Source organism: Halichoerus grypus, chromosome 3, assembly GCF_964656455.1.
Source record: "Halichoerus grypus chromosome 3, mHalGry1.hap1.1, whole genome shotgun sequence".
Lineage (NCBI taxonomy): Eukaryota > Metazoa > Chordata > Mammalia > Carnivora > Phocidae > Halichoerus > Halichoerus grypus.
Window position 1 is genome coordinate 186,480,149 of NC_135714.1, and position 72,089 is coordinate 186,552,237.

Below are 72,089 nucleotides of genomic sequence, written 5' to 3' on the forward strand. Positions count from 1 at the left end.
TGTTATAACTTATTAAGTACTTCACAGTTTATGGAATCGGCCAGAATTTTTAGAAAAATATTAAACTTAAAATAACTTAGCAATAAAATTATCTGACCTTACAAGCCAGTTATTTGTCCATTTAGGTGTTTAATTCTTTCTGAACCCTTTTGATTGATTTATTTGTTCCAGATATTCATCCATTCAATTTACTTAAATATTTTATCATGAGCTTTATATTTACTTATAGTTTATAAAATTTCTTTTTATTATTATAAATTCTTTCTCATTTCTGATATTACTTGATTTCTCTCTTTTGCTTAGAAAAATTGTTAATCTATTTTAAAGTTCTCAGCAACATTTGGTAGTTCCGAATATTGTTCTGAATATGCCAGAAATATGTTCTGGATAACATGAAGTGCAAAGGAATTCCTTGGAAAAATACAGAGTAGCTCAAATGAAAAGTTAGACAAGACTTCCAGGAGGACATGCATCAGGGCCGTAGTGTGGATAACAGAAATCGAAGGGCATTTCTAATTTCAGGTTCCTTCCCTGATCGTGGATGAGCTCCAACTTTTTTTCATCCTGTGTTACTCAATATTCAAATTATTGAAAAAGAGTCTTATCAATATAGTTTTATATTAATTATTATTGCTCTATAACAAATTACCTCCAAACTTAGTGGCTTAAAACCAATGTTTAGGGGTGCCTGGTGGCTCAGTAGGTTAAGCGTCTGCCTTTTTTTTTTTTTTTTTTAAAGATTTATTATTTATTTGACAGAGAGAGACACAGCAAGAGAGGGAACACAAACAGGGGGAGTGGGAGAGGGAGAAGCAGGCTTCCCGCCGAGCAGGGAGCCTGATGCGGGACTCGATCCCAAGACCCCGGGATCATGACCTGAGCCGAAGGCAGGTGCTTAACCAACTGAATCACCCAGGCACCCCAAGTGTCTGCCTTTGGCTCAGGTCATGATTCTAGGGTCCTGGGATTGAGCCTCACATCTGGCTCCCTGCTGGGTGAAGAGCCTGCTTCTCCGCCCCCTCCCCCACTTGTGCTCTCTCTCACTATTTCTCTTTCTCAAATAAATAAAATCTTAAAAACAAAACAAAACCAATGTTTATTATCTCACAGTTTCTATGGGTCAGAAAACTGGGTTGCAGTCAAGATGTTGCCTGTGTCTACAGTCTCCTGCAGGCCAAGCTGGGCTGGAGGATCTGCCTCCAAGCTCGCCCACATGGCTTGGTGTTTGTTTGGTTTTGCCAATTTTAAATACAGTTTTATTCAAGACATTGCATTTTCCACTTATGATACAGTACTTGTAAGTTGCAATATTTCCTTTCCCTGTGTACATATTCCATATTCAAGTATCAAGAATGCCCAATTATTTACTATAGCACCTCAACTTTAAAATTACCATGGCATTTGCTACACATTTGGGCCCTTCAATATTTTGTGTGGAACAATGGTAAACCTATGCTTAGGTTGGCTGAATCAATCTCTCCCATGAAAGGCCCAAGGGAGACACCATCATTTGGAGGAGCTCCACCACCAGGGAAGCCCCAGACCTTCCTCCTGATATGCCCCCTGCACTCTGGGGTAGGTTGGTTGTGATGGGGCTGCAGTCTTTCTGCTGATGTTCATATTCTTTCTTCTCTGTAGTCTGATTCTTATCAAGCCATTTGATGATTTCGTTACTCTTGTCAAGAATTTTTGGTTTGTCCTCAAAGTAGATCTTGCCTTGAAGTTTTTCATCTTTAATAGTTGCTTGCACGTTGAATGCACAGGATGCAAGCCAGTTCTTGGAAGGCAGAGACATTGGGAATGTCGCTGTCATCAATATCAAAAATGACTTCCATTTGAGGAACCCTATAGGGTGTAGGATGTATGTCTGCATGTTCAAACTCGCCAAACAGGTTATTGTCCTTGGTCCTGGCACACTCACTTCCATAAACCTGAGTGAGCACACCAGGCTGGTTGTCAGCACAGGTAGTGAAGGTCTGGATCCGCTTGGTCGGAAAGGTGGTATTGAGTTTGATGAGGAGAGCCATGACTGCCAGTGGTTATAACGCCAAGGGGAAGAGTGACATCCATGCGCAGCAAATGTTGAATATTTTTAGATTTGTCTCCATGGAGGATGGTTGCCTGGACCTCCCAGTTCCACAGATGGGTGTCTTCATGATATGACCACTGACTTCCCCTAGATCTAGTGTTGCAAGAAGAGCAAGCATAAAGTCACAGCACATTTTATGACCTGGTACCCCAATCTACACTATCACTTTTGCTCTATTCTAGAAACTGAAAATGAGTCTCTAGGTGCAATCCACACTCAAAGAGAGAAGATTTAGGCTTGACTTCTTGAAAGGAAAATCAGTAGAGAACTTATTTTAAGCCATCAGAAACGGATCAGAAGTACTGGGTAGCTGGTTAGAAAATGATATGGCAATTTGGTAAATAAGTGGCACCAACATTTTGTGGAATGAGAGAAAACACAAACTAAAATGTTGTTACCAAGAAAGGGAAGAAAAGCTTTTGGATGGCAAAATGCACCATGCCCACTTTTCAAAGACAAAACCCTGCCTTATTTTGATATCTTGAGACGTGCTTTTAACTTTATTATTTTCTCTCACCTTTGTGGTTTGCTTTTATATTCTCTTTTCTAAACTGTTAAATTTAATAAATATTTCACTTAATTTGTATGATAAACATGGTTAGATTATAACATTGCCTGCAAGAATAGCACGGGTCTTACCTCAGTTATTATTATCCTTTAAACATAATATACTTAAAATGCAGTAATCTTAAGCATACAACTCAATGAATTGTTGCATATGTACACTTCCTAACATATCACTTAGATTGGGATAAGGAAGATTTTTGGCTGCTTCTTCCCTATTTCCAGTCTGTATACCCCTCCCCCATTGAAGTTTCTGACATCGGCAAGCATAGATTAATTTTACAATGTCTTGAACTTCACATAAATGAAGCATCTTTTACATTGTTTATTTCTAGCATTTGCATTCTTACAATTTTCTAGAAAGAAATAATAGATTGCTTCTTTCAGTTTTCAAGGTTTTGGGGCAGGATGCTCAAGCTTGTTTTTAATATTTTTTTTATTACCTTTTTAGTTGAAGAATGTGATTTTTAAATATAATGATACAGGGGCATCTGGGTGGCTCAGTCATCTAAGAATCTGCCTTTGACTCAGGTCATGATCTCAGAGTCCTGGGATGGAGCCCCACATCGGGGTCCTGGGATGGAGCCCCATGTGGGGCTCCCTGCTTAGCGTGGAGTCTATTCTTCCTGTCACTCTCTTTCTGCCCCTCCCCTCTGCTCGTGCTCTCTCTTCCAAAAAAATAAATAAAATCTTTAAAAAAATAAATATAATGACTCTTGAAATATATTGTATGTCTTCAGAGAAAGGAAATTCTAACCTTCCTTTTATCCTCAAAGTCGTATCTTTATTAGCTTTGCTGAATTAAAGTAGTGCATCACATTTCTTATAATGAGCTAATATCTCTAGCACGTGTCCTTTTACAAATAAGTGTATACCATTCAGCATCATTGATCCATCAGAAAGCAAACAATCATTTCCTAGGATAACATTCAATTTAAGTAAGAATGTGATTTCAATTTTAGCTTTATATAGTTCTAATGAACTTTTACTTCTTAGCCATATTAATTTTCAATGAATTTTTGTTACAATCCTAACAGATTTGCTGTATGGTAGCTATTCTTTCCATACTTTACTCAATCATAGACATTGCCCTAAAACTTTTTATCATTCCTTCAATCTAATTCTCTGGTTCACTGCACATTCCTTATATCTCTATTAAAATTTGAAAATGCAATTTGATAGACTAAATCTTAGGCTTTTAAAATTATATCTGGCTTAATTTCTGTTTTGAAATTTATTATAATTTCTAAACATTTGTATCGGCATTATGTTGTCTAAACTTAAAGGGAAACTGAGATGTGTGTCACCATCTGATTTATTCAGGATTTATTCTCATTCTAATTCCCAGTTGGGACACTCTAACTGGTCTAGAAAATTATTCTCAAAAATAGCAAGGCGTAATTTTGGAAAACTATGAGGGGGAAATAGAGGTCATTTCTCTTCCATTGTTTCCTCCACCCTAATGAACACACTGACAAAATAATATTAAGTTCAGACAATATTCTATTAGGCTTTTCTGAACTAGAGATGTGTACTATTGAAAGTAATACTTCATTGTACAATAAGTGAAACTTCCACTAGATACGTCTTGTGCACCATTGCAGTCTGGGCCCTGACTTTTGCTCTGGCTGCTACTGGAGCATTTAGCTCATGGCAGGCTTCACCCAGAATCTGGGCAACACCCACATTTGTCCAAAGCCCTCCTGTATCTCTTGCTTCCTCCTCTAGGGTTTTGTTGATGGTGTCACTTTTATTTTTTTTAAGATTTATTTACTTATTTGAGAGAGAGAGACAGCAGGGGGAGGGGCAGAAGGAGAGGGAGAGAGAGTCTTAAGCAGATTCTGTGCTCAGCGCAGAGCCCGAAGCAGGGCTCCAATGCACAACCCGGAGATCACAACCCCAGCCCAAACCAGAGTCTGATACTTAACCAACTGCACCACCCTGGTGCTCCTGACGGTGTCACTCTTAAAAGGGTGACCTGGAACTTTGGACGGTCACTATTTAAAAAAGTAGAGTTATCCCTGACCAATGGCGGGCAGAAACGGTGGATGAACGCTTTTATTCCTTTCTCCAAAGAGACCACTCTGAGACACATTTAATTAAGTTTCTTTACATCTGGCCTTGAGCACAAGTCACCTATAACATTGGCCAACTTAATAAAATTTCCTTGTACTGTTTTTTTTTTTTTTTTTCCTCTTTCCTTTTTCCCTTTTCTGGGTCTCAACCTTGGATTAGTTAAAAACAAAAACAATAATAAAAACCAAATGACCGACACGAGCGTTTGTATGAGGTTTTTTCTTGGAGGCAGGAAGGGAAGACAACTAAAATAGAGTAAATGTGCACATTTCAGTCCTCTCCTCTTCCACTGTTTCCAACCCTCCATGCACTTTTATCTGGCCTGGGTCAGACAAAAGGCTCTTCACTTGCTGAGCTAGGGAGGCATTTTTTCTGGGACACGACAGACCGTCAGCTATACTTCCCAGATCTTTGATCCTTCCCCTTTGCTCATGCACAATCCAGAGTAAACGGTAATGACAGGCTGTGCTATGTCCTGTGTCTCAAAACAGAACTAGCAGCAGGCGATTTGCTCAAGAAATCAGAGTGCTCGGAGTACCCAGCTTGTCATTTGCATCTAGATCTTCTCCAGAAACGTGGGGATATCAGTGGTGTCTGGTCCCTTTCTTGTTCACTCTGTGTTTGCATACGATCTGACTGAGTGTAGGCTATAATCCGTATTCCATGCCAGGAAATGCACAACCACTTTTGCCTTTTTGCTTTCTCATCCCTTCTTTGCAAACCACTAAATATTTCATTTGGGGGAAACCTAGAATATAAGTTTAAACAGATTTGTTTCCTATGCATTTCTATTCTAATGAATGCATCTATGGTATTTTAAAAAATATTATATATTTCTCTTAAAACATTTTGTTTCAAGCTCACAATGTAATAGAACTCATTTTTCGACTTCAGCTCAGATGCCTCTGCTTGATGGTGACCTTTTCTTGACTGTATCTGTGAAGGACCTCTAACTTTTCACCTATGGAAAGATTCCCTTTGTTATTTTATTTTTTATTATTTTTTAAGATTTTATTTATTTATTTGTCAGACAGAGAGAGCACAAGCCGGGAGAGAGGGAGGCAGAGGGAAAAGCAGGCTCCCGCTGAGCAAGGAGCCCCATGCGTGACTCGATCCCAGAGCCCTGGGATCATGACCTGCGCCAAAGGCAGACATTTAACTGACTGAGCCACCCAGGCATCCCTCCTTTGTTATTATTTTTTTTAAAGATTTTATTTATTTATTTAATTGACAGAGAGAGAGACAGCGAGAGAGGGAACACAAGCAGGAGGAGTGGGAGAGGAAGCAGGCTTCCCGCCGAGCAGGGAGCCCGATGCTGGGCTCGATCCCAGGACCCCGGGACCATGACCCGAGCCGAAGGCAGACACCCAACGACTGAGCCACCCAGGCGCCCCGGCCCCTTTGTTATTTTAAAACACCAGTTCAATAACATCAATAGCCTTCAGTTTCCAGTCTGTGCTTTCCTTCCTAAGAACACAGGCGTGCCCATTATACAGACTGCCATAATTGAATACACACAAAAAAATGGAGCCTCAGTAAGTGCTTGAAATGCTATCTTTATGCATATTATTTCCCTAACTTCGTAGAAAATAGAACAGAAGTCCATATATACTTGAAGTCTCTAAATAGCTGATGTAAATATGCACTCTATGTATATTCTATGTGTGCATAGGTTCATCCTGAGGCCTTTAGAATTTACATTGACTTTGATTTGGGTTTTTCACTGTCTTATCTAGAAAGATCCAATAAGTTGGATAAGAGACAAGTCTCTATGTACTTTTTTAAAAATATATATTTTATTTATTTGAGAGAGAGAGAGCATGAGCAAGGGGGGAGAGGCAGAGGGAGAAACAGATTCCCCGCTGAAGAGGGAGTCCCACACTGTGCTCCATGCCAGGACCCTGAGATCATGACCCGAGCTGAAGGCAGATGTTTAACAAACTGAGCCACCCAGAGACTCCTCTACTTTATGTACTTTTGAAAGCTAAGTTGTCTACAGTTCCTGTTTTGTTTATCATTAGAGGTGTTTTAAAAAGTCCTCAAATCTTGGCTTGAAGAGAACAAGGAAATATAAAATGGATCAAATGCTTTCAAAAGAATGAATAGAATCCAAAGTTAAGAATTAGATTTTATGTATTTTTACTGTAGATATATTTATTGGCCCTCTTACTGAGGCTTACAGATTATATATTCATGACATAATTAAAATTATCCTTAAATTTCTGTCAAATAAGGTCTTTATGAGTAATTTGAATCTTTAATTAAAAACTAGCTGCAGCATTTAGTGATAAGATCATTTGGATCTGTTTATAAATTGTGTATCAAAGGTACATGTATTTTTTTGTATAATGAATTTAGCAAATATTGGGGGAAAGTAAATTTCCATAATCCTGACTTCTTTTTTTTTTTTTTTTAAGGTTTTATTTACTTATTCATAAGAGACAGAGAGAGAGAGAGAGGCAGGCTCCCTGCTGAGCAGGGAGCCCGATGCAGGCCTCCATCCCAGGACCCTGGGATCATGACCTGAGCCGAAGGCAGACCGCTTAACCATCTGAGCCACCCAGGCACCCCATAATCCTGACTTCTAACACCATATATTAGTTTTGCTTGTTTTTGAATATTTTATAAATGTAATCATGCATTTTTCTTTATGCTTAGATTTTTTCATACATTATTATGTTTGTGAATTATTGAGGCATAATACTGTGGTTCATTTGTTCTAATTGATATATAGCATAGTATTCTATTGTATGAGTAAAAATTTATTTGTCCATTTTACTATAAATTGACTTTTAGGTTGTTTTTCATACTGAGTTAATATAAATAATGTTGCTATGAATATTATTGTATATGTGTTTTGGTTTGTTCCCACTAAATAAAAGTATATATCAATGTTAATATTTTTAGGTGAATATGAAAGAATGGAATTTATAGATAATAGAGAATGCAAATATTCAGGACTAGTAAATAATGATAAGCAATCTTTCAAAGTATTTTTACCGATTTACACTATCAGGAAATCAGTTTTCAGGTGCTCCTCGTTCTTATTAACTTGGTATTTTCTGCCTTTACCATTTTAGCCATTCTGTTATATGTGTGACTTTAATTTGCCTTTCTCTGATGATTAATGAATTTGAGTGACATTTTATATGTGTATTGGCTTTTGGGTATCCTCATCTGTAAAATGCCATTTGAGTTTTTTTGTCTATTTTTTTATGGGTTGGAATTTTGTCTTTTTGATTTACAGGAGATTTTTCTATAATTTTATGAGTCCTTTTCCAAATATATATAGCAAATATCTTCCTTAAGGATAGCAGTTGACTTTTCTTTTTCTCAGCTCTCTTTAGCATTATCCCTTTTGAAGAAATCTTTGCCTACGAGGTCTTGAGGGTATTCTCTTATGTTTTCCTCTAAAGCTTTATTATTTCACTTAAACATTAGATCTACAAGACAGCTTGAACTGATTTTTATGTTTTGTGTAATAGAGATTTGGTTCGGTCTTTTCTATGTAGATATTTAATTAACCTAACACCACTTATTAAAAAGACATTCCCTTCCCAATAGCACTTCAATGTAACCTAGGTCACAAATCAAATGACCTTCTATGTATGAGTTTGCTTCTGCACTTTTGTTCTGTTTTATTAGTCTTCTTCTTGTATTCTAATTGTCTTGCTAACCATACAATTTTCACTGTATTATTAGCTAATATCTCAAATATACAATCCATTCACAATGCAATTTATTTATTTTTCACAATAATAAATGGAATTTTCTATTTCAGAATGCTCAATAATTTAAATTTTTTATAACTTCTCATATTCAATTAGGTTTTCAAAGTTTTTGCCTCATAATGTAGCTGATGAAGGCTCTATTCTTAGAGAAGACATGACAACTAAACAATTTTCTTATGAGTCTCTGGTTTTTAATTATCTTCAAAATATGTTTGCCTTGGTGAATTTTTTAGAACACTTGATTTTTCACTTAGTTAAAATTACATAATAGAACTCCAGATATGCTTAATTAGAAATGTTACGTTAATTTCAATACTCCGAAAAGGAAATGATTCCACTACCAACCTCCCTGCATTAAGAAACTTAAACTTTTATCTCAAGATAACTCCTGATACAGCATTTAACACAAGAACCAAGTGAAACTGCTGGCTTCAATATGACCATAAAATACAAATGTAAATTTTAATTTTCTCTTGTTTTGGTTTCTTTTTTTAAGATGAAAAGTAAATAGAACTTCTACTTCCAGTCATGATGAAGTAACAGGGACTAGATTTTTTTTTTTGCCCCAAACAACCATAAAACTAGATAAAATATATGAAAACAATTTTCAGGAATGCCTGGGTGGCTCAGTCGGTTAAGCATCCAGCATTTGATTTCGGCTCAGGTCACGATCTCCGGGTCATGGGATCAAGTCTGGTGTCAGGATCCACACTGGGTTTGGGGCCTGCTTAAGATTCTCTCTTTTCCTTTCTTTCTTCCCCTCCTTATCCCTACCTGTGCACGTTCTCTCTCTTTAAAAAATAAATAAATAAGAGAAAAAAAGAAGAAAGAAAATAATTTTCAGACATTAGACACAAAGAAGCACAAGACAATGATTCCTGAGAGAAGGGAATCTATAAGATAAACCCCACAACTGCTTCTGGCTGAAGTTCTGGGGGAAGCATGGATGGTTTAACCCAAAGCAGAGCCTATTGTGGAACCTGTAAATAATTCAGCAGACAATGAAGGAAACTGAGGTTGGGGAGGGAAGATAGGCAGTTGTTAATATTTTTTATTCTTTTCTTTGTATTTAAATATAGTTGAAACCTGCTCTTTAGTGCCAAGTCCTTGACCCATTAATAATTCCCTGTTGAAAATTTCCTTATTGCACAATCCTGCCCTCACTTTTGTTGAATGGCTCCCTTCCCATTTTGTTGTCTGCTTTTAACATTTTTGTGAAAGTTTCTGTAAAGAAAAATCTTTCAAAACTTTCATAAAATCTGGGGCGCCTGGGTGGCTCAGTTGGTTAAGCGACTGCCTTCGGCTCAGGTCATGATCCTGGAGTCCCTGGATCGAGTCCTGCATCGGGCTCCCTGCTCGGCAGGGAGCCTGCTTCTCCCTCTGACCCTCCCCCATCTCATGTGCTCTCTCTCTCTCATTCTCTCTGTCTCAAATAAATAAATAAAATCTTTAAAAAAAAAAAAAACAAAAAAACAAAACTTTCATAAAATCTGTTATTTAGACCAAAGTCTGTCTTCACATAGTTATTAGAGTGCCTATTTGCTGTTTGATTGATTCTGCATGCAAATTGTTAATGTGATGATCTAAGTATAAAGAATCAAAAGTGAATCATAATGTAATTTTATTTCATGTTCATAGGAAATGACAATCTTGTATAGGATTGTATACTTTATACATTCCCTTTCCATTATCATCAAGAATAAGCAATTAGTAATTGAGAGAAATTGATTTGAAAAATGAATTGATCCAAGACAGTAGAAGAATCTGGATTTCCTCCTTCATAGTTTTATTAAGATGGAAATTTGCAGCATAATTCTACTTTCTGTTATTTCATCAGTTGATTCAAAATTTAATATTCATTTACGTTTTTAGCTTTAATAAAATATAGATTATGTTAAGAATAAATTAGTAGAAGTGTCATAGGAATGAAGTTCAAGATGGTGGCATTGGAAGATCCTAAATTCACCTCTTCCAATGAACACAACAAATTTACAACTACATATAGAATAATTTTCTCTGTTAAAAGACCTGAAAACCAGATAAACAGAGCCTCCACAACAAAGGATAAAAGGGCAGTATTCAAAATGGGTAGGAAAGGCAGAGACATAATCTTGCAAAATAAAACAAATACCACCCCAGGCATAGCAATTCACAATCAGGAGGGATCTCAAAAATACAGAACTTTTCCTTGAGACACAGGAGTGTTTGCTCTACATCAGGCACCCCAAGCCCTAGATCTTACATAGGAGAGATGAGCCTCCAAAATGCATGGCTTTGAAAACCAATGGAGGTATGTCCAGTAAAACCATGGAACTGTAAGGAATGGAGAACTGCTCTTTTTAAAATTTTATTTTATTTTTAATTTTTTAGTTGGAGGGTGGAGAGAGAGAAAGAGAGAGAGAGGAGGGGCAGAGGAAGAGAGAGAGAATCTTAAGGAGGCTCCATGCCCAGCACAGAGCCCAACATGGGGCTCTATCTCATAACCTTGAGATGATGAACTGAGCCAAAATCAAGAGTCGGATGCTTAACTGACTGAACCACACAGGCACCTCAGAGAACCTGTTCTTAAAGGGCTTGCACAAAGATTCACTTGCCCTAGCACCTAGTGCCAAAACACCATTTTGAAAAGTGCCTAGACCATATGTGAAAGAGATCCACTTACTAGTTTTAAAGGATCTTCTAGAGAGGCAGAAATTTGTTGTGATGTTCTCCAGGGACAGAGACAGTGGTAGGAGCCATTTTTGCAATTTCATTCTAATGTGCTCATGTTGGTGCTGGCAGGTGCTATTTTGGAACTCTAACTTGTTAGTGCCAGAAGGCGTACCCCACTGAAGGCTCTTCCCACCTCTGAGCCACAGCCACGCATCAGCCAGGCTAGGCAAGAGCCCTGCCCTCCTGTGTGCTGCCGCCATCACCACAGCAGACCCAGGTGAGAGCCTATCCTGAACCCACACTGCAGCTAGTCTCATCAAAGAAGACAGGCATGCACAGATCACAAAGGGAGCACTGTTGAGTGTCTAAGACATAGCACTTAGAGCCCCATGAGACATCTCCTATACAGGGTACTCCTTCAAGAATGGTAGAGGTAGCTGATTTGCCTAATACATAGAAATCAACACAGAGAGACAGACAAAATGAGGAGACAGAGCAATATATTCCAAATGAAAGAATAAAACAAAACCTCAGAAAAAGACCTTAATAAAACAGAGATGAGCAATCTACCTGATAAGGAGTTCAAAGTAATTGTTATCAAGATGCTCACTGAAGTTTGGAGAACTGCGAACTTCAATAAAGAGATAGAAAATATAAGAAAGTACCAAACAGAAGTTACAGACTTCAAGAATACAATAACCTGAACTAGAAGGTACACTAATGGGCCTCAACAGCAAACTGGATGAAGCAGAAGAAAGGATCAGTGAGTTGGAAAACAAAACAATGGAACTCACCCAGACAAAACAGCAAAAAGAAAAAAATAATTTTAAAAAGTGAAGATATCTTAAGGGACCTTTGGAACAACATCAACAGAGAACATTCACATTATAGGGATCACAGAAGCAGATAAAGGGCCAGAAAACATAGTTGAAAAAACAATGGCAGAAAATTTTTCTGATCTGGGGAGGAAACAGATCCAGGAAGCCCATAGAGTTCCAAGTAAGATGAACTACAGAGATCCATACCAAGATACATTATAATTAAAATGGTAAAAGTCAAAGATAAAGAGAGAATCTTAAAAGCAGTCAGAGAAAAAAATAATTTGTTACATATAAGGGAAACCTCATGAGGCTATCAGCGGATTTTTCACAGAAACTTTGCAGGCCAGAAGAGAGTGGCCCTGAAAACTATGACACTGATGAAAGAAATTTAAGAATACACAAACAAATGGAAAGATATCCCATGCTTATGGATTGGAAAATTTAATATTGTTAAAATGTCCATACTACCCATCTACAGACTTGATGCACTACCTACACAAATCCCAATGGCATTTTCCACAGAACTAGAACAAAGAATCCTAAAGTTTGCATGGAATCAGATAAGATCCCAAATAGCCAAAGCAATCCTGAGGAAGAACAAAGGGGGAGATCTCACACTCCTTGATTTCAAACTATACTACACAGCTATTGTAATAATACCAGTATGGCATTGGCATAAAAACACACACAGAGATCAAATGAATGGAACTGAGAGCCCAATAATAAATCCACACATATGTGGACAATTAATTTATAACAAAGGAACCAAGAACATATAATGGAGAAAGGACAGGCTCTTCAATAAATGGTGCTGGGAAAACTGGACAGCCACATGCAAAAGAATAAAGCTAGACTACTATCTTACACCATACATAAAATTAACTCAAAATGGATTAAAAACTTGTATGTAAGACCTGAAACCATAATATTCCTAAAAGAAAACAAGGGGATAAGCAATCTGACTTCAGTTTTAGCGTTGTGTTTGTGAATCTGGTTCTAAAGTCAAGGAAAACAAAATTAAAAAATAAATAAATGTGACTATATCAAACTTACACTAAAAAGCTTCTGCACAGTGAAGGAAACCATTAACAAAATGAAAAGGCAACCTACTGAATGGGAGAAGATATTTGCAAATCATATATTGGGTAAGGGGTTAATATCCAAAATATATAAAGAACTCAAGCAACTCAACAATAAAGAAAGCAAAAAACCAGTTTAGAAAATGGGCAGTGAATTTTAAAATACATTTTTCCAAAGAAGACATACTGATAGCCAACAGACAAATGAAAATATGTTTAACAGCACCATTATGGAAATGCAAACCAAAAGCACAATGAAATACTACATTACACCTGTTAGAATGGCTACTTTGAAACGGCAAGTAATAACACATGTTGGAAAGGATGAAGAGAAAAAAGAACATTCATGCACTGTCGGTGGAAAGGTGAATTTGTGTAACCACTATGGAAAACTGTATTAAAAAATTAAAAATAGATCTACCATATGATCTAGCGATTCCACTTGTGGGTGTTTATTCAAAGAATACAAGAACACTAATCTGAAAATATATATGCACCCCTATGTTCATTGCAGCATTATTTACAACAGCTAAGAAATTGAAACAACCTTAGTGTCCAAGTGTCCATCAATGGATGAATGAAGACGAGGTATACACAATGGCATACTACTCAGCCATAAAGAAGAATAAAATCTTACCACTTGTGACAACATGGATGGATCTTGAGGGTATTATGCTAAGTGAAATAAGTCAGAGGAAGAAGACAAATACCATATGATTTCACTCGTATATGGAATCTAAAGAACAAACAAACAAAGCAATATAAAAGCAAACTCATAGATACATAAAATGAATTTATATTTCCAACAAGGAAGGGAGTTTAGGGGTGGGCATAATGGTCAAGAGGGTTAACTGTATGGTGTTGGATGGTAACTAGACTTCTTTGGTACCACTTTGTAGCATATACAGATGTTGATTTATAATGTACACCTGAAACTTACATAATGTCATATACTAATTTTACTTTAATAATAATAATAATAATAAAAGAATGAATAAATCTAAGCAAATGGATATATTTTTTCACATTAAATGATGCCAGTTAATTGGTCCATGTTTCCTGTCTGCAGAATGCTGAACTCCAACTGACATTACATCAAAATGAAGAAATATTTTAGATTATATGAATGAAGAAGAAAATGAAAAATAAGTGTTATTGAATTCAACAGGAGATATGGCAGCACTTGAAATAAATGAATAAATAACAACTAATTATCTTAGTAATTCTGAATGAAAACTTTGGCCTCAGTGGCCCTTCAAGGTAGGAAGAAAGCCCAGGTCTCTCCCAGGATATGGTAGTCCATGTTATGGTACATGCCAGCCTATGAAATGGGCATATAGACTTGAACAAAGGAGCAAGTCTGAGTTTCCCAATCATTAGATTTGTCATTATGGTACACTTCAGTAAGTAGAGTAGAATCATAATCTTTTCACCTCACTGAAAGGCATTTTCTGCTGAGCACAATGCAACTATATCTAAAAGAGATGATGATACTCATGGGCTGAATCTCCCTAAGTTTTGGCAAATGGTTCTCCTAATGGATGGGCATGGGCTGGGAGCAGGAAATAAGATCATTTTAAGAATTAATACTGATTAAATTTCGGAGTCATGAGTAGGCAACAAATCTGGACCTCTTACCTCCTTCCTGCTTAAATTTTTATCATTATTGAAGCAAAAAATTGCTCTCATCTCTTCTCTGGGAAGTTTACTGATGAAGCAAATTTTATAAATTTGTCGTCCAAAATGTTCATTGGATATATTTGCTAGGACAAGAGTTAAGAAAAGGAAAACACAAAGTGAAATTTTTCTCATTATCCTGAATCCTTTTTTTTTTTTTTTTTAAAGATTTTTATTTATTTATTTGACAGAGAGAGACACAGTGAGAACAGGAGCACAAGCAGGGGGAGTGGGAGAGGAAGAAGCAGGCTTCCCGCAGAGCAGAGAGCCCGATGTGGGGCTCGATCCCAGGACCCTGGGATCATGACCTGAGCCGAAGGCAGACGCTTAATGACTGAGCCACCCAGGCGCCCCTATCCTGAATCCTTTTATAATAACAATGATATATGTATATTTAAAACCGTTCACATCCAATGTAGTATTTTGAAGCGACCTAATGGGAAAAAAATTCTATTGTACAGTCTACTTCTAAACTCTTGATGATGATAATTTTAAACTTTAAATAAGAATATGGGGCACCTGAGTGGCTCAGTCGGTTGAGCGACTGCCTTCGGCTCAGGTCATGATCTCAGGGTCCTGGGATCGGGTCCTGCATCGGGCTCCCTGCTCAGTGAAGAGCCTGCTTCTTCCCCCCCTTCTCCCATCTTAAATAAATAAGAATATGAAAAAAACAGAGACACTATCTCTATAGGCATCAGTTTCCTCATCTTTAAAACAGAGGTGTTAACAATATCATCACGGAGTTTTAGGAGGAGTTCTTTAGAACCTTGCCTTTAGAGAGCTTATAGCATGTAGTTCCTGGATTTGGTAAGTCTTTTCAAATGTCTGCTGTTCGGGAAAAGAAAAAGAAAAAGATCAGAAGACAAAGCAAGCATTAATAAACTTATATACATTCTTATCACATGGAAAAGTCTCTAGACTGGGGAGCAAGTTTTCTAGAACTCTCTCCTTGGAAGTGTGACAAGGACTTTGGGAAACAAGATTTCATCAGAGCGAATCTTCCTTGATCCTACAGTCACCCCCTGAGGTCCTAGATTTACTTCACAAAGAACCCCATAGATAACAGCATGGTTTGGGGAACAGGACACTGGTGACTCCAGAACGTACTTCCAAATCATTAACTTCCAAATTGCTGTGAGGATTTTAGTGAAGCTTCCTTCCTATCACATCCTTCATCAGAAATGCAATGAAAGATTAAAGCTCTCTTCCTGTATGTTAGGCCAGAGGCTGGCAAAGTCACAGAGAAATGCATTTGAGCAATTAAATTCAAGTCTCAGATGGTCTGAAACTCTACCCTTTCCTAGGTCACGGCGGTTGTCCTAGACCCCCATTTGTAGATATCCTTTGAGGGGCATTTAAAAATGATGGCCAGACCAGAGAACAAGCCTTCTTGCCCTGGTGTATGTAGAAGTAAATAAGTCTAAGGAGTATCCCGAATTGCCCCAGAAAAAAATGTATTACTACTCTGTGAGGTCAGAGAAGCACAGAAGGAGGAGGAATAATGGGAACCAGCTTACGAGAAGAATTTTGTTACACTGCCCCTGAGGACCCAGATATGTGACCACACTGTTTTGGTAAGCTGTCAGGGAACAGAACAACTTGGGCGGATGAGTTGCACAGGGAGACTGAGTCAAAGACCTGGGCCTCTGGCAAGGAGAGAAAGTGCTCTCAAAGAGATGCACACAGACAGAGGGGTAGAAGTGAGCTTAGCGGTGAAGCCAGCGGAGTCTCAAACTTTAGAAATGTTTCAGGAGAAGGGATTAAAAAAGCACTTGGGATCATAGCAGACAAGAAGCCCAGCTCTAAAACAGAATTTCTACAAGTGAAAGTTAAGCTGGGTCATGGAATCCTCTATTTACTGAGGATAGCAGCTTCAGTATTGCTTGATCTCCTGAGCAGGGATATTTACTGGTGTGACTATCAACATCTCATGAGAGGGCAGGCATCCTGACACAGCTTAGAAAAATCCAGATGCGTATGTTCAGAGAAACCTCACGGCTTTAGGAATCAACACTGAGTCTTAGGAAAAGAGAGTATGAAGGATTTTTAAAAAGCAAGAAATAATAAAAATGGTATAAAAAAAATAAAGTTACAAAATTGCTAAGGATGGCCCCTATAATAGTTATACTTAATAGCGAACAATCAAGATTAAAACATAAAGAAAGAAAAGAGAAAAAGGGTCTATCGACCATAAGCACAAAGAAGAAGAGTTGGCACTATTCTCCCATCTGGAATAGGGCAGGAAACTCTTATCATCTAAGTATTTTTTTTCCTGTTAGCCCAAATGAGAAAGATGGTAACTGCAATGCTAATGGTTCATCTTGGACATGAATTGGCTGTGCTCTCAGCTAGTTTGTGGCTTCCATTAGAGTCAAAGTCAGCAGAGTAGGATTGAGTTCTACCCAAAGAGAATGCATGCAGTAAGCTAAGAACTGCATCCTACCCCAAAATGGGACCACTCCATGTTAAATGGCCCATCTACCACAAGGATGTTACATATGATAGCAAGGTCTAAAATCTCACTGGTTTACCGACCCTTAAACCAGATCAGAATTCCTTTAGCTTCCTGACTGATTAAACCTAGTCCAAAGTTATCTTTATAACTTATTCATCTAAGACCTAGCATTCTAAATCAAACATACTTAATAAATGAGCCTAATCATATTGACTAAGATTCTCATTTTACCTTTCTTAAAGAATAGGGAATTGATAATATTCTTCAAGAAATTCAAAGTACCTATTCTGGGAATGAGCTAAAAGAAATGTATTTGAGAGTTCACAACAGAACATAAAACAGCATTCCCTCCAAAGCAGGACCTGTGGAATCCCACTCTTAAAAAAAATTCAAATTTTAACATATACTAATCAATTTATGTCCTGCTATATTTTGCTTAAAATGTTAAAAAAATTATTTTTTCTAACGTGCATACCACGTTTGTTACAATAAAAAAAGTAAAGTGAATGTCGATGGTTCAGTGGTTGGCATCTTCCTAAAGAAAAACCGAAGTAAACCAGCGGTTTTATTTGGTTGAGTAGAAGCTGGAGAAAGTAAATGACCACATAATAAAGGTAAACAGCAAAAACTTATAAAAAAGACAGAATGTTGTAACAAAAACAGAAACCTTGGCATACGTATTTAGTTAACACATACTTATTGTACGACTAATATATCTCAAATTTTGTTGGGCCCTGCCCAAAAAGTAACATTTTGGGGTTAAAATGCACATTAGGGAAAATATATGAACATTAGCAAAAAAAGAAAATTAAAATATAGCAGTAAGAGTCCTATAGCACAGGGGTACAGAGTTCGTCACTAGAACATTTAATAGGGACACTGCGCTCAGACTGCTTTGTGGAGAAAAGAGTACTAATTAATAAGCAGAATTAAATAAAAGGACATTACAGAATAAAAAAACTTCTTTCTGTGTGGAGGGAAAGACAAAAACAAAATAAGGTGGCAATAGAAAATTTTAAAAAAGTTTAAGAAAAGGCAAATAATTGAATATGAGATGAGAACAGGAGAAAAATATATACAAATATTTTTTTAATGATTTTGCATCGAGGAAAAAAAACTAATTCTGATACCATGACACTGTATTAGACATCAAAGAATGGGGAGGAAGCACATAGACCTTAGGGCCCAATGGCTTTGGTTCATGTCTTAATAAGAGGGACGGGAGAACTAGCATCCCAGGACTTTAGCACTTCAGTTTCCTTATGTGAAAATGAAGAATAATAGTACCAGAATTCTGGGCATCTCCAAGGATGAGCATAGAGCTGTCCAAGTCCACTTCCGACTCATGTTCAAACTTTTTAAATTATAAACTGTTCATTACCATATTTCTGTATCTTTTGTACCATTTATAAAACAGAAAAATCCAAGAACAACCACCAAAATACTATTTGCATCATTCCATGAAATGAATATTGCTTCAAAGAAACACTTCCATTTCCAAATATTCCAACCCAACCCAAACTTTTATGTAATCCTGTAAAACTTGACAACTTTTTAACCTGATTTCATCACCAAAATTTGAACTTTGGAAATGATATCAATAGATTAACTAACAATTATTTAATTATTAACTATATATAGTTGTTACTCTATCCAACCAGCTTCCAACAGAAGAACATTTTGTGGAGGTTTTAATTCAATCTTCCATTATATTTGATCATTAATATCATTATTATCAATTCAATTTAGTAGTACCAGTTACACCAATATTATGATAAAAGACAGTTGCATTATGAGTTAGAAGATTATTAGAAAATTAGTTTTAAATATAATAGCCTTTGCTCAGCCTTTCCAACAAAAGCAGCCCTTGCCCTCATGCGAAATGTTGTCATGGCTTAGGGTATAAATCAAAAGCGAAATTTCAGCTAATTTTGGATTCTAAATCTCTGATGGGAATATTATCTCATGCAATCAGGTTATAATGATAAGGGTTCTCAATGGGCCTTATCTTTAAGTAATGCCCATTTTTCCTCACTGGTAAAATTCTTATCAATTTCCAATTCCGATTAACTGCAGAATTGAGTACATATGAATTTTGTTTATGAGTGGAACTTGGTAGTTTGAGAGCACCCATGCAAATTACACTGTCCAATTATGAATTTTCATAGGCTAGAGGGACCCTAAGTCTCTCATAAAATCATTCCTTGTGCTTCTGCTGCCGTGATCCCAGGCCATTACCCTTAGGCAGGTGAAGCAACATGAGAATTATTCCAAGTGTTTATATACAAGGTGTTGTCAGTGTCATTGACACGTAACATATAGATGACTCCAGATTAAATGCTTCTTAAATCAGCTGAGGCCCATGCTAGATCTTTAGCTCAAAACAAATGAAGCGATTGTAAGCAGTTAGCTAGACCCTTAAGGGCATCAGTAAATAAAGCTAAGAGATAACATCATTCTATTTTTTTTAATACAACTTTGGCTTTTATTCTCATTGTTTAATCACAAAAATAATAATATATTGGTTTCTAATGTCTTATTATATATGTTTCATTACTGATTCTATCAACTGTTTACAAGACTAATAAGAGATAACATAATTTTCTTGTTCTCAGCCTCTCACAAGACACTAAGTTAACATAGGCTTCTCTTTTTTGTTTTGTTTTGTTTTAAGAGAGAGAGGGAGAGAGTGTGGGGAAGATGGAGAGGGAGAGAGAGAATCTTAAGCAGGCTCCCCCTCCAGCGTGGAACCCCAATGTGGGGCTCAATCTCACAATCCTGAGATCATGACCTGAGTCGAAATCAAGAGACAGACGTTTAATGGACTGAGCCACCCAGGCACCCCTAGGCTTTTCCTTTTTTGAATGATCATTTACTGGTTTCCTTTCCAACATCAGTCATTTCCCCTTCTTTCCATTTATCATTATTTTCACCCGGAGCCTCTGGGGAATGCCATCAGCTTCCATCAAAGGATGACCCACAGAGCTGGTGGCAATGTGAGTCTGGCTAATCCGGCTCAAGTACAAATTTATCAGACTACTTCATCTCTTGACTAGGGGAGGGGCAGAAACCATTGATCCTAGCTTAACCAGGTGAGGGAAACACACAACCTATCCCATCACCCCCTTAAGAATTGGGATAGTAAAATTTTGAGGAAGTGCCAAGAGTAATATTTAGCAACCGATCCTTCATGTGGAACCCATAAACACAATCCAGATCTTAGTACTATAGGATCAGGGAGATAGAAATATAAAAGTAGGAAAGAAGCTTATGTAAGTTCGTGTGCCATCTGCTATCCCTTCTACCTTATCCTCCCCACAATATTTCAACAATCCAATATTCTTTTTTTTTTTTTTAAAGATTTTATTTATTTATTTGACAGAGAGAAAGATAGCGAGAGCAGGAACACAAGCAGGGGGAGTGGGAGTTGGAGAGGGAGAAGCAGGCTTCCCGCCGAGCAGGGAGCCCGATGTGGGACTCGATCCCAGGATCCTGGGATCACGACCTGAGCCGAAGGCAGACGCTTAACGACTGAGCCACCCAGGCGCCCTCAACAATCCAATATTCTAACAATCCAATTCAATATTTCCACAATCCAGTAATGATCCCTCTTTATTTCCACGCATATGAAGTTTTAACACACATTTATCCAACTGTGCAAGCCATTTCTTCAGTCTTTCCTTGTTGGGGTTACTGTAGAGCATGAAATCATCCACAATACCTGGCTTGCTAAAATGTAATATGGAGGCCGCTGAGGGCAGGGAAAGTTTGGAGAAGGGCATGGGCTTTGGAACGTCGAGGCCTGCGTGACCACTCTGCCCTAGGAATGCCGTGGGGAGTTGCCTTCCTGAAGCTTTCTTAGCCCAAACAGCCGCCCTGTGATCTAAGAGGTGTCTGCATTGTCCCCTAGGCTATGTTTAGCAGAACTCGTAGAACATGCAGATTAGCATATCACATCTTTCCCGTAAATAGATCCTCCCAGTTCCAGTAAGACCCCTTGTCACATATCACGTGCTTAAGAAACAGAGTGAGAAGGATTCATGATCTGTGATTATCCTGAAGGACCAATAAAAGTGGGAGTGAAGAAGAGCAAACGGTCTGTGTCTCTGAGAGCTGACCCCCTTGCCTTCTCCTCTCTTTCACAGCAAAGTCTGGAGTCATCTTTCATCCATTGGTACAGGGATTGCTGGCCACTACCGGCATTTCCTTACCCTGATGTTTTTGTAAGTAGGTGTTTTAACTACTTCTTTTTGGATGGAGAGATATATGATAAGCCCATTGTATATGCTGCTCCTTGGTCCATTGTAGTACTGCACCTATGGTAAAATTGTTTCTACCATCAGATAATACATAAGCAGAGGATCCAAACTGAACAATATTTTCTGTGATAATTCTTTTACTTTAAGATTTTATTTATTTATTTTAGAGAGCGAGCAAGCAGAGGGAAGAGCAGAGGGAGAGGGACAAGCAGACTCCATGCAGAGCCTGATTCAGGGCTTGATCCCATGACCCTGAGATCATGACCTGAGCTGAAATCAAGAGTCAGACGCTTAACCCACAGAGCCATCCAGGCACCCCTCTGTGATAATTCTTTTAGAAAGTTAAAACTTAATTACTAGGCATGCAAACCCAAAATAAGAATGAGAATTTGTTCCAGTCAAGACCCAATGATACAGACACCGAGCTAGAGGCAACAGTCAATGCATTCCACCTGCTAGCTATGGTCCACTTCCACTTAGGCTCCACTAAGCAGGTAAATCTCTTTAGTTGCTTTTAGTTTCTGATGGTCTTGTTGACAAACAGAAATGCTATTAGTCACTTTTCAAGTTTCTGAGGATGACAGTAGGCTGCATCTTTATTGTGCCTTTTTAAAATTTTGCATTACTTGCATCCTTCCACAACCACTCATCTTGTGCAGCAAATGATCAAAGACAACACAGGAAAAAATTATAAAAAATTATGATTAGTTATTCTAACAATGTTAATGAGACATCACTGACATATAATGAATTAGAAATATATAAACTGTAAAATGTGATGTTTGACCTGTCCAGAGCCATGAAACAATCATCACAATGAGGATAAAGAACATATCCATCATCTTTCAGAATGTCCTCATGCCCCTTGGCAATCCCTCCTTTCTGCCCTTTTCCATACTCCCTCTGTGGTTACCAGGCAACAGTGATCTGCTTTGTGTCTCTAAGTTTGACTAACATTTTCTCGAATTTTATATAAATGGAATTATATACTATATGCTCTTTTTTTAAAGGCTTCTTTTACTCAGCATAATTATTTTGAGTTTCATTCATGTTTAAGAATATTGTAGCTTTTCTTGGCTCTTGACTCACTGATATATTTTAGAAATACATGCTACCAAAAATGTCTATTAGTACTTTAATTAGAATCTCATTAAATCTATGGATCTACTCATGAGTTGAAGATTCTATGCCTTTCTACCCATAAGTATTGTATGTTTCTCCATTCATTTATTTAGAACTTATTTAGTGCCTTTAACTCAAGGTTTCATTTTCTCCATAGCTGATTATATACATCTCATTAGATTCATTCCTAAGTAGCATGTCAGAGTTTTTGCAACCATAAATAAAATCTTTAGTACAGCATTTATCATTATGTTCTCTGTGTATAAAAATGAAATTAATTTTTGTATACTGAATTTATATTCAACAATTTACTAAATTCTCTTGTTGATTCCATCTCTTTGGGTTTTCTTTTTTTTTTTTTTTTTAAAGATTTATTTATTTATTTTAGAGAGAGAGAGACCACAAACAGGAGGGGCAGAGGGGGAGAATCCTAAGCAGACTCTGCACTGAGAGCAAAGCCCATCGGCGGACTTGATCTCACAACCCCGAGACCAGGACCTGAGCCGACCGACACCAAGAGTTGGATGCTCAACCGACTGTGCCACCCAGGTGCTCCTCTCTTTGGATTTTCTATGCAAAAAAACTTACTATTTGTGGACAATGATAATTTTGTTACCTTTAAAATAATTTAGAATATATACATTTATCCTGTTTTGGGGGCCATCAATGTCTACAAGGACAATAATGAATATAAGTGTTTGTAGGGGGCATCCTTATTTGTTCTTGATATTAAGGAGAATGCTTTTAACATTTCACAATTATATTTTCTCTAAGTCTTTAGTAGATATTTTTGATAAAATGAAGGAGATTCAACTCTGCATCTAGTTTGCCAACAGCCTTTATCATAAATGCTTTGAATGGTATCAGATGCTCTTATTCTGGGTCTACCGAGAAAATAATATGATTTATCAGTTTAATTTTTAATTTGATTAACTATTTTAATAAATTTTTTCTTCATATACGACCTTGCAATCCTAGAGTAAGCCAAACTTTTTTCCCTAATAATTTATTTTATTTGTCATTAGGTTGCTGAATTAGTTTGCTAATATTTTGGGAGTGGTAAAGTTTTTCTAGATGTGACAACAGAAGTATGATTCATAAAGTAACAAATTGTTAAAGTGGACTTCATCAAAATTAGACATGTTTGCTCTTTGAAAGACACTGTTAGGAAAATATAAAGACAAGTTTCTGACTAAGAAAAGCACTCATAAGATGACTAATAGTAGCATTGTTCATTACGGTAAAAACAACAATAACAAAAGTCCAAATATCTAGCTACAGTAGAATGAATAACTAAATTGGATCTATTGATTTAATGGCTTACTATAGGAAGAGAAGATGAATACACAAGAGCTTATCAGCATAAATGAATTTCAGGAATATGTTGAACAATAAAATGCTAATTCTAGATGAATACAATTAGATGGATTTGATTAGATTCCATTTATGAAAATTTCAAGAACTGGAAAAACTATTAATTTTATTTTGGAGGATACTAGGAAAAGCTTGAAGTAAAACCGATAAATTAAAAACTCAAAATTTAGGATCATGAATAGGTAAATTTCAGCCTGTGATCTGGGGTAATACAAAAGAACTCATTTTTTTAATTGAAGTATAATTGATATGCAATATTCTATTAGTTTCAGGTGTACATTATAGTGATTCAGTATTTTTACACATTATGAAATGATCTCCATGACAATGGTAGTTACCATCTGTCACCATGCAAAGTTATTACAGTAGTATTGACTATATTCCCTATGCTGTACATTACGTTCTCATGACTTCCTATTTTATAACTGGAAGTTTGTACCTCTTCATGCCTTCACCTAGTTCACCTGCTCCCTATATCTCCCTATATCATCCCTTCACCTTTTCCTATATCTCTGATTCTGTTTTAGTTTTATTTTGTTTGTTCTTGTTTTGTTTCAGATTCTACATATAAGATTCTACATATTTGTTTTTCTCTGTTTTGCTTATGGTGCTTAGCATAATACCCTCTAGGTCCATCTATGTTGTCGCAAATGGCAAAATCTCATTCTTATTTATGACTGAATAACATTCCATTCCACACATCCACACGTGCAAAATATATAATCACATCTTTACCCACTCATCTATTGATGGGCACTTAGGTGCTTCCGTATAAATAATGCTGCAATAAATATAGGGGCACATATATTTCTTCAAATTGGTGTTTCGTTTTCTTCAGATAAGTATCCAGAATTGCTAGATCATATGGTATTACTATTTTTAATTTTTTGGAGAACCTTCATGTTGTTTTCCACAGTGGCTGCACCAATTTACATTCCCACCAACAGTGCACGAGGGTTCTCTTTGCTCCATATTTCCACCAGCACTTGCTATTTTTCATCTTCTTGAGACTAGCCATTCTGACAGGTGTGAGGAGGTATCGCATTGTAGTTTTGATTTGCATTTCCCTGATGATGAGTGATGCTGAGCATCTTTTTGTGTGACTGTTGGCCATCTGTGTGTCTTCTTTGGAAAAATGTTTATTCATAAAGTCCTCTTCTCATTTTTTTAATCAGGTTGTTCTTTGTGGCTTTTTTTTTTTAAGGTTTTATTTATTTTTTAGAGAGAGAGAGAGAGAATGAGCAGGGAGGAGGTGCAGAGGGAGAAAGAGAGAGAGAAAAGCAAACTCCCCACTGAGCAGGGAGCTCAACACGGGCCTCAATCCCAGGACCCTGAGATCATGACCTGAGCTGAAGGCAGACACTTAACTGATTGAGCCACCTTGGTGCTCCAATCTATTTTTTTAAGTGTGAGTAGGACATATAAATAATTTATTATTATAAACTTCTGCTCATTATACAAATTACTATATGTTTATTAATAATTTCATAGTTGACATAACAAAAATAAGTATTCAGTTACTAACATTACAAAAATGCCTCTATGTGTGTACATGCCTATATATGTGTGTGTATATATCTTAGGCAATTGTTAAAACAAAATATATATCTATATGTATCCCTATATATGTATGTATCTATATGTCTGTATGTATGTGTACCCTTATTGACATATAACCTTTTTCATGGCATATTGTTACTGGAAAAAATGTCCTTCAACAAATATTCTTGCCATATAGGACCATTTAGAAAGTCAGTGTGTTAGCAGGAATTTTGTTTCTATTTTCATATTGAAGCTATGGAGGGAATAAAATATCAATTAATTTGAAATATATTTAAAATAGCATAATCCTATTAATCATCTAAGAAAATTCAGTTGATGTTAAAAACAAGGACTTTGCAATAGGCTACTGTTACGGCTTAACTTGTGTATGCTCAAAGTTCACATATTAAATCCCAACCCCCAGTAACTAAAAATGTGACCTCATTTGGAGACAAGGTCTTCACAGAAGTAATCAAGTTACAGTGTCATTAGAGTGGGCTGGTGTCCTTAGTAAAAGGGAAATTTGGACACAGAAATGCATAGAGAGAAGTTACAAGACAGAAAACAACCATCTAGAGAGAAGCCTGGGGCAGATCTTTCCCTTGCAGAAGGACCCAATCCTACTGATCCCTTGATTTGGGACTTTTAGCCTTCAGGGCTGTGAGACCATAAATCTCAGTTATTGAAGCGCCCAGTTTGTAGTCCATTGTTCCTGCAGCCCTAGCCCCTGAACAGAGCCAATACAGAAATTGACCTGGAGGTTTTAAATGATACATTGTTTTTTTTTAAAAAAAACAAAAAAACCTTCCATCAGCTCTCATACATAAATGGTTTCCAAAAATGAAGCTGCTAACTATTTTGGTAGTTTTGAGATACGTTATTTTACTTTTTTATGTATTTTTCTAAGATGTGTAGGCCAGTATACTCTTCAAAAAGAAACCCAGAAACATGATTAGATAGGAAGATATGGATCATCCATGACTAATTACTTACAAGTGCTTATGGAAAGTATTTTGAGAAAAAGCAACATAACATTCCATAAGTTAAAGATTACAAACATAAAGAAAAAAAGCACATAACCAAGGGCAACTAAATTCAAAATGTAACATCCTCCTGAGAAAACCAGGTAAAACTATTTTCACTTTAACAGTCTTAGCACATTATGTGCCTTTGAGTATTACTGCCGCCTTCCCTCAGGATATGTCTTCTTAATAAACCATTAACAGATAACATTAAATGTATACTAGAGATCTTCAGCAGCCTGCTTTACATTTGAAAGTTAGGTAATGATATTTCAAATGTACATTCAGTTACATCCTATATAATTAAAAAAAAAATATATATATATATATACCCATTCTCAAGTAATAACTAAACAAGCATTTAATATCTCAAGACAAAGACATCAAAACAAAGAAACTACAAGAAAAAAAAAAGAACCCCATATTCAAGGTAACTTAAATTAGAAAAGTGGATCTGAAATCAATTAACTATATAACATCCCATTTTCCAAAGTTTTGGTGGTAGAATCATAGCCTATTTTTGTAAAATGCTTCCTTAATCTCATCTCAATGTGAAGATTTCAACTCAGCTTTTGTTTATTAAGCAAGTGCAATGGCAGATTTCATTGCCTCCATGGCCACACATTCCCTTGTCTGGAATTAGAAATGAGGCAGGTGTAGAAGAAACTACAAGGCATTCACATAAAATTATTTGTAAATAAGTGAGATACTGTCGTATATGCGTGATTGCTATGCAGAATGCAGGATTTGTTACCGAGTGACCGAGATGCCATGGAGAGCGACTTTCAATGTGTGGATGGAGTAAGTCTCTGAGGAGGTGACGTTGTGGTGAGGACCTGGGGTTTTGTGACAGTTTGGGAGAAGAGCCTGCAGGCTGAGGAACCTCACATACAAAGGCCCTGAGGTAGGAACAGGGTGAAAAGGGTGAAAAGACTACAGTGTCCTGGAGAGTGGTGAATAAATGGTAACAAACCAAGGACTGACCAAAAAGGACCAGAGATCGGAAGGATCTAGTAAGTGCTAGCCAAGAGCCTGGGTTAGCATATTAGGAAGCCACTGGAGGGCTTAAATACAGTAATGCCATTTTCTGATTTATGTTTTTAAAATCCCATATCGGCTGCTCTGAGAAGAATGGACTGTAAGGCGGGGAATGAAATGATAGAAATCAGTTGGAAAGTTGAATATTCACTGCTGAACTCTCAGTGGCTAACACATAATAGGTGCTCAGCATTTGTTAAATGAAGAAAGGAATGAATTCCTGGGTTGCAATGGATAAGTGTAAGAAGTTCGTGACACGGTATGTTTAAAAATGGACAGTTTTTAAAGGTACATCAGTCTTCTATATCTCTTTGGGTTGCCTGAGTAACAAACATATCTGGAGACGTGGAATTGTGATTTGAGCCCTGTCAGTTAACACTCATACTGGTAAAATTTACAAAAGAAAATAGAAAAAAGAGGAAGAAAATGACCCAAATACACCATTAATTTACAAGGCCTATGAGTCAGAGATAGCAGCATGTGAATTTTTAATTGACTGTGACACTTCTCCGAAATTATACATCTGCTATGTATGTGTCCCTGAGGATAATACAACTTTTCTGTTAATGATGATTAAAATACAAAACATATTTTACTTCATTAAAATTCATTTAACAAATAATCATTCAGTCCCTAATTTTACCGGGACTGTAAAAAGATGAATAAAGCCCAGTCTTTGCAATCAGGGTCGAGCTGAGGGCAGTGTCACCGTTAGGCCCAGGCATGAGGGGCTCCCACCTTAGGTTTGTAGGGCCATGTCTTTCTTTTGTTTTTATTTTTTTAAAGATTTCATTCATTTATTTGTCAGAGAGGGAGAGGGGGAGTGGCAGGCAGAGGGAGAAGCAGACTCCCCAATGAGCAAGGAGACCAATGCGGGACTCAATCCCAAGACCCTGGGATCATGACCTGAGCAGAAGGCAGCCGCTTAATTGACTGAGCCACCCAGGTGTCCCTAGAGGGCCACATTTTTCAGAAACATTGAAACACAAAGACTTTTTTAAATTTCTTCCCCTCACCCGTATGGTCTTATGTGAAAGCTCAGCAACTTAGTGAGCCAAGAGAAAACAAGAGAGCAGACGTGCGCCCCCCAGGCAAGAGGATGGGGCACAGAGTGCAGGCCAATGAGGATGCCCCTGGGTGGGTGTGGGCCTTGGCCTCGAGAAAGAGCAACTGCTATTTTTACAGTGGGCCACCCCCAATCACCCAACACCAGTTGGGTTCCACAAATTATCATGCTCCTTCCCTCCTCTCTGCCCAGGTGGAGGGTGTAGAATTGCCTGGAAAACTTTCTTAAAAGGAGAGGTTTGGGGAGGAATAACGAGCCAACAGGAGGGTTCCTGTTCCAGTCCAGGCAGATCCGGTGCAGGCCCGCCTCTGGCCAGCTCTGCCCCAGCAGATCCTGGGGAATCCTGAGGCTCACAGGCTGCCGGGCTGGAGGGAGACAAGGGGCTGGTGGAACTCGGCCCTTTTAGCTTTAGCCTGGGAGTGCCAAGACTGATGCTTGCTGAGCTGGCAGGGTCCTGGGCTAAAACCTACGCTGGACTTTGAAGATTAATGTAGAACTTTGAATATTTCAGATATAGCTACGTGGGCCTTTCTTTGCAGCCACAAATGTTAAGTGAGCCTACTGAGGTGATGATAAAAAGAACCGTAATAAAGTACGATAGGTAGGACCGCACAATGGAAACAGTGCAGGACGTGGAATTAGTGGGAACTGATAAGGGTGAATCGCAGCTCCCTCTCCTGATAGTCCTGTTTAACTTTTGGAACGCTCATTGTCTGAGTCTCAAGGGCTCTAACAGTAGGGAGGCAGAAACCGTGTCTCCTCCACACAGTGTGGTCCTGGGGATTCATGCTGTCACAAAGCTGAGGCCACCAATGCAGGAAGAGTGCGCAAGGAAGGCTAGTGCCACCTCCCTGAATTTTGGTGCTATGGCAGGGAGAGATAGTCATTCTTCCCTGGGGTTCACAGTCATACAGGGCTTCAAAGAAAGAAGGGCATTTACTTTGGTCTTAAAATTAAAGCTTCGGAAAAGAAATAAAAGAGCAAAAGTATGGTGTATGCAAGGTGCATGTGACTGAACTTGGCGTTGACTGGGGGGTAGTAGTAGGAGTTAAAGGTAGAATGACTGGTCTGTGATGATATTTTATTATATACAACAAAGTAAGAGGTTTTACCTTGTGGGTAACTGGATATTATTGATGTTTAATTTTCTTTTAGATGAGAGCAATGACCTGATCAGAAAAAATGTTTTAGAAAGATAATGCCCACTGTAGATTGACTTCTCCAGAAATAATCATTGACAGTCAGTTGATTTCCAAATGGCAAAGCCATCCTAGAACCTAAATGAGAGTTCTGAAGAGGTGCCTTCTCAGGAGGAAAATGGTGGTGCCAATGGATTGAAATGGGAATAGAACAATTATTTCCATGCAAAATTCAAGGGTTATTTGTAGGATGTGCAAGCTAAGTGTGATATTTATAATATCCTCTTGTGCTTACAACTATGTTCACAGTTTATTTCCACATAACTTGTGTTTTAGACCCTACATCTATTAAGTTTTATATTTTAGACTATAACGATAAAAACACAATATTAAAAACTCAGAAGAGAAGTTATGTAACTCTGACTGCAGTGGATATGTAAATAGCAAAACATCTAAAATTGCCAAGAGCAAGTGTGTGGCTTGGTTCCTAGAAAATTTCAGCTGGATTGGATTTCTGAGATTTTTAAATACTCTAGATTTTAATGCCTACAGTTTTGTTGCCTTTCATTGCTGTGGTGGAAGTAGGCTACTCCATGCTGTATTTGCTTTTCCTTTTCAGATTCCATTTTAAATAGTTAAAGCCCTAGCTCCACAGTAGTGAAGGAAAGTAAAGAAGAGAAGAAACAGAAAAGAAAAAATTCCTAGTACTTCAAGGTTTAACTTTTACAACCCAATGGTTTTGAATAATTTATCGTCTGTAAAATAAGGCCCCCTTGTCTGTTTCTAAGCACCGGATGCCAAACAGCAAATATGAATAACAAAATCCTAGTCATTTTTATCACAACTTTATTGCTCCTCTGTGGTCCTTTTCTGGGCATTTTATTGCCTTTCCACTTTTGTCCAAGCTAATAAAAGAATCTGATACTTCTTTCCTATCCAAACAATTCAGCAGCAACTGTGAGGATAATAAAGATGATATATAGCCCATTTGGATAATTTCTTGAAGCAGGTTATGAACTGTCTTATAAGTCTCAACCTAATGTGAAATAATATAATCAGAAAATCCTAACACTGCAGAAGCATTGAGAAAGAGGTCGAGTACAAAGTGTCATTTTTATATCCAGGTGGAATGATGCCTAAGTCATTCTAATCAAAATTATTCTCCAGATTTTGCAAAAAAAAAAAAAAAAGAGAGCGAGAGAGAGAGAGAGAATGAAAGGAAAATGCTTTGTGTCGTTTTAACAAATATTTTAGAGTTTTAACAAGTATTTTAGAAAGCTTAGCAAAAATGTGAATTGATAACAGAAAAAGAAAGTGGAAAATGTATGGGAAATATCAATAATTTTTCTGGGAAAACATGGATAAACCAGGACAATCTCCAGCAAACCAAGATTTATTGTCACTCTGATACTCTTTTCCCAAAAATGTGACTCTAGTACTTTTTCTCTCTTGTGCCCTTGGAGTCCCTTCCGTGTATGTCATTTTCCCACTTAACTGCTTCAGTGGCATCTCACTGCAATTGGGACATCTTCCTAATTTTGAATCAGGTCTGTAAGACCTACACAGTCCATTCTGTTCGTACTACCCTTGCCTTGACTGTTGTCACTAAGACTGCTCTAGCCATATGGCCTTTTACCGTTCCTTGAATTCACCACGCTATTCTTGCCACATTTTTTGTAGCTCTTCTGTCTGAGCTGTATTTCTCCATGTTTGCATGGCTGCTTCCTTCTCCTCACTCAGGTCTGACCTCAAATGTAGGCATTTCCAAAAAACCCAGCCGGAAGAGGCCCTCCCACCCTGGACTTCTCAGGCTCCTTTTGTCTCATTGCCTTGTTGATTTTTTTCTACCACATTGAACACTTACTGAACTTTCCCCATCAATTTACTTGTTTATGTTTTATCTCTTCTCCTTCAAAACGAGCCTCACGAAGGCAGGACCATTGTCTGCATGGTGCCCTGCTGTGTCATAGGCGAGCCCAACCTGGACCTCCACGACATGGTAACTTGGCAAAGAATTGCTGAATAAATGAGTAGGGGGATGGATAGTGCATTGCTTCGCTCGGCAGGATCTATAAAAACTTCTACATGTGCTTGAACTACATTGTGTTATGGAGAGATGAAGGTCATATTGATCAAAGCAAACAATTTAATTTTTAAGCCCTAAAATACTGCATAGAGTCATCATTCAGGAGGAATTTTAAGATGAGTGTGTTGCACAAGTTAGTATTTTCATTCATCCCTTCGTTTACATATAATCTATATAAAGTAAGATACATATGGAAAATATATGTGCAGCAATATTTATTTAAGGTCTACTAAATGCTATACAGATGATAAGAAGAGGGTTAAAAAGCACAGCTTTGGATTCTGTGGAGTTTATTAGCTAATGGGGGGATAGTAACAAAAGATTTATGTAGATTAATGTAAAATTATGACTATTATAATGTAACAAAGAAGAACTACCTGAAACTATGAGATTATATAAGATAGGGAATTGTATATGTAAATTATATCTATTTTATGAATAATGGCAATTAATACATTATTACTTATTCTTATTTAAAAAATATTGAGTAGGGGCGCCTGGGTGGCTCAGTCGGTTAAGCGTCTGCCTTCGGCTCAGGTCATGATCCCAGGGTCCTGGGATCGAGCCCCGCATCGGGCTCCCTGCTCGGCGGGAAGCCTGCTTCTCCCTCTCCCACTCTGCCTGCTTGTGTTCCCTCTCTCTCTCTGTGTCTCTCTGTCAAATAAATAAATAAGTAAAATCTTTAAAAAAAATAAGAAAAATAAAAAATATTGAGTAGATACAAACTTATGTTTGTAACATGTGTGGAGGATGTGAGGTATAATCTTCATAAGTCTATGTACTCATTATGCCGGTTCAGAAATAGAACATTACCATTATCTTTCAAATTTTCTTTGTGTGCTTTTCCAGTTCCAATAACTTCTCTTTTACCTTGGTGAAAACCCTATCATGAATTTTGTGTTTATAATTTCATTGCTTTATTTGTAATTTTACAACCTTAAAGTTTATACTTTTTACCTTACTAAATTTGTTAAATATATCTCAATATGAACTATTCTATGAGACTGGCCTTTTTTCCTTAATATTATCATTCTGAGGATCATCTATGTTGTTTCTTATAAATAATCCATTCATTCTCTGATGATCGTTGTTTCTTTGTGTCAATTTACCCTCAATTTATTTAACCATTCTCCTTTCAGTGAACATTTGCATTGTTTCCGGTTTGGGACTATTAAGAAGAGGCAGTTACAAAGGCTCTTGTATTTGTCTCCTGGGAATGTTTGCAAGCATTTCCCTGGAGTATATAACGAGAGGGGGAGTGCAGGGGGCTCATGTATGCTCATCTCCACATTTACAAAATAATGAGAAATTGTCTTCCTGAAAGTTTATCATGGTTTATTCCTATTATCAATGTTGAATTTTATCCACTGTTTCAAGAGTTTGTGAATGATGATGACAGATTTTTTTTTTTTAAAGCCCATCTCTTCTGTTTACAACATTATAGGGTTTTAATTTGCATTTTTCTGACCTCTGCCCTTCTCAAGGATGAAGGTAACATCCGAGTCACTAAAGCCACTGTCATTTTTTAGTTTCTATCTGATTCATTGCAGCAGCAATTGATATAATTAATCCTTTCTACCCTTTAAAAATTGTCTTTAATTTTTTAAGTAATCCTACACCCAGTGTGGGGCTGGAACTCACAACCCCGAGATCCAGAGTTGCATGCTCCACTGACTGAGCCAGCCAGGTGCCCCCTTTCTGCCCTTTTTGACACACTTCTTCATCTGACTCCCATCCTGCCTTTTTGGTTATTCCTATTCACGTTCATTTGCTGCTTCCTTCTCATGTGTTAACCCCTCAGTTCTGTACAATCTTGGTCAGTTACTGACCTTTTCTATCTGTGCTTACTCCCTAGGTGATTCCATCTAATTTCATTGCTTCCAATGCAATACACAACCTGAGAATTCTTACACTTATACCCCAGCCCTCATCCCCCCTGAATGTCCTATCCAATAATGGTCAAATCAATGTCTTCCAATGTATGTCTAATAGTCATCTTCGACTGAACGAACCTTGAGCTCCAGATGTTGCCTATTCCCTTCCCAAACCTGCTTCCCCCTCACCCATCCACATCTTATTTAATGATGACTCAATTCTTTCCACTTCTGATGCTAAACACCTCATGTCCACCTTTGACTCCTTTTCCCTCAAAAGCCTCATCCATTCTATCAGCAAATCCTGTTAGCACCATCTTAAAAATAGATCCAGAATTCTATCACTCCTCACCAACCCAGCAAGCACTGTTTGGTCTCAGCACCATGCTCTCTCCCTTCAGTTGCTGAGACAGGTTCCTACCTGATCTTCTGACTTCTGTCCCTGCCTCAGGAGAGCATTCATGACACCACAGTCCCAGGGATTCTGTTTAAATATATGTCTTGACGTGTCACTTCTCCAGCATCTCCCTGTCACAGAGTAAAAGATAAATCCTCCACGGTGACTCAGGGGTCTGCTGGCATTGTGCCTCATTATCTGTCTGATTTCACTTTTTACTCTCCCCTCCACTCAGGCACATTAGCTGCTTTTCTGTTGGTGGAACATGGCAGATACACTGGCTCTTCAGGGACTGTGCACGTGAACTTCCTTCTCACTGCCATGCTCTTCTCCAACATCTGCAAGGTGGCTCTCTCATTTCCTTCAGGTCTTTATTCAAAAGCCTCTTTCTCAGTGAGACATTTCCCCAGTCTCAACTGTCATTTCCTATCACTCTTCTCTGATTCTCTGCTTTGTTTTTCTCATTAACACTTATCACCAGATAAAATATTATGTGTTTTATTCACTCACTTAGTTATTGTCTGTCTCCAGTCACTAGAATGCAAGCTTCATGTGAAGACAGGCTTTCTCCATTTTGTTCAATAGTGTATTCCCATTACCTGCATGACAGCCTGGAACACAAGACACCTAACTGATATTTGTTGACTATATCAGTGAAATTAGCTCTTATTAACTCTGCATTCTTTTTTTTTTTTTAAAGATTTTATTTATTTATTTATTTATTTGAGAGAGAGAATGAGATAGAGAGAGAGAGCATGAGAGGGGGAGGGTCAGAGGGAGAAGCAGACTTCCCGCTGAGCAGGGAGCCCAATGCAGGACTCGATCCCGGGACTCCAGGATCATGACCTGAGCTGAAGGCAGTCGCTTAACCAACTGAGCCACCCAGGCACCCTTAACTCTGCATTCTTATTGTCATGCTGTTTCTCTTCTTTAAATGAGACTCAAATTTCTCAAGAGTTGCATACATGGGCACACATTCTACCTTCCCACCTCCCTTTCCCTCTGTAGCTCGCTCCTACCTGGCTTCCACCCTCACCATTTACCCACACGCCTCTTATCAATGTCTCCTATGGCCTACAAATAGCCAATCCCTCGTCAAACATTACAGTCATCATTATTTGTAACTTTACAATATTTCACACAGATTAACCCTTCTGCCACTTTCATGGACTTCTGCGAAACTACATTCTTCAGGGTTTCATCAACAATTCTTGTCTCCGTTGAAAGTTCAACCTTTATCTGATGTCTCAATTTCAAGTTTCTCAAGCCCCTGTCTTTCATGATTTTGTATTCCCCCTGCATGTGATTTACCATCCATTTCAATAGCACTAAAGTCCATTCATATGATTAAATACACTTACCTCTGCAGGTCATAAACTCTTTGGAGATGAAAGAATGAAATGTATTTTGGCTTCTCTGGCTTTAACAGCACCATACTAGTTTCTGCATCCCCATGGTAGTTACCATTATTCTGTAAGATCACCAGTCATGGGAGGAAACGTGACCTTGGTAGAAGGTACCAAGCATTCTAGGGAAAGAAATGAAGCTGCATTATTTCCTCAGTTGTACCTTTTGGTCCTATAGAGAGTAATATAAAAATGCTGTATATTGATTTACACTATGAAAAATGTCCAATGGAAATATGAATATGTCTGAAAAGATGTCTCTGTACAGTTTAGGTACTGGAATGCTATTTGAGACAAGAAGTTAGATGTACTCTCTTTGTATCATGGATGTTGTTTTAAAAGAGCACGCATTTATTTAAAGATGGTTCTCTACTTTCTTACTTATTCAATGTTATGTTATAAATTGCTACAAAAATACTTATTTTTCATTTCCTTTGTATTCTGAGAGGCATTTCATTTTTTATTTTATTCTCAGATAGATTTAACTTATATCTCATTTGTTACCATTCCTTAGAGAAATGTATCATGTCTCTTTTTATTAAACTCTATTTTACCAAGATGTGATGCGGTTTACAAAACTAATGTCTTTAGAATTTTAGAAAATTAAGAAGAGGAAGGAGGATTCTGAAAATCTCTACAGAGACTCATAAATAATTGCTTTTCTCTTAGGTAATTTCAATAGGGCTGTCTTTACATTTTACTGGTTGCTTTTTTTTTTTTTTTTTTTCCTGTCAAGAGGCCACAAAAAAAGAAAAAAAAAGAAAAAATCTGTATGTATATGATTAAACATGAAATCAATATGACATCCTTATTAAGTTTAAATTCAATTTTCCTAAATAGAATTCTAGAAATTTCCCTTCATCCTTGCTGTATATATGCTGTTCTTTCTATCCTGATGGAAACAGAACATAACCTAAGCAAAAGTTCAAGCACTTCTCTATTCCAAAAATAAATACATGGCTTGTACTTTTTGGTACGTAATGTGTTTTGTGTGAAGTACAAAGTGATATTGTGATATGCTAATGTCAGCACATCTAGCTTAGACCACAACACCAACGGAAACTTAATTCCAAGGAAAGGTGGGCCAGTGGAATGGGTTGAAACAGAAATATTGCTTTATGATGATTATTGAAGAACTAGTCTCCACTAGTCCATAGTGTGTTGCCATGACTCACACAGTCTCAACCACAAGGGACATGGGTGAATGGGGCAAAGAGAAAGAGAGATCCAGGCAAGAAAAGGCATGAAAAAATTGGTCCTGCAGAAGGACTTGCCTTTTTGGCACAGTCATTCAGTAGGGTATAGTGTCCAATGGCTCACAGGGGATTAATGGATCTAAGCCAATAGATGTGATTTTATGGAAGGATTCTCTAACAAATGGAGGCCAGGAAATCCTTCATTTGCCCTCATTCTTAGAGACATAGAACTAGTAGGAAAATCTCCAGGGACCTCCCCCAAAGACAAATAAAATAAGAAACCAACTGTGAGCCCAAACTGGATTTGGTAGTGGTCAGCAATAAGGAAGCTAGGGAGCTAAGCCTGACTGATCACAAATGCTGCTGACAGTGCTCCAACATGAACACTGAGCCTTGGCCAAGAGCCATGTGAGAACTAGCCTGAGAGTCCACATTATGGGAAGGCACTTGAAGAAGAATAAAGTGCTGCCGTTATCCTCCTTCAAATAATTTGACTTGAAGTACTCTGACTTCTAGCACAAGTGGACATAAAACTTTTCTTGAAGAGGACATTTCCAATATAGCTCTTCACTACTCACACAGATTGAGAACAAGAAACATGAGTTCACAAGTATCGCCAAGAATACAGGGAGGCAAGCCACCAAGAGTGTCCGCACAGACTTTAGCAACAGACCAGGCCCACAAAGGAATTTCAAGGATGAAAGTGTCAGAGAATAAACAACTGCTGTGTAGAATAGTTATGTATAACAATGTGAGGTAGCATATGAGGTGACAGATTATTAAGAAAGAAAAGACGTATATAAAGAGAATCAAAAATTCCAGAAATGAAAACTGCAATTGTCGAAATTAAAAGAGAAGCCTCCGCAGATAGATTAAACAGAAGATGAGACACAGCTGAACAGAGAATTATTAAACAGAAAGATTTATCGGAAGAAATTAAGCAGAATTCAGTAGGAGTGGGAGTGGAAAGGAAGTGGAAATTGCCAATAGACATTGGAAATAAAATGTTTAAAATCCACCTTATCAGAGTTTCAAAAGAAAGAGGCAATACTGAAGGGAAAATGGTTGAGAATTTTCCCAAACCACTCAAATTTCTATTAATCATATTATTTGAGCTAATTTTACTTCAAGTCTGAAACATAAATATATTGAGTGAAACACACAAAAAAGAAAATTTAAAGGATTATTCATCAATCTAAGCATGGCAATATTCTTTTTATCTCAATTACTTATTCAAAGTATGAAGATTAATACATAAGTAGTTTAATAAAAAATAAGTGATGGTAAGGAAAATTAGGGTAAATATTTTATCTTTATTTTTTATTTCTTATTTATTTATTTGAGAGAGAGAGTGCACGTGAGCGGAGGGAAGGGCAGTGGGAGAGGCAGAGGCAGAGGATCTCAAGCAGAGGGCTTGACCCCATGACCCAGAGACCATGACTGGCACCGAAACCAAGAGTTGGGTGCTCAACAAACTGAGCCACCCAGGCGCCCCTATGGTGAATGTTTTTAAATAACGTTTTCACATTAATCTTAATAGAAATGGTTCTGTATAAATTAGTATTTAACACTCCACTTTTATTACTATAAAGAAAAGGTATATGTCAGGGTAAAATTGTTGGAATGGATTGTTTTGTCCACAAGAGAGCAGTCATCTTACTCATTAAAAATGCTCCCTATATTTTATAATCTCTCTGTGTTATTGTACCTTTTTCTTCCACATAAATATCCACATTAGATTCAACGTGAGTTGCCAGAATGTTTGACGCTGTCAGCAACACTGGGATTTGTAAGCAAAATTGGAAGCTCTGCTACATCCTGATATATCTTAAAGCTACTCTCCATTCAAAGTCATTCACATCTGGTTCATTCTTTGTCTCCAACAAAATAAATCAGAAGAATGTAAGCTCAGAATATTTTAGCCATGTGCTTTCTCAAAGCAAAGATACTTTAGATGCTAAGTAATTTGATTTAAATCCTGCTGAAGACTTTGATGATCACACAAAGTTTTTAATAATACTTTAACCTCTATAAGATGACAATTATTGCTGATGTGGCCAGTGTAACATTCATTTAAGAAGGCGTTATCAAAATTATGCACCATTCTGTAGGTATAGTTGAGCTAACGATGGTGAAAATAAGTCTGACCATAAAGATATGTAGAGAGCAAATGCACTCATAAGAAAAATCTGTGCCCGGGGCACCTGGGTGGCTCAGCCATTAAGCGGCTGCCCTCAGCTCAGGTCATGATCCCAGGACCCTGGGATCGAGCCCCCCATCGGGCTCCCTGCTCAGTGGGAAGCCTGCTTCTTCCTCTCACACTGCCCTTGTCTGTGTTCCCTCTCTCACTGTCTCTCTCTCTGTCAAATAAATAAATAAAATCTTAAAAAAAAAAAAAAAGAAAAATCTGTGCCCAAACTTGAATTAATCAAAGACACTCAAAAATGTGTACTAAATGAATAAAAGAATGAAAAGTAATTAATAACACTTAAAAAATGTTACTTAGAGAAGATTCTGGTGACTAGTGTTCTATTTTGGATATCTGAGAGATAAGTACCTCTTTATAGCTATACGTTCCAAACTAAACCAGCAAAACAGCTAAGTTTACTATGTGCCAGGAAATATTGTAAGCATATTAAATGTATTAACTCATTTGAATATTAAACAAGGTTATGGATAAAGTATTACTATTATATGCATTTTCAAGAGGAGAAAACCTAGGTACATAAAAAAAGAGAACAGTTGCTTCCATTAGTAATTTCATTTTTATTTCTAACAACTCAGAAGATGACTTAGTGCTCAGCACATAGCTTTGTCTTCCACGCTTACCAATTTTTTTTATGACTCCAGGAAAGATACTTATGTGCACTAATTACAAGTTTTCTCATCATTCCTCCTCTCACCTGTTATGTTTTTTTTATGAGGGAGAAAACTGCATGAGATAATTCTGGTAATGTCCTTAGCTCAGTGTCTTCAAAAAAAAAAAAAAAAAGTCAGTGCTCCATTATATGTCTGCGATGATGATGATGATGGTGAGGATGATGATTTTCACAAAAATAAGGCTAACATAGAAGTGTCTTGTAAGCTCTGAGCCATGTTCTAAAAATTTTTAAGTTCCAGGTAGATTCTCTACAAATGAATTCCTGGAATACAGCCTTTCTATTAGCAGTAAAGTCACTTTTTTATTCCTTTGAAATACGGAACTTGTGCTAATGTGTGGCAGATAGATGACAAAAGGATGCATAACCAGCTGCTGTACTGCGGGTAAAATGAAATTACTTTAGACAAGGTGGGTAAAAGGAGCCCCAGAAGGCTCTAAGGCAAGACACAATGTCAGCTTCCATAAGAGCCCATGTTTAATGGATGCAGAGAAGCTGGGGCAGAGGGGTAGCAGACAGAACAACACAGCCCATAGTCATCAGAGAGCTTGGTGGTTCACTGTGGGTAAATCTGGGAAGGGAAGAAAAAGAAAGGAGACTCTAAGTGTTAGCTTGATAAGACAGCAACATCAGTCTTCATTTGTATGCAACTGGAAGCAACTGCCTGTCATCCTTTGCTGGCCTTTTCAGCAGACCTGCACGGACTGATAGCCATATTATCTCCAGTATGCTATCTGAAAACAAAGGACATTGGTACATATATTAAACCTTCTACCTTTATCCCATCGCTTTGGACTTTTTCCAAAAAATTCTTAAGTTCGACAATATACTTCAAGTGCCCAAGAGACAAGTGAAACCCCTACAGCTGGTATGACACTGGAAAGATACGCTTCTTTGATTCTATGAGAACAGAGTTTAATGGCAGACAAGACACGAGCTGCTTTAGGCAGAATATGAATCATATCTGGAATTGTAATAAGACTGTGGCCACTTTCATCCCCTAGTGGAAGATGACATCTCACTTTACCCAAAGTTTTTGTTGTGCTTGTGAACTATTGTTAAAATCAACTTATTTCTATGCAAATGCAAAATCACATTCTGACAGAGACTGTTTCTCCTTGAACTCGGAAATAACATCTCTGGTAAATTTAAGCCCATTAAGTAAGGAGACTAAAATGCAATGACTATGACTGAGGAGAGGTGATAGAATCTGCTTGAATTTTCAAAGCACTGGAGGAAAAGATGCACCCTGCTATAGAAGAATCCCTAAATCATGGTGATAGTTAAGTTCCCAGCAGCACACACACATACATCCAATGTCATCTACTTGTTCTTTGACAAGTTTTGTAAGACAGGAGAAAAAAAAAATTAAATGATCTGGGTAATGTGACAATAATGCCTATTCATTTTCTGACTTCTTTTCTTCAATGGGAAATGTCTTCATTTATATGATAAAGAAGGGTGCCCCCTTTTCTCTGACTGGAGGGTTTGGCCAGTTCTCCACTCAAGTGCTTTTAACTCCTGGTTAATTGGCAATTGGACAAAATTATATCTTAAGTTGCACTCTGGGCTCTCTATATTCAATTTAGGATGAATTGCCTTCAAAACAAATAAAACATTAGTTGAAAGTAACAAAAAAGTGCTTTATGTTACATAAAAGGTCTTTCTTTGTTAATGTAACAACTGCATTAACAATCAAAAGGAAACACAAAGGCTCGAACAATTTGTCTTGCCGTGGTCTATTCAAAATTCCATAGGAAGCCAGATGAAAAAGATGTCTGCAGCTTAAGGCTCTGGGAAGCATTGGCATGTTTCATTATGACACTTGCTGGCAGCTCATGGGCTATGCTGAGCAACTGATGGCCTCCCAGCAAGCCAAATGAATTTCTTGCCTTTTTGGGCCTTTTGGTTCTCCACCCTCTGGCCACACATATCTCTTTTCCTAAAGTTGATATAGTAATAATTCTCCACATTTTTATAACAGCTTCAGACTAACAAAACTGAAAATAAGTCACCTTAAGATGTTCTTGATTACCAAGGATGGCTTAAAAAATTATTGAATACGCTTGATTGCAAATATATATAATTACAGCATGGTTTGTTTTATCTTTTTTCAATTAGGAATTAGTTATATATTAATGATTATATTTATTTTACGAAAAGTTGTGAGGGCAGATGTTGGTGATCTACTATCATTAGGCAGTAAGCCGTACATAATTGTGGGCAAATAACTTTCTCAGATTTAATTCTTCATTTGAAATGAGTATATTTACTTAAATTATCACAACATCTCCCTCCTTTTCAAGATAAAACCAAATGTATCACCCATTAGGATGAGTTAGGAATGTTAAGGTAAATGATTGCATTCACAATAGCAATATGAATTAAACATTTTTTTAAATGGATGACAAGATTATAAGAAATATTCTAGAAAAAATATGAAAGTCACAAAACTTATTCAAAGAGGAACTGAATTGTTAGAGGGGCAGTCCATGTACTTAGATGAAGAGAGGAAATATTGCAAAGATACCAGTATTTACAATGCTTTTCTAATGAGATTAGAAATGAAATGCTTTGTTCGTATATTTTGTACTCCTTAAAATTTTGTGAAGAAACCATAAAGTTATCTGGAAGAGTAAGAACCAGAAAGCGAACAGAAATATTCTAAAAATAAAAAATAATGAAAGAAGACTTTCTTTACCTGATATTATTTGCTCAGAAATAGACAAGAAATATGAGGAATTAGAATAGAAACTCTAAAAACTACCTATGGATAAGAATTTGGTATATGTTAGAACATGTAAAATCAATGAGGAAAAGAATGAATGATTTATATGTTAGAAAAACCCAAATCAAATACAGCTACATAAAAAGAAGAAAACAATAATTATGATACTAGCACCAAGAAATAATCACTGTAACATGTAGAGAATACTATGCAGATTAGCATAAAATAAAATCATAATCTATTTATTATTTTTAAAACTACATTGTAATCAAGTATTTGTATAGCAAAATAAATTTCTACAATATCATTTGTAATACCTGCATAGAATTTCATGGCAAGGAAATAGCTTATTTAACTGATCAATTTTTTGTACTTTCAAGTAATTGAAAATTGTATAATTAAAAAAAAACACCTTTGGGGAGTACTTTTTTAAAAAGATTTTATTTATTTATTTGAGAAAGAGAGAGAGAACTAGGAAGAGAGAGCACAAGTAGGGGGGTGGGGGTGGAAGAAGCAGACTCCCCACTGAGCTGGGAGACTGATGCGGGGCTAGATACCAGGACCCTGGGATCATGACCTGAGCCCAAGGCAGACACTTAACCGACTGAGCCACTTTTATATTTAAATATTTTAATAATACTTTAACCATTTCCTTAGTATACATTTCTAGATATACAATTGCTTCATAAAGTATTATTAAGACTTTTGATATTCATTTCCAAATTGCCAAATGGAAAGGTTGTGCTAAGAATTTTCCAGAAGCCTAATCCTTAAAATGGGTATTGCCATTATTCCTTGCATTTGCCAATTTGATACTCATAATGGTACTTTACTTCTATTCTGTCTTACAACAAATTCAGTTGAAAATTTTTAAGATATTCTTTGTCATGGTATGAAATAGACTTTCCAAGACTTTTGTTTATATTTTTAGATTGGTATTTTCTTTCTCATTATGGACATGAAAATGTTTGATAAGTAGTAAATCTCTATTGTGAATGTTACAAAAATTTCCCCAAATTGTTTTTTGTGTTTAGGACTAATACATCTGATCATGAAGAGTATTTTCTCTTCAAAATATACTAGCCACATAGAGGCCCCATATATGTGTTTATTTAATGCTATGTTTTGCTTTCTTACATAAGATTTTAATATTCTATAGGTCTCGTTTAGAATATGTTTTAAAAAATATCATGGAATTAATTCTTCAATATTTTAATGTTTTCAGAGAAGAGCTGATAGGGGACCTTCAGAATTGAGTAAGAGGGCCCAACAGAAGGAACATGTACGTCCATGGCCAACACACACTTGCTCACAGAGAGCTAGAGGGGCAATTACACTTGCTTTCAGTTGGAGCTGCTAATTGACCTATAAAACAGGCATGAGATTTATCTCCACTTTTTGGGCAGGGCACATATGAAACCACATTCATTGTAATCAACATGTGGCTGATTGAGACCCAGAGGTCACATATTTGTGACTCGGTCTTTTTACCTAGAATAAAAAGTCAAGTTTGTTCTATTATATACTGTATTTACTCTACCTTCAGCATATCTGACTAGTTACGAAGTTACTCCCTATACATAGTATCTGTCATGAATCTTATGGACGTTCACATACTAGTTACTTCCTTACCTACTTAGTATTTATTTACTATATTAATAGCATTTTGTATCAATCCTGGTTTGTTTTCACATTTTCTCTAATTAAATTGCATTTTCTCGACTAGTGTAAAAAACTCACGTTAGTCACATGAGGCAAAAAGGCAGAGGGCTGACACTAATTACAATTCAATATCTATCATGTCCAAAGTACTGCATTAGGCATATTGCATCTGGTAGCTCAGTTCTTTCCTACCAGGAACATGGGAGGAAGATAGGATATTCCCAATGTATAGAAGACGCATAATGCTCAGAGAATGTAGGTAATTTGTTCATTGTCATGTAGCTGTCATAGTCTGGAGCCTGGATATGATCCAAATCTCTCTGGCATCAAAGTATATACAAGCCGCTGCCTGAAACAGTCATCGGATAGGAAATTGTTCTCTTATTCTCCTAGACCACCTAGAACAAAACACAATGTTGCTCCAGGTCCTGCTGGATGGGTAAAATAACTCCCTCTTTTTCTCTCCCTCTCTCTCTCTTTCTTAATAAAGATGTTACTTAACTGCATATATCTGGTTAAATCTTTTCCTAGGTATTTAGGGTTTTTTTGTGATTACACTTACAAGTGATACTCTTTTAAAAATGTATTTATATTTTCAGTTCTTGGTTTCTGGTCAATCCATAAGAATGATTAATCAGAAATTAGAAATGTAGGTCTGTAACACTCTTTGCCAAAATCTGAGAAGTCCTCATGTGAAATATATTTTGAATTTAAACTCTTTAATTAATTTCAAACTGTGTTCATTCAAGGCATAAAGACTATTTACTCCTAAGTATTATATTCCATTAAATATTATAAGCTAATTACATTTAAATTAGGGGAGAATTTAACTTAAATCTTTAAAGTTAAAGCAATATTTGGTGAAATGTTTCTATCATCATTATAACTGCCACCATCAAAATGTGATGGAAATTGACAGCAGTATCTTTACAACTCTAGTCGTAATTTACACTGGTGCTCCTTTACAATGAAATATACAACCAGTATGGAAACCTTTTACACACTTTTTGCTATTGCATCAGGCATCATATAAATTTTCAGCAAAATAGGTATTCATATACACTTCACTTACAAAGATAAGTAAAATATAAGAATAATAAAATTTGATTTTATTACATTGGAAATGGAAAATGGGTCAATAAACATTTTTATTTCTTTATAAAAAAGCAATTTCTGATTTCTTGGTGGCTTTTCTCATAGTTTCCTTTCAAGATAGCCTAGCTGGGAAAAGACAGGGAGCTTAACTACCCATCATTGGCTCCGGCAGTACATAACTCAGTCATTGGGATACATGATAATCCAGATTTCTCCCAAGGCATAAGCTATAATGTGGTAGTAATTTAGTTAGTTTTGGAAGCTGTTTTAACTCTTTCAGAAGGCCAGAGCACCCAGAGTGTGCTGCTGCAGAGTTTTAAGTGACAATTACATGCTTGAAAAAACTCAATTATTAATTTGGAAAAACATTTTGAAGCAAATCGAGCCTAATTTTCTAAGCAAGTACCTATCACTTAGCAAAAGGTATTTTGACATTGTTCAAATATTTCATATATTTTCTATAAGGTAGATGCTAACCTATTTATAGCTAAACCCTATTATGAAATCCTGTATTACATAAAAATAGATTCTAACACTTCATTTTCATGCAGCTATTTCTGAGATAGTACAGATTAGAACATCCTAACTGTACTTTATAAGTGTGATTTTTCCTACATGTTCAGAAAAATGTTGGTAAAGTTAAATGTATTTTCTAGCATAATGGTTCTAAGGAAAATGAGAACACTTGATTAATTGAATGTTCAACCTAATGGTGAAGGGCATTTATAATTGCATAACATTGAGAACACTTAAAATAGCTCACAGAGACAAGAGATCTTGTCATGTGAACAAATTTAAGTGTCTTGTCAACAGTAGGTTGCCTCCTCTTTATAATTGTTCAGAAAGAAAGAAGGAATCTGATGGGATATGTGACCTCTAATATTTGGGGTCTTAATTTCACCCAAAATTCCTAGCTCCTTGGGAATCACAAAGCAGAAATGACTGAAAAGTATTTTGTACAATTTCATATATTCAGTTGTTCTCCTAATTCTTATTTATAATACATTTAAATAATTTTATAGTTAAATCATTTTCAAATAGTTCCCATAAAAATAATAATAGAGAAGTAGATTCCACCACACAAAATTAAAAATACCCTTCTGTTTAAAATTTTTAAGCACTATAAAAATACTTAATATATTATACACAGAATTCTAGCAGAAAAGTATCCAGAAATGTATGAACCAAAATATTAAAATTGATTATTCAGGGTGAGGGCATTATAAATGAGTTTTCTCTAGTAATTCTGCAACAAAAATAAGTTGGTACAAATCTATCATATTTTTTAATATGTATTTAATTAAACACATACTAGTATCCATAAGCCTGGATACAAAAATGAACACAAAAGCAATTTGTTACAAAGTCTTTGCCTTTAAGAATTTGATGGACAGAGGAACAAACAGAGTTGATCTCTGGGCATTTCCCTAAGTGGGTAGGTCTAGAAAACAATCTGAAAATCCTTTTGGATAAGGTTTTATTCATAATGATGAAACATGACTAAAATAAAAATTAAGAAGATTGCAGTTTTTCTTTCTCAGGTTTTAAGCCCAAATGTAGACTTGAGATTATTAATATGCACAGAAATATTCATCCATGACATTGCTTATGTCCTTTGCAAGAAAAGAGATGAAAATCATCAAGAGTTCTTTATGTAGTAGTAAGCCTTAGTTAAAAATAAAAGCTCTTGTCATAAAGAGAAAAAAGGAACCAGGTGAGAATACATGTATTTTTAAATAACTTTTTCTTTTCATACAAATATATTTATTGTTAATAATTTAGGAAATTTAGAAAACAAAAAAATTATCATTTTATCCCATTAAACAAAAATGATACAGTATGATAAAATATTTTGTAGTTTTCTCTGTGAACACATATGTTTTTTAAAACTTAAAATTTTTAAAAAGTAGAATAATGCTGAACAGATTTTCATTGAGTTTGATTCATTTAATACACATTTTCAACTCAGATGTTTTAAAATTATTTTCATAACTTCATTTTATAAATTAATGAATCAGCCCATCATAATTTATTTAGCTCATTCCTATTTGTTGAACATTTGGTTTCTGATGATTCCTATTTAATAACACCATGTTATAGACCTCATTTTAACAAAATCTTTGCACACATTTTCATAGAGGAAAGTCCAAAAAGTGGAATTACTGGCTCAAGGAGAACATGAATCTTGAGGCTTTTCATATTAGCATTTTTTCAAGCCAAAGTGAGAGACTGTGGATTGAAATAGACTACTTAAATTTAGATCAGAAACAAGATCATGTTACCTTGTCTCTACTCAGAAAATTACAAGATTGAGAGCCTGAATAATGTCCTGTGTTTTAAAGGACAGGAAGGTTGTCATTTGATGAATGCAGACAAAGAAGCAATTTTGATCATGGAAATAAATAACAGAGCTAGATAAAAAAAGAAAAAAATTAATAGAAAAACACAGAAAAGTCTCTAATACATGATGAAAAAGGAATAGTTGTGGTCAGATATTTGTACCTGATGTGAATGGTAGAAAATGTCCAGAGGGATTAAAAATGATCAAGGTGGATGGAGTTCAACTGAAAGGAAAATAATCTGAATGTAAAAATATAATTTTTAAAATTCTAGATCTATAATTACTGTTATTATATCAAATCTTTAATTTTTATTACTATTATTTTTTGCCTTGCAGAGCTGTTTTAGAAATGGATCACATATCCACAATTATACTCCATTCATGAGAGTATGAGTAGGACAAAAAAAAGAGATCTTTGATAATCACAAAATTTTTCATTTATAAAATATCATACTTTTCTTGAAAACTGTGAAGCCATTGTAAGCCTTGACTATTAAAGAAAACTTTTTCCTTGAGAACTTTTAATTAGTTTTGAGAGCAAAATGTTTGCTCCTTGGTTAAGAAAAAAAAAGGCTTGCATTATCTTTTTTTTTTAGTCACAAATCCTTTATGTAATATGTTGCTGTTGTCCAGGACTCATTAATTCTATTGTTCTCCTTGTCGTTAGTACTCATTACTTTGCTCATTTGAAATCAGAACAGGTTAGAAAGGTTGGAAACTTTTTTTTTTTTAATGTGTGTCTTGAAAATAAACAGCCCATGAGATAAAGCTGAACACCTGAGCATTTGATATATTACATCTCAGTGGTATCTGACAACCCTCACTCCCTGGCGATGCAATTTTTTTCTAATAATTTAGTCTCAGTCTATTAAAAGACAATTACAGATAATGCACACAGGCAAGTGGTGAAGGATGCCCACAGCAGTTTTTGCAGAGAGGTTACCAAAACACAACACGCCAAAAAGATTGTTGCATTGATTTTTTAGAAATTATTTCAAAAACAGTTACATAGATTTTTTTAAAGGACTAAATAAAACAAAGAAAGATAGGAAGGATTTCCTCTTTGCCACTTACTACAACACATTTTTAAAACCGTAAGGTAAATAGCTATTTGTTGCTTTATTATAATTACCTGCTTGCTTTTTATTGCGGTGTGCAGTTTTGAAAAATTAACATGTTTGGGGACACTGATGTGATTTTATAGCTTCTTGACTGCTGTAGTGAGGGGCAGGGTCACAGTAGCAGCCACTGCCGAATGTTGAGACCCTCGTGTCACCGTCTACAGCAAAGCAAAGAAGCCTCTTGGGACATTCTGAGTATATTCAGTTGAAACCATCACCATGTTTACTCAGTAACCTCAACTTAGCCCTCTAGAGGTTTCAAACACACTAACAATCACCCCGAATGGCAGTGATTGTTGATTGTGTGTAGCAAATGAGAAATGCACTCACTCAAGTTCCTTTTTTGTTTTGTTTTGTTTTTAAAGTTTTATTTATTTATTTATTTATTTATTTATTTATTTATTTGAGAGAGAGAAAGAGAGAGGCACCCATGTGTGCAAGTCAGGGGAGGGGCAGAGAGAGGGGGAGAGAAGCAGACTCCCCACTGAGCAAGGAGCCCAACACGGGGGCTGATCCCAAGACCCTGAGATCACAACCTGAGCTGAAATCAAGAGCCGGCTGCTTAACTGACTGAGCCACAAAGGTTCCCCTGGGAAGTCCTTTTTGATATCTTATTTCATATATGAGTTATAGGTGCTCTGCTTGCTATGTTGATAAGAAAGCTACAGTGTGGAATCACCACATGTAACATGCCCTGATTCATGTGAAAATAAAATATACCCCTTGTTACCTCATTCCCTGCACCCCCAGAAAGGGGCTGCCTGGGTTGGTATGTTTTTCTGAGTTTAATGGTTTCTGGAATGAGTTCAGAAAAATAACACACCTCTCTTCTGGACTTACTGTAGATTGGATTTGGAAGCAGATTAGAAGGAAACTTCTTGGAATAGTTGGTGTACATGATTTTTTAAGAACATTCTCTATGTGATAAATAGAGCATGTGATACCAATGCAGGTGAACTGGATGGGCATCAGATGACCTGGCCTCCTGCTCCCTCTGCCAGTCACACAATCTCTCTAAACAGCCATTTGTTGTTCTCTTAAAATGAAGAGGGTGGAGAGAGGGTCTCTAAGGAATGCCTTCCGCACTTGTAACCAGAGAGACCTCAAACAACCCTTTTGCTTGTAAGGGCAGCAACAGGAAGAATACAAGCAGAAAGGCAACGGTGTAGTGGAAATACATTTGACTATAACATCAACTAGCTCTGTGGCCCGTGGTTGGTTGCATAAGTTTTCTGCATCTCAGTCTGCTTCTCTGTGAAATAAAGGGATGGAAGTAGAACAGTGATTTTCAAGCATTTTTCAGCATAACCTGTTTCTGCCCACAGGAAAATCACATGTAGAAACCTGATATATAAAAAAGGGAAACTGCTTCGGAGGAAAATGGATTGGGATTGACAGGGTTGGAGCTGTGTCCACGTAGCTTCCATTTTGCTCCCTACTCAAATCCATGAATGGATGTAGAACAGTGTTAGATTAGATGCTCTTCATAAGAATGATGTTGAGGTAGATCTGCTACTCCATGGTTCTCTCCTCTTCTCTGCCCCCCCTTCCCCCAACAAAAGTAATTTTCCACCAAGATCTTTGAAATCAGATTGTTCCCAGGGTTTTGACTAGTAATGTCCACACATAGGGATGGAACTATCCAACTGGAGCAGCAAGAACCAAGACTATCTTATGGCAAGAACTAAAGAGATTTGAAAATATCCAAACTTCATGTAACCTCAGGGAGGGAGAGTTAAATACTGGAGATGTGCAATGGTTTGTCTGAAGGGAGACTATTATGAGGAGAGGATGGGACAAAGCCAGTATGGTATCTCCCAGAGAACACATTTCGGGGAGCTATTAGTAGCTGCATTTTAGGAAAGAATATATGCCTCCTCTATTAGTGTCAGAAATGTAGGATTAGATAAAATTGTTTCCTTACTCTTTTTACATATTTTTTAAAGATTTTATTTATTTATTTGACAGAGAGAGACACAGTGAGAGAGGGAACATAAGCAGGGGGAGTGGGAGAGGGAGAAGCAGGCTTTCTGCTGAGCAGAGAGCCCAATGCGGGGCTTGATCCCAGGACCCTAGGGATCATGACCTGAGCCGAAGGGAGACGCCCAATGACTGAGCCACTGAGGTGCCCCTACATATGTTTTAATACACTAAAATTCCAAATAAAATTTCAAGAGAGGTCATATAGTTTGCAGGATTTTCAAACATACGTTGGGAAATGCAAAGATTTAAAGGAGAGCTTACTTTGCATTAGACGAAGACAGTGTTGGAATCATAGATCAGAGGTTGACAGTTCGGAAGAACTCTCTTAGGCTTCTGTAAGTAACACATAAATATGTAAACCTAGAATAACATAAAAATGCCCTCCACTCCCCTTTCCATGCTTCTATGGCAATCTGGCCTGGTCCTGTCTTGCAAAATCCTTTCCTGGTATCACAGATAACAAGAGTTCACAAACTAACAGTCTGGTCATCCTTCCAAATGAAAGAAAACTGCACTGGGGACTGTGTAATAAAAAAGGGATTTGTAGTTTTGCAAAAAAAAAAAAAAAAAAAAAATTTGCCCATAACACAGATTATAATTAGATGGCCACTTGAATATAGCAGTGTCGACAATAATTTTAAAATGGTATTACAGAAATTCAGAGTAATGTGGCTGGGGGTATGAGAAGGTTTTTGAAGAACTCACCTGGATGTTTGTTTATTCTAGCATTACCTTAAATAAGATGGCCATAATATAACATTGCCACCAAGCTAAGGGTAGCTCCATTGAGCAACTTAAGAGAATTGAGAAATTATTCTTTTAACTCCCTTTAGACTGAAGTGTCCCAAAATGTTCCTTTATCTTTTATTCCAATCAAATGTTATTTGTATTGGATTTATGTGTCATAGTGCTTATGTTGACAAGCCTCAAATTCAATAATCTAGGGATATACTTTAGCAACCCATTCCATCTGGAAAGGGAACTCAGCTATCATTAGTAATCGGAGGGCATGTATCACGCTTTTCTTTTTACATTTACATACATATTTGTATTTTATATACACAGTTCACTTCCTTTGTCTTTTTCCTTTGCAGAAATGACAGCATACCATGAATACTCTTAAATAACCTTAAAAAGCCTTAAGTTTGATAGATCTTCCCACATCTGAACTTACATATCTACAAAATGGTTTTTATGGCTGTGTTGTATGAGAGTGATTCTTCTATACAGAATGTTAACATGAGCTCAGTGGCTTCTATCACAGGTTTGTGGGTCAGCTGTAACTTGGCACAGCTCAGATTTGGGCCCCAGAATGCTGCCCATCAGGTTCAGATCTACTTCAAGTATCCCATGTCCCAGGACCCAGGCTAAAAGAGCAAGAGGTGCCTGGGGTGTGTTCTTTGCAAGGTAGAGGGTGAAAGTCTCAAGAAGGTGATCAGTCCTAAAACTTTGTCTCAGCCCAGACAATGCTGCTTCCACTAGCATTCCTCTGGATAAAGCAATTCACATGGTCAAACCCAGAGTCAATAAGATTGGAGATATAATCTCCACAAGGACATGCCGGAGGCAAAAAGAGAGGTAGAATAGTGGACAAACAATAATCTATCACCATAGATGGGGGTCAGTGCTGTGATAACTTTGTGTTTCCTATGGTATCTTTCAAATCTTTAAAAGATAAGGAAACTAGAAACTTAACATTGAACTAGTCAACTTTTGCATCCACTCTATTGAGTGACAGTCCAACTAAGCTATGGCAACAACACAACACATAAATACAACTCAAAACCTGAACCAAATCTATCCAGGAATTAGGAATACCTCTACCTTAGAATAAGCCAAATCACAAATTGGGGAGATTAAAATTTTAAACATTAGTGTCTTGGAAGTTTAACTCAAAAGGGCTAATATTAGAATCAAATTTGAGGGTATTTTATTTGAACTTTGATTCCTTTGGATTTTAAGTTGTGGAAGAGCACAAATCTTTGTAATTATTTTGCTAGAAATTACTGATGCATAGGTTGTTTTTATCTCATGTGGTTTCTATCAAATACATCATAAACCTCGATGTTTTAAACCAAATCTGAGAGTTTATAATGAAATAATTTTATTTTAGAATATGATTTTGGGTTATTATATGCGATTTGATATAATGGTAAATTAGACTGCAGATATGATTGCAGTTCACTTTCCAACCCTAAAGACCTTGAATTTTTGAACTCTTTCCATTGCTTGCTTTTAAAGCATCCAGTTTTCATCCAAGCTCATCTCTATTTTTATAGTACCTTGCTATAATCGTCAAGGAACCGCTATTACATATTGACATCTGGCTCTTTACAAATGCTTCCTGCAGAACAGCAAAGTTAGTGGGCATATAGTCTGCTTTCCAGGTTGTCCAAGGTGACAATTTCAGAAAATGTTTTCTCTGACACAAGAGAGGAATACAGCTATCTAACCTGCAATATTTGTATCTTTGGTACAACCTGCCTGTCTGCTAAGACATTGCAACATATTTTGAGTTATATAGTACCTTGTTTCCTGTAACAACTTTATGTCAGTTAGAATAGAGTAAACATCTATAATACGTAACCTTCACATTGACTTAAGTTGGAATAACAGAAGCTGGATTTACACTCTCATGTGAAACAAGAAATTAAAGAAAACATACATGTAACATTGGCATTGGGAACATTGGTCATTGCACAAGAAAAAAATAAGGATTCATGAGGAATAGAAATTAAATGAGGTGACACACGAATGTGACTTATGAATGCCCATCTTATTTGCTGGAGAGAGTATCTAGATCAAAGCACCGGAGGGAGTAGAGCCAGAAATCTGAAGAAGCCAAGCCACTGTTGTTCACAGGCTAGAATACTGGAGATGAGGGAGCTACACAGCAGGAGGACTCCTAAGTTGTGCAGAGTCTCTTCCAAGTATTCAGTTGAGTACTGATAGATCAACATGTATGTGAGGGGGCTATTTGAGGCTGAGGGGTAAACTATGCAAAAGATTATTGGAAATAGTACTCATGGATCACACAAGGTCGGGGATCATGCCCATTCCCAAGGCAGAGTGGAAAACTTTATAATTCAGTATTTAATATTAATATTAGAGTATTAAGAAGGATCTCTCCTAGGGGTGCCTGGGTGGCTCAGTTGGTCAAGCATCTGTCTTCGGCTCGGGTCATGATCCCAGGCTCCTCGGATCGAGCTCCCCATCGGGATCCTTGCTCAGCAGAGAGCCTGCTTCTCCCTCTCTCCACCCCCTGCTCATGCTCTCTCTCTCTCTCACTATCTCTCTCTCTCAAATAAATGAATAAAATCTTAAAAAAAAAAAAGAAGGATCTTGCCTTAACAGGAAGTAAAATTTAGTCCTAGAGTAAGTACTCTTCTGATATGACCTAACAAAGCTGAAAAGTAGGACTTGAAAGAATCAAACTGAATTTAAGTAACTTAATTGCATCCCATAGCAAAGCTGCAAAATATATTTAAGAAAACAAAACTATCCAGCACCTGGATATCTGGCATCTAATAAAAATTATCAGGTAAAAAAGCAGAAAATACAATCCATAATGAAGAGAAAAATAAATCATTAGAAGTTGACTCAGAAATGATGGATGTGATAGAATTAATAGTTAATAGCCTTAAAACAGTTATTAGTACAACCTGTGATCAGATCAAGAAGCTAGAGGAATATTATATGCAGATATGGAAAATATAAAAAATATCCTAACTTTTAGAGATGAAAACTACAATGTCTGAGATTTTTTAAAAGACACTGAATGTGTTTAATAGCAGATTGGACAACGTAGAAGAAACAGTTAATGGACTTGAACACATAAGAATAGAAACTATCCAAAAGAAAAGATAGTGGGGAAAGTGGATCAAAACACAAATAAACAAACAACAACAAAAACACATCATCAGTGGGCTGTGAGACAATATAAGGTGGTTAATTATATGTGTAATTTGAATTCCCAAAGAGACAAGGGGGATATTTGAAGATTGGTGGCTAAAAATTTCCAATTTGATAAAAAGTATAAATCCTCTCTTCTAAGAGGCTCAATGAACCCCAAACAAAAGAAATATGGAGAAAAATACACCAAAGCACAGCATAATCAAAGCTTAAAGCCAATGATAAAGAGAAAATCTTAGAAGCAATGAAAGAAAGTCAATTTTTGTACAGAGGAAAATGTATAAGGATGTTTGAAGTTTTTTCACTAGAAATGATGAATGCTAGGAGACAATGGAACAACATCTTTAGAGTACTGAAAAGGAAAAAAAAAAAAAAAACCCTGTCAATTTACAATTTTTTATCCTGCAAAAATATCTTTCAAAATAATAAAATACTTTCCCAGACACACAAAAATGGGTATGTAAAATTCAACTGTTATGAGATAATGCTCAATAGTTTAACAGAATTATTCTTCCAAAACCTTGCTACTATTAGGTTTTTTAATTTTTACTGATTTAGTGGGTCGAATTATGATCCTAATATACATTTAAGACTGTACAAACATCTTTTTACTGATTTATTTATCTATTGCCCACTCATATTATTTGCACATTTTTATTGGTTTGACTTTTGCTTAATGATTTATATTGTATAAAAATAGCTTTTTGTCCTGTAATACATATGGCTATTGTTATCTATGTATAATGATGTCTATTGAGTAATAATATTTTTAATTTTAATGTAGACATATTTGCTGATATTTTATTTTATGGTATGTTGGAGTCTTGATAAAATAATTTTCTATCACAACAGCATAAAAATAGCCTTTATAATTTCTTCCTAAACATTTTAAAATATAAACATCCCTTGCCTTGCACAGTTCTGATATGCACAAATTTCAGTTATCAGAGTTCAACTAAATTACACTCATTCCACAACAATATGGTTTAAATTTTAGTTACCAGGATATATTAACTGTGAATAACTGCAAAGTACAAATTTCACCGTAGCTCTCCAAGCCACAAATTGCTACATAAATAAAAGATGCATACCATGATCAGTGACAAATCATGTCTTCTTTTTCAAAGTCTTTTGATGATCGGTCACTGCACATTTCTTATTCAGTTCAGGTGTAGACAGCAAAGCATGCAGGTGTGTTGAGTTGTCTCCCAGTGATAAACCCGATGGCATTTTAAAAGAATGAATAATCAAAAGAGGGAATTGACCAAAAATGATACAAATGCAATAAAGGAAACAAAGGTGATGACACTAGAGGTGAAATTCAAATTGAACAAAAATGGAGTATAACATGGGAACATTGACATGCTGCCATTTGAGAGACTCTAGATAGGCAGCCAGAGGAAGTTAGGGACAACGAACTTATCAACATAAATGGGGAAAGTGGTGGAGGATGACAAAGCTGATGCTCCAGAGGAAATGACACTAGTAAAAAAAAATCATATTAAAGGAGCCCCTTGGAGATATTTCATAACCTTCAAAGCTCAAAGGATAAAATGTTGGAAGCTATTCCAAATTTTTGGCAATTTACCAAGGCACAGGAAAGATGCATGCTCCACATCACTGGATATGTGCAATGCAAAGAAAGGAAAGCTTTTCAAGCTATTCTTGGTGTTTCTTCTACAAAGAAATGAAACACTGTAATCCTCAACACTCCTAATGTGTAAAACATCATATTAAGTAAATTTTAGTCTTATCGTCTTTTTTTCTACATATACATTTATAAGCAATAGTAAGAGTTTTAATGTTTTGTAAGGACGAAAAAACTTAAAGGTCATGGAACAATCATAATGTTTCCCACTGATTAAGAAGATCATTTTTCAGTTTTAGCTTGCTCAGTCCTCTTTATGGTCCTGCACTGCCATGCAAGCAAGACCTGCTTGTATAGTTTTTTATCTTTAATTCCTTATTCATCTAGCATTATTTTTTGGAATTGTATGAGGTAGGAAATTATTACATAAGGTGATTTATTTTCTTTTTCTAAAAATATAGATATCCTAATGTCTTAGCTGACCATATATTGTTAGTCCCTCTCTTTCATTACTAATTGATTAGCAATATCATTGGTTTTGTTTATCTCTTTTGCATATATAAGCGAGCCCTCTGATACACTTTAATGGTCATTATCTATCTCTGCCCACTACCATATTTTGATTAAAATATTGTATACTACATATTGATAATGCAAAGCAAAAGTACCTCTTTTTTATTATGCCTTAGGAGCATCTTAGCTTTTATTGGTTCTTTGATCTGCCTTAAAAATTTAATAATAGGCTAATAAATTCTTTCAGATTTGTACTCTATAGAATGAGACTATTTTCTAACATCTACACACATTTAGATCTTATCTTCCAGGTGAATTGAAACTTTTATCATAACATGGTAACTATTTAATCCACGACAATGATTTTTTTCCTAAAGTCTATTTTGTCTGATATTAATTTACCCTTCCCAGGTTTCCTTGGGTTGGTGTTTTCCTAGTATGTCTTTTTCTCTTTCAAAGTTTTCATATATTTATTCTTTAAGCATGTTTTTAAAACACCATGTAACGATTTTATCTTACTCTTTTACTGCAATGTGATAATCTCTATTCTTTTAACTACCAAGCTTAAATAGGTTCATTTATGTAACTATTGACATATTTGGACTTGCTTTGTTATCTTACTTTTTGTATTTTCTTTGTCTTGCATGTTCTATACTTGTTTTTCTTCCTGTGTTCCTTTTCTGGGATTGATTTAAGCTTTTGTTTTCCCTATTTCATTTTTTTTTTTACTGGTTTAGAAGTTAAAGCCTTTATATCTCTCCTTTAATCACTTCCCTTGAAATATTATCATGCATATTTCATCAACTTTACCATGCATATCTTACCTCATCTTACTTCAAATCTAATTATACCCTCCTGATAATCAGGTAAATGTTCCCCATCATATTTTATTTCATGTATATATGTGTGTGTGTGTGTGTGTATATATATATATATACATATATATATGAAACATAAAATTTACCATTTTAACCATTTTTAACCATTTGTACATTTACACTGTTGTGCAACCATTACTACCACCCACCTACAGAACTTTTTTTTTTTCTCTTGCCAAACAGAAACTAGTCATTAAAGAGTAACTCCCCATTCCTCTCTCTTGCCGGCATCAGGAAACTGCTATTCTACTTTTTGTCTCTGTAATTTGATACTCTAGACTTCTTCTTAGTGGAACTATACAGTATTTGTCCTTTAATGAATGACTTATATTAATTATTATAATGTCTACAAGGTTTATCCTTATTTTAAAATGTGTCAGAGTTTCCATTCTTTTAATGTTGACTAATATTTCACTATATGTGTATACTACATTTTATTTATCTATTCACCTGTTGGATACTTGGGTTGTTTCTATCTTTTGGCTATTGTGAGTAAATAAAAAAAAAAAAAAAGTAATGCTACTATGAACATGGTTATGCAACTATCTGTTTGAGTCTCAGCATTCAAAACTTTTGGACATACACCAAGAATTGGAATTTCTGGATCATATGGTGCTTCTATTTTTAATTTTATGAGGAACAATCATGCTGTTTTCCATATTGGCTGCACAATTTTACATTCCCACCAGCAATTTCCTAGAAAAAATTATGAGTATGGATGAACAGCAGAGTAGAATATGATAGATATTTCAAAAGAAGTACAAATAAAATATAGAGAATATAACACAATGTTTTCCAAGTGTGGAAAATGTGTCATCTGGAATTACTTGTTTAAATGCATTTTTCTTCCATACCACAGACAGAAAATGAATTTCTGAGACACGATCTGGTAATGTTCATTTTATGTATGCCTACATTCTGAGAATCACTTGTCAAAGGAAGAAGATGTTGTGTTCAGTCTTGGGTTTAAAAGCAGGTCTTATGAAACTGAGCTTGTCCATAGCCTAAGTACCCAGTAGAGAGAGAGAATAATTGAGTATATGAGTTTCCCAGACAGGAAGAAATGGAAGGTGTCTTAAATATAAGTGGTAGAGTTATTCTTGAAGGGCAAGATGCCTACTTAACCTATCTTTCCTTTAATTTACTATAATAAACTTCTTAGAAAAAGACATGAATGAGATGAGTTATTAAAAGAAGTAAAAGTAACTTGTTGAATGATGAGCTACTTAACGTATATCTGGAATAATGGTGGGAAGAATGCTGCACATACTGGTTATTAACAAAAAGAAAGTTTTCTTGACTGTAACGAAGAAAACAGGTTTGAAAGAAATGGCACAGTGGTTACTAATTGGAGTTAATAAATTAATAAGAGTGCTTTAAGAAAAGGGGAATTGTAATAAACATAGTGACCAAATTCTGGATTTGTCACCATTATTTAATGCCATTTCCAAATACAGTTGGCACTTGAACAAAATGGGTTTGAACTACCTGGGTCCACTTACATGCAGATTTTTCTTGATAAATACAGTACAGCATTGTAAATGTATCTTAACTTCCTTATTATTTTAATAACATTTTCTTTTCTCTAGCTTACTTTACTATAAGAATAATGTATATAATACAAATCACATACAAAATACGTGTTAATCAACCATTTATGTTATAGTAAGGCTTCTGTCAAAAATAGCATATTAGTAATTCAGTTTTGGGCTGGAGTCAAAAATTATACACAGATTTTTTTACTGCATGTGTGGGAGGATGCGTACCCCAAACCCACGTTGTTCAAGGGTCAACTGTAAAAGGAATATGAACACTACTGTTGTGTTTTTATTATATTTATTTTCTCCGCATGTCCAGTGCATGACTGGTCTTACACTCATATTTTATATTTTCTAAGTGCCACGCACTTTAGAAGGTGTTCTACAGTATTTCACAAAGCTCTAAAGAATGAACCTAAGGGGCGCCTGGGTGGCTCAGATGGTTAAGCGTCTGCCTTCGGTTCAGGTCATGATCCCAGGGTCCCCCTGCCTCTGCCTCTCTCTCTCTCTGACTCTCATGAATAAATAAATAAAACATTTTAAAAAAATTAAAAAAAAAAAAAAGAATGAACCTAAGTCCTAAGCAAACTACATCTACTTCATTAGAGAGCATACAGTAACTGGAGGAAAAAGAAAAATACCTACCATATTGGTAAAAGCATGCCAATTAATCTTGGAACCATTTAAATAACACAGATGCGGATTTAGTTTACTTAGGTTTCGGATATACAGCATATGCTGATTTTTAGATCTAAACACTGTAAGAGCAGCTGCAAAGTGATGAAAGTGATCACATCACGTTAGGCTTAATCAGAGTAGCTCTTGAGACAGTAATGGAGTTGATACGCTGAAAAGAAACAGCTGGCTTTGTTTGGTGGTGTAATTCCCAGCAATATGGATGAAACCCAGCTGCTGATCATTCTGATTAATTACGTATCAAACCACAGTTTTATTTTTTTCTGTAATAGTTGAACATAAAGTTTCCAAGGTTTTTCTTGTTTTCTTTTTTAAGAGATTAGGGACAGATGCTTTCCACAGAATTTGATTCTATATGTGAAATTATACAGACGCTGACTTAGGATGTGATGAAACTCACTCCGGCCACGGCATCTGGTTGCATAGTGGTAAATTTTGACCTTGTCAGGGGAAGACGGTTGAATTATGATTCAGCTCCTGTGAAAAATGATATGTCTCCAATATTAGATTCATTTCCTGTAAACTTGACTATTCCACATTACCAAACCTTGTAAATGTCATCTTTATCCATCATCTTGAGGTATTTTGATGTTGCTTGTATAGTGACTGTGAGTTCATTTTCAGTTTTTCTAAAAAGACAGTTATTTCCCTATTAAATCACACTCTACATTTTTATTACAAATCTTTTACAAAGACATATAATATCCCTTTGAAAAATTAATGTTTGTTTAGTTTCCATATAAATTAAGTAATTGATGGGTAATGTGGAGAGTCAGAGAATAAATACTGCACTTAAATTAATATATTTTTCTACAATATAGAAATAAACTATCACTAACTTATGGGTTAATTCATCCCACTAGTGTGTTGTTTTTGCAGAATTTGAAATTACTAAACACCCAGGTTCATAATGACTTCACTAAAGTATAAAGAACACCACACAAGTTTTAAGAGACCCGGTGTTCTCATCCTGGATCAACTAAGTCACTTTTATTACTGTGAATGAGACACAGTTGACCCTTAATGCAGGTTTAAACTGGGCAGGTCCACTTATACATTGGTTATTTTTTTGATAAATACAGTACAGTACTGGGGCGCCTGGGTAGCCCAGTCAGTTAAGCGTCTGTCTTCGGCTCAGGTCATGATCTCACAGTCCTGGGATGGAGCGTCTCATTGGGCTCTCTGCTCAGTGGGGAGTCTACTTCTCCCTCTCTCTCTCCCTCTGTGTGCATGCACACTCTCTCTCTCTCTGAAATAAATAAAATCTTTAAAAAAAATACAGTACAGTACTGTAAATATATTTTCTCTTCCTCATGATTTTCTTAATAACATTTTCTTTAGCTCACTTTAACAATACAGTGTATAATATATATGACATATAAAATATGGGTTAAACTAGAGTTTATGTTATCAGTAAGGCTTCTGAAGGTCAAAAGTAGGCTATTAGTAGTCAAATTTTGGAGGGAGTCAAAAATTATTTGTAGATTTTCATCACTACATGAGGGGCTGGTGCCCCCGGCCCCTGCATGGTTCAAAGGTCAGCCCTATTCAATTTCAATAGAAATTCTTTAGTGGTGTACCGAAAAATGTAATCAAAGTATCTATTTCAAAAGTCACTTCCGGTTCAGGTGTTCCATATTGTTATAAGTTTATTATGTTTAATGGACAAAGAGTGTTCATGTTTTCATATCTAAATTTTATGCATAAGCATATGTAAATTCGGAGTAAATATATCAATTCATTATTTATTTACCTATTAAATAAAAAAAAAAAAGTCCTGTACCTTACAGAGAATATTAATTCTAGATGTGGAAAAACTGCAAAATTAGCACAAGATTTTGCAACTCTACCTCAGTTGATAGAGTTGATTTCTCCACTGTTGGAATCTGGGCTGGCTTTGTGATATGCTTTGACCTATGATTGCAACTGGGACACTGTGCCAGTTGACACTAGGCCTCCAGAAGCCTTGCAGCTTTCACTCTTGCTCTCTTGGAACCCTGAACTGCCAAGCCAAAGTTACAAGCCCAGTCATCTGTCATCAAGCCAGTTAGTTTGCTAGATTTCAAGAGACAGCCAACCAAGCCTGAGAGTAACCTGTAGATGCATGAATGAGCCCAGTGGAGAAGCAGATAAACTATCCAGGTAAGCCCAGACCCCATGTGTCAACTCACGGAATTGTGAGCTAATAAATGTTGCTTGTTTGAAGCAACAAATGTCTGGGGCAGTTCATTCTGTGTCAATCAATAACCAGTATAGGGTTAATATTCACTGGGATTTTACCATGTGTCAGACATTATTAGTTTAGGCAAATATGATAGGTTATCTTATTATTATCCTCACTCCAATCTCTGAAATAAAATTATGTTTACCCTCAGTTTACAGAAGAGGACCACAAAGCCTAGAGTTCACTTAACTTGCCCAAGGTCACTGAGCTAGTACGCTGTGGAGCCATGATTTTCACTTTGTCATTTTGATATCAATAGCTGAAATATTGGGCAATACTTCTCTGTTCTTAAATAAAACACAGCTGGAGTTTTCTTGTGTGCTATGTCTATAATGATGTAGTTGTCTGCAAACATGAATACCTATATATATATATATATATATATATATATATATATATATATACACCTAATACCTAATACCTAATAATATATATTTATATTATTACCTTCCCCCTTTCTACCCACATGTTCTCCAATCTAAAATATTGGCAAATTTAATGCAGCATTCTTGTCTAGAAGTTGACCATATTGTTACCAGAGTTCCTGTTCTTGAATTCCTTGTCACATGAGTGCTTGAAACAGTATTTTTCTACTGCTGCCAGAGCTCTGAAGTCAACTTGCTTGTCACTATCTCCTCCAGTTGAGGAAGGGAGATTTATTCCTCATTTTTCAAGTTGTATATCAAGGTACAGTTGAACAGTAATAGCAATGGCTGACTGATCACTTAGTGCTTTGAAATGATATCATTTGAACTATATATTAGTTAAGGATGAATTATTCTTTTGAGGTCTGGCCTCAGATAATTTTTTTCCTATGTGAATATATATTTTAAATAATAGCAATGGAAGGGGGCACCTGGGTGGCTCAGTCGTTAAGCGTCTGCCTTCGGCTCAGGTCATGATCTCAGGGTCCTGGGATCGAGCCCCACATCGAGCTCCCTGCTCAGCAGGAAGCCTGCTTCTCCCTCTCCCACTCCCCCTGCTTGTGTTCCTTCTCTCGCTGTGTCTCTCTCTGTCAAATAAATAAATAAAATCTTTAAAAAAAAAAAAAAAATAATAGCAATGGATTTACCAATCATCTCTAGAAATTTTTTTGAATGTTAGGGACTTACTATGCGTGTGTATATATGTATATACACATATACATGCATAAGTATGTATGTCTGTTCATACATGTACTTATATATTATATGTACAAAGGTCTTTATTTTAATCCTCTGCTACTAATGAAATAACATTACAAAGACAAGTACTATAAACTAAATAAGTTTATAAAATAAAGAATATTTTTCATATTTAAACTGGTAATATTTTTCTTAAAATAGTTTCAGAGAAAGAAGATGGAGAAAAATCACAATGATGACCATCAAAAGCAATGCTGCATTTTTTTGTTGCTAAACAATAAGCAGATTTTATAATTTATTTAATTTTCTTATTAAGCTATTATGCAGCATTGTATGCTTTAAACCCACTTAAATAGGCAGAGGTATATGAATGTGCTTAAAATAGGTCAAAATATAATTTTTAAAAATCATAATCAGAGACAACGAAAGTGAGAGACAAAAAATACTTTGGTCAGTATAAGGATAATTTAACTGACCACATAGTTTTTCCAAAGGGAGATTTAGCTATTGCTTTACTCAGAACTATATACATTGACTAATTAAGTATATGGTATTGCACTGAATTAGTTGTGCAATTTGCAAAACTCTTCTTTATGCTTCATTTGCATTATACTGAAATCCATAAACACATTTGCATATTTGACCAATAATTATCCTTTGACTATAGCAAATACATTGTTGCAAAAACAAATTAACGCAAAAGAAAAACACTGGATGATATAAATTTAAGGATTTGGAACTGCTTAAAATGAAATTCAGAAATTGTAATTTTGCCAAAAGTCTTCCGGTGAAATAATTAAATTTGTCTTTATCTGAACTGACTGGACAGTCTTCTAGACAAAGTGAAATTTGCCAGATAATTTATAACATATTATGCCATCACCAGCTCTTGTGTTAGAGATTGGCTGTTGGGAAGCCTTCTGGTGGCAAAATACCTCAGATCCAAATGAGATTAAGATTATCTCCAAATTTTCTTACAAGAATTTATAGGGGGGTCTCTAAATGTTCACACTGAAATGAGCCTATGAGAGTCCTTTCAAGAACAACATTCTAATTACCTTTCTATTCCCTCTCCCACACACAAACACACAAAAAAGGAATTTTAGCCAAAGAGATGAGGCCAAGCCATCTTTCTATTGATAGTGGAAAACATATTTGGATTCAGAAAATAACAAATTTAAAAAATTGTGCAAAAGTGGAAGTCTTTATTTCCAATTTTACCTGGTGCACCATGACTATATACTGATTAAGGATGGGGCATTGCAGCAGATGACTTCTAATGAAGTCCTCTTGTCCTTTAGGGCCTCCTTCTAAATGGACTCTCATCATTTATTCATCTACATTGAACTTTACAGCATACTACTGACTGACAAACTACAGAACTGACTCCAAAAAAGAACCACCCAGAAAAGCCCTTCCCAATTTCCTGCATATAATGCCAAGATAGCATGTTCTAATTTTCAGATAATTTTTGTGCTGTAGTAGTAACTGAAACAGAAAATGTTTTGCTGTATTTAAAAAATATTTTAGTCTGGCTCCATTCCAATGAAAATCATAGATATTGTGAGCTCTTCAATATATAATATACCACCCACATGTTAATGGATAATAACTCTGGTTATAAACACTTCATTTTAAATAACTCTGTATTCTTATCTCTTTATAACTTAATATTTGAATGAAGTAATATTTACTCAGCTTTTTGTAAATTTAGAGTTCCATGGTTTAATATACATTGAGATTTTCTAATATAATTTGTTATATCATATCCATGCTTTCAGGTTATACTCCTTTAAGGTTCTAAAAAAGCAATTAATAATTACCAAAAAGGGATGATCAAGCAGAAGTTAGCAACAGAGTAGGAGGACCCTAGGCTAGCCTCAGCCCATGAATACAACTAGATAACTATCAAATCATCTTAAATGACCCAGAAATCAACCTGAAGACTGGAAGAACACACTCTACAACTAAAGGTAGAGAAAAGGCCACACTGAAGGACGTAGGAAGTGCAGAGACGTAGCTTGGGAAAGAAAGAGATCTTGGCCACTAAGGTGGGGAAAAGACGGTCATGGAGAAGGGCAAGAGACAGACTAGCACAGAGGGGAGCACATGGGAAAAACTAACCCCGTAACAACTGGCTTGGAAAGCAAGAGGGCTGAATTCTGTGAGTTCTTGTAACCAGTGGGGCTTAAAGCCTGAGTTTTAAGGGTCAGCATGCTTGGCTTGGATAGAACACGGAGGGCATTGGGGCTGTGCTGTTCTTGGAGAGAATGGAGGGCAAACATCCCACACACATAGAGCATGGAAACAGCAATCTGAAGAGTGCCTGGGGCATGCAGTAGGAAAGTTATTTGCTCATCTCACAGTGCATCCCGGAGAGACAGCATTCACAGAGAGACCTCTCTGGGAACAAAGGAACTTGCAGGTACCATTTCCCTCCCCTGCCCCTCAGCCTAAACACAGAGCCACCTGCAGGAACCAGGGCAGTGCTGACACTCATTACCTAACTTGCTTACACCAAGCCCCACCACCCCTAGTCATGCTTGCCTCAGTCCCAGCAGAGCGGGTCCCCTCCCCCAGAAGAATGGTCCAAACCCCTGCAACACAGTGTCTCCCAACCCAGGAGTTTTGCAGAGCCTTGGGTCCAGCCGTGATGGTGATAGGTCACATTCCACAAGCTGATCAGAGCATACCTAGTTAAAACTTGCCACTTTCAGGCCAGGGACCAAACACTGCATACAATCAACAAAAAGAGGCTCTGTAGACAACTAGCCCGGGATAAAGCATCCAGGACACACAAGCAGATTGCATGCAGCACACACTGGAGGCAATCTCTAAAGCACCAGACCCTGGGGAACAGAGGTCACTACACAATAGGGCACTATAGGACTTCTTCTTCATAAGGTCATTACCCTTAAGAAAAGGATATGTAGCTGACTTTCCTAACACATAGAAACGGACGCAGAGATTTAGATAAAATGAAAAGACAGAGAAATTTGTCCCAAATGAAAAAAACATTGTCGTCACACACTGAAATAAAGTTTTCAGACAATGATCTGAGTGGCCGTGTAGGACTGCCTCTGCAAGGGAGAGCAGCAGCAGCTGAATTTTGCACATAGCTTTTATTTTATTTTTTATCAGAAAAGTAAGGTCAGATGCATCAAAGCATGGGAAAGGAGTACAAGGGATGGCAACTATTTTGAAGCCATAAAGCAGGCTTGCACCCTCCCCTACGTGCTGGCTCTCAGGGAGGCAGTCATGGGATAAGGGAGCCGCAGGATGTTTGTGCTAGCAATCGCCGGGTGCAGGAAGGGGGACTGAGGGTTACATTCTTTCATAGCTCTAAACCTATGCCCTGCCCCAGGGGATCATGGGATCATGTTCATACCAGGCTACTGCATTCAATAGCCCGAGAACAGGAATGCTGCTGACGTTTCAGCTGCTTCCACAGTCACCCTTAGGGCTTACAATACATTCTAAGAATAACTCCACAAACAGGACAAAGCCATGGCTGGAAATCTAACTGAAACACATATAAGTAACATGCCTGATGGAGTATTTAAAGCAATGATCATAAAACTACTCATTGGAATTGAGAGAGTGGAAGACATCAGTGAGACACTTAACACAGAAATAAAAATGAACCAATCAGAGATGAAGAATGCAATAAATGAGATTAGACACATGCTTATGCAATGAACAGCAGGCTGAAAGAAGCAGAGCAAATTAATGACCTAGAAGACAGAGTAATGGAAAGTAATCAAGCTGATTAAAAGAGAGAAAAAAGAATTATGGAAAACATGAATAGACTTAGAAAACTCAGTGACTCCATCAAACATAATATTTATATTATAGGAATCTCAGAAGAAGAAGATTGAGGAAACGGGGCAGAAAATTTATTTGAAGATATAATAGCTGAAAACTTCCCCAATCTGGAGAAGAAAACAGATATCCAGATACAGGAGGCACAGAGAACTCCCAACAAAATGAACAAAAGCAAATTCACACCAAGACATGTTGGAATTAAAATGGCAAAATATAGTAAAGAAAAAAATTAGCACCAAGACAAAAGTAGACAGTAAATACAAGAGGAACCTCATAAGGCTATCAGATAATTTTTCAGCAGAAACTTTCCAAGCCAGAAGAGTGGCATGATATATTGAAAGTGCTGAATGGGAAAAATCTGTAGCCAAGAATACTAGGTCCAGCAAGGCTATCATTCAGAATAGGAGAGGTAAAGAGCTTCCCAGACAAACAAAAACCAGAGGAGCTCATGACCACTAAAGCAGCCCCGCAAGAAATAGTACAGAAAACTCTTTGAGTGGAAAGGAAAGACCAAAGTGACAGTACCAAGTTAGGAAACACAAAGGCAGTAAAATGAATATTTCTGGGGGCACCTGGGTGGCTCAGTTGGGTAAATGTCTAACTCATGATTTCAGCTCAGGTTGTGACTCATGGGTCATGGGATCGAGTCCCGTGTCAGGCTCCAGTGGGGAATCTGCTTGAGGTTCTCTCTCTCCCTCTCCCTCTGCTCCTCTCCCCTCTCTCTCTCTCTAAAAAAAAAAAAAAAAAAGAAAGAAAGAAAGAAAAAAAGAAAAAAGAAACTTAAAAAAATGAATATTTCTGTAAAAAATCAGTTTAGGAACTCACAAAATAAGGCTATAAAATAAGATACCACATACCTAAAATATGGGGAGGAGAGGAGTAAAGAATAGATTCAAACTTAAATGACCATCAACTTAATATAGGCTGTTATATGAAGAAGATGTTATGTACAAACCTAATGGTAACCACAAATCAAAACTCACAAAATAAAAGGATATAAAATATGACACCATATACCTAAAATGTGGAGCAGAGAGGAGTAAAGAATCAGTTCAAACATAAATGATGATCAATTTAATATAGACTGCTATATGCAGAAGATGTTAAATACAAACCTAATGGTAACCATAAATCAAAAACCACAAATAAATATGCAGAGAATAGAGAGAAAGAAATCCAAACATATCACCAAAGAAAACTAGCAAACCATGAAAGAGAGAAAAACAAGAAAGGATCAGAGAAAATCTTCAGAAACAACAAGAAAACAAGTAATAAAATAGCAATAAATACATATCTATCAATAATTATTTTGAATGTAAATGGACTAAAGCTTCTAATCAAAAGACGTAGGGTGACAGAACAGATAAAAAACCAAGACCCATCTACATGTTGCCTACAAGAGACATTTTAGACCTAAAGACACCCGCAGATTGAAAGTGAGGGGATGGAGGAACATCTATCCTGAAAATGAATGTCAAAAGAAAGCCAGAGTAGCAATATTTATATCAGACAAAATAGATGTTAAAACACAGACTGTAACGAGAGAAAAAGAAGGACACTATATAAAAATAAAGGGCACAATCCAACAAGATATAAAAATTGTAATATTTATGCACCCAACATGGGAGCACCCAAATACATAAAACAGTTAATAACAAACATAAAGGAACTGACTGATAATAATACAATAATAGTAGTGGACTTTAACACCTTACTTACATCCATGGACAGATCATCTAAACAAAAATATCAACAAGGAAACAAAGGTTTTGAGTAACACATTGGACCAGATGTGTTTAACAGATATATTCAGAACATTCCATTCTAAAACAGTAGAATACACATTCTTTTCAAGAGCACATGGAACATTCTACAGAATAGATCATATATTAGGCCACAAAACAAGCCTCAACAAATTCAAGGAGTTCAAAATCTTACCATGCACCTTTTTCTGACCACAACACTATGAAACTTGAAGTCAACCATAAAAAAAATCTGGAAAACCCACAAATGCATAAGGTTAAATAACATGCTACTAAATAAATTAATGGGCCAACCAGGAAATAAAAGAAGAAATAAAAAAGTACATGGAAACAAATGAATATGAAACACAATGGTCTGAAACCACTGGGCTGCAGCAAAAGCAGTTCTAAGAAGGAAGTTTATAGCAATACAGACCTACCTCAAGAAGCAAGAAAAATCCCAAATAAACAACCTAACCTTGCACCTAAAGGAGCTAGAGAAAAAACAACAAACAAAACCTAAAATCAACACAGGGAAGCAAATAATAAAGATGAGAGCAGAAATAAATGATATAGAAACTAAAAAAACAAACCCCCACCAAAAAACAAAACCCTCCAAAAAAACCAATAGGACAGATTAATGAAACCAGGAGATGGTTCTTTGAAAAAAATCAGTAAAATTGATAAACCGCTAGCTAGACTTATCAAGAAAAAAAGAGAAAAAAACTCAAATAAATAAAATCACAAATAAGTGGAGAAATAACAACCAACACTACAGAAATACAATTATAAAAGAATATTATAAAAAATTATATGCCAACAAATTGGACAACCCAGAGGAAATGGATAAATTCCTAGAAACATATAAACTAACAAAACTGAATAGGAAGAAATAGAAAATTTGAACAGACTAATAGCCAGTAAAGAAATTGAATCAGTAATCAAAAAACTCTCAACAAACAAAAGTCCAGGGCCAAATGTCTTCACAGCTTAATCTACCAAATATTTAAAGAGTTAATACCTATTCTTCTCAAAGTATTCCAAAAAAAGAAAAGGAAGAAAAACTTTCAAATACATTCTATGAAGCCAGCATTACCCTGAGGCCAAAACCAGATAAAGACACCACCAAAAAAAAGAGAATTACAGACCAATGTCTCTGATATAAATGATGCAAAAATCCTCAACAAAATACTAACAAACTGAATCCAACAATAGATTTATTTTTTTTTTAATTTTTTTTTAAAGATTTTATTTATTTATTTGACAGAGAGAGAGACAGCGAGAGAGGGAACACAAGCAGGGGGAGGGGGAGAGGGAGAAGCAGGCTCTCTGCGGAGCAGGGAGCCCGATGTGGGGCTCGATCCCAGGACCCTGGGATCATGACCTGAGCCAAGGCAGACGCTTAACGACTGAGCCACCCAGGCGCCCCAAATCCAACAATAAATTTAAAAAGTCATTCACCAGAGGCACCTGGGTGACTCAGTTGGTTAAGTGTCTGACTCTTGGTTTCGGCTCAGGTAAAGATCTGAGGGCTGTAAGATCAAGCCCCGCATCGGGCTCTGTGTTGGGCATGGAGCCTGCTTAAGATTCTTTCTCTCCGTCTCCTTCTGCCCCTCCCTCCCCCACTCATGATTTTTTGCTCTCTCTTTCTCTCAAAAAAAAAAAAAAAAAGAAAAGAAAAGGCCATTCACCATGATCAAGTGGGACTTATTCCTGGAGTAAACGTGGTTCAATATTTGCAAATCAATCAATGTGATACATCATATCAGTAAGAGAAAGGATAAGAACCGTATCATTTCAGTAGAAGCAGAAAAAGCATTTGACAAAGTACAACAACCATTCATGATAAAAACCTCAACAAAGTTGGTTTAGAGGGAACATACCTCAACATAATACAGGCCATATATGAAAAGCCTACAGCTAACATCATCCTCAGTGGGAAAAACTAAGGTCAGGAACAGCACAAGGATGTCAACTCTCACCATTTCTATTCAACATAGTACTAGAAGTCCTAGGCACAGCAGACAAGAAAAGGAAATAAAAGGTAGCCAAATTGGTAAGGAAGAATTAAAACTTTCATCATTTACAAATGACATGATACTGTATGTAGAAAACTGGAAATACCCCACTAAAAAACTGCTGAAACTGATAAACAAATTCAGTGAAGTCACAGGATACAAAATCAATGTACAGAAATCTGTTGCATGTATCTATACACCATAATGAAGCAGCAAAAGAGAAATGAAGAAAACAGTCTCATTTAAAATTGCACCAAAAATAATAAGATACCTAGCAATAAACCTAACCAAAGAGATGAAAGACTTTTACTCTGAAAACTATAAATCACTGATGAAAGTAATTGAAGATCAAACAAAGAAATAGAAAGATACTCTATGCTCACGGATTGCAAGAACAAATATTGTTAATGTGTCTATATTCCCCAAAGCAATCTACAGATTTAATGCAATCCCTATTAAAATACCAACAGCACTTTTCACAGAACTAGAACAAACAATTCTAAATTTGTATGGAGCCACAAAAGACCCAGAATAGCCAAAGCAATCTTGAAAAAGCAAAGCAAAGCCAGAGGCATCATAATTCTGGACTTCAAGTTTTATTACAAAGCTGTCTATAGTTATTAAAACAGTATGGTACTGGTACAAAAAATATACCATAGATCGATGGAACAGAATAGAAAATTCAGAAATAAACCTACAATTATATGGTCAATTAATCTTCAACAAAGCAGGAAAGAACATCCAATGGGAAAAAGACAGTCTCTTTAACAAATGGTATTGGGAAACTGGACAGCAAAATGCAAAAGAATGAAACAAGATCACTTTCCTACACCATACACAAAAATAAATTCAAAATGGGTTAAAAACCTAAATGTGAGACCTGAAACCATAAGAATTCTAGAACAGAACACAGGCACTAGCTTCTCTGACATTGGCTGAAACAACTTTTTTCTAGATAGGTCTCCTGAGGCAAGGGAAACAAAAGTAAAAATAAACTGTTGGAACTTCATCAAAATAAAAAGCTTCTGCATAGTGAAGGAAATAATTACAAAACTAAAAGGCAACCTACAGAATGAGAGAAGATATTTGCAAATGACATACCTGATAAAGAGGTATTATCCAAAATATATAAAGAACTGATACCATTCAACACACCAAAAGCAAATAATCCAATTAAAAATGGCAGAAGACACGAACAGACATTTTTTCCAAGGAAGACATACAGATTGCCAACCAACACATGAAAAAATGCTCAACATCACTTACCAGCAGCGAAATGCATATGAAAAATACAATGAGCTATCCACACCTGTCAGAATGGCTAAAATCAACAACACAAGAAACAACAAGTGTTGGTGAGGATGTTGTACAAAAGGACCCCCCATAGTGATGAATCACTAAATCCTACACCTAAAACTAATATTACACTGTATGCTAACTAACTGGAATTTAAATAAAAATTTGGAAGAAAAAGAAAGATACAAGGCATTGTAAATTTATGTGTAGAAACATATGAAAAAAGAATAAAGTGTAAGTCTAAGAAAAAAACCAGAACCC

At 36.3% G+C, this 72,089-nt stretch overlaps 1 pseudogene; it reads right to left on the reverse strand.

Moving 5' to 3' along the window:
* Positions 1-1,421: 1,421 nt before the first annotated feature.
* On the reverse strand, positions 1,422-26,148 carry LOC118532080 (heat shock cognate 71 kDa protein pseudogene; annotated as a pseudogene).
* Between the last annotated feature and the right edge of the window lie 45,941 nt (positions 26,149-72,089).